This window comes from Thamnophis sirtalis, unplaced genomic scaffold (assembly GCF_051295495.1).
Source record: "Thamnophis sirtalis isolate CommonGarterSnake01/CBP01778 unplaced genomic scaffold, rThaSir2_p1.2 scaffold_3, whole genome shotgun sequence".
NCBI classification, from domain to species: domain Eukaryota; kingdom Metazoa; phylum Chordata; class Lepidosauria; order Squamata; family Natricidae; genus Thamnophis; species Thamnophis sirtalis.
In genome coordinates, this window is record NW_028261383.1 from 20,374,024 (window position 1) to 20,427,687 (window position 53,664).

A 53,664-nucleotide genomic window follows, 5' to 3' on the forward strand; every position below is an offset into this window, starting at 1 on the left:
AAGTGCAATACAATACAATAGCAGAGTTGGAAGGGATCTTGGAGGTCTTCTAGTCCAACCCCCTGCCTAGGCAGGAAACCCTATACCGTTTCAGACAAATGGCTATGCAACATCTTCTTAAAGACTTCCAGTATTGGGGCAATCACAATTTCTGGAGGCAAGCTGTTCCACTGATTAATTGTTCTAACTGTCAGGAAATTCCTCCTCAGTTCTAAGTTGCTTCTCTCCTTGATTAGTTTCCACCCATTGCTTCTTGTTCTACCCTCAGGTGCCTTGGAGAATAGTATGACTCCCTCTTCTTTGTGGCAACCCCTGAGATATTGGAACATTGCTATCATGTCTCCCCTAGTCCTTCTTTCTATTAAACTAGCCATACCCAGTTCCTGCAACTGTTCTTCATATGTTTTAGTCTCCAGTCCCCTAATCATCTTTGTTGCTCTTCTCTGCACTCTTTCTAGAGTCTCCACATCTTTTCTACATCGTGGTGATCAAAACTGAATGCAGTATTCCAAGTGTGGCCTTACCAAGGCATTACAAAGTGGTATTAACAGTTCACATGATCTTGATTCTATCCCTCTGTTTATGTAGTCTAGAACTGTGTTGGCTTTTTTGGCAGCTGCTGCACACTGCTGGCTCATATTTAAATGGTTGTCCACTAGGACTCCAAGATCCTTCTCACAGTTACTACTATTGAGCAAGGTACCACCTATACCGTACCTGTGCATTTCTTTATTCCAAAAACATACTAATGAAGAATCTGTCAGTGGTTGCATCTTCTACAAATATTTGTGACTAGTTAAAGAGTCCATATTAACTAAGAGAAGTTGCTACTTAGCAACCTGGAACTAAGGAGAAACTTTCTAACAGTGAGGACAATTAACAAGTGGCCTTCAGAAGTTGTGGATGCTTCATCTCTGGATGTATTTAAGAAGAGACTGGACTGTCACTTGTCTGAAATGGTATAGGGTCGCCTACTTGAGCAGGGAGTTGGACTAGAAGACCTCCAAGGTCCCTTCCAGCTCTATTCTGATTAATGTTCATGTTTACCTCCATTTTCCAGGGATAGTGAATTCTAACATTTTTCTTTGGCATTAACTGTTTGTCTGCTTAGTCCCTGCCGCCGTCCAAATGTGTGGAAAATTGTCATCCTGGATTTGTCAAGCGATCTCGAAAAGGAGAGCCAGTTTGCTGCTATGACTGCATTCCTTGTCCAGAAGGAACCATCTCCACTCAGGAAGGTGGATGATCTCAAAGATAAGAGCAGGTTTTGTGGAAGTAAATTCATTCAGAGTATTTTGTTGAAAGTCAAAGGTTAAAAGATGTGTTTTCCCATTGAGGATTTCCATCCATGGAAACCTCAGCAAGCACTCTCCAAGTTTGTTGAAATCAGCTCTCTTAAAGTCCAAGTCAGGATTTTATTTTATGTTTGTTTCCTTATGATTAACTGTTTAATTATTAACCACTAATTTCTCTCTCTGTGTGTGTTTGTGTGTGTGTAAAATCTATAGAATTATAGTCTTAGGACTGGAATAATTTCATGTGCAGAACCTCTATATGAGCCAACAGTACTAGAGGAAAGATACACTTTTCTGAGTCCTGAGACATTACCTAGTATTGTGGATCCAACTGGCAAAAGAAAGCTTGTATGTATATACATACATACAAGTCACCTTGTAAGGGTAGTAGATGGCATAATAATATTGTTATGCCATCTACTTCCCTTACAAGGTGACTCTGGGTATCATACATACATACATACATACATACATACATACATACATACATACGTGTATGCATATATGCATATGTGTGTGCATCAGTGGTGGGTTTCAAAAATTTTAGAACCTCTTCTGTAGGTGTGGCCTGCTTTGTGGGAGTGGCTTGCCATCCATGTGACTGAGTGGGAGTGGCTTGGCAATCATGTGACTGGGTGGGCATGGCCAACTTGTAAAATATGGTGAAACTCACTTAACTATGCTCTTGCTTAACAACCAAAATGTTGGCTCAGAAACTCTGGCATTTGAAGCACGCAAGTCTTAAAGCTGTCAAGTTACAAGACCCTGGCACCCCTAACCCTTTAGAAAAATAATCCCAGAGATGTTCAAACTTGACAGCTTTAAGACTTGTGAACTTCAACTCCCAGAATTCCTCCTCTTGCTCTTCATCTTGATGATGTGTGGATGGGGAGGGGGAGGGAGGTGGAATCGGTTCTAAATGGCACTGTAGATTTGTGGAACCTCTTCTATAGAAGAGGTTAGAACTGGCAGGAACCCACCCCTGCTGTGCGTGTGTGTGAGAGAGAGAGAAGGGGGGAGAGAGGGAGAGAGAGAGATTTATTGTAATTATCTTTATTTTAGGAAAGTGTTAAAAATGCATTTGGAAATGTCAATTGTTCTTAAAATGTGAATTGAGAGATTGATAAAGAAAATAATCTGTTTGGTATTCAGATACGGAAAAATGCACCAAGTGTCTGGATGATCAATATCCAAATGAAGTCCGAGTCCAATGTATCTCCAAAATTATAGCCTTCCTTTCTTTTGAAGAACATCTGGGCATCATCCTGGTCTCTTTTGCCTTAATTTTGTTCCTAAGCACAGGCCTTATTTTAATCATATTCATTAAATACCGAGAAACTCCCATTGTCAGAGCGAACAACCGGGACCTATCTTATATTCTCCTGGTTTCCCTCCTGCTTTGCTTCTTGTCTTCTTTTTTCTTTATTGGTCAACCAAGGAAAGCCACCTGCCTTCTACGACAAACGATGTTCAGCATCATCTTCTCAGTTGCAATTTCTTCTCTCCTGGCTAAAACAATCACAGTGGTGCTGGCTTTCCTGGCCACAAAACCAGGAAGCCAAATGAAGAGATGGTTGGGGAAGAGCTTGGCCAACTCCATCATCCTTTCTTGTTCTTCTGTTCAAATTATCATCTGCTCCATCTGGCTGGGAGTTTCTCCCCCATTCCCTGACTCTGACATGCACTCCCAGCCTGGAGCGATCATCCTGCAATGCAACGAAGGGTCTGTTGTCATGTTCTACATCACCCTCAGCTACATGGGCTTCCTGGCTGCCATCTGCTTCACTGTAGCTTTCCTGGCCAGGAATCTCCCTGGGACCTTCAATGAAGCCAAGCTGATCACCTTTAGCATGCTGGTTTTCTGCAGTGTCTGGGTGAGTTTTGTGCCCACTTACCTGAGCACCAAAGGGAAATATATGGTGGCTGTTCAGGTTTTCTCCATCTTGGCCTCTAGTGCTGGGCTGCTGGGCTGCATCTTCATCCCCAAGTGCTACATTATCATCCTGCGACCAGACCTGAATACAAAGGAGCACCTTACGACCAAAGGAAATGTAGAAATGTGAGACAGAGGAATTTTAAGTCTGAACATTTTCCAACAATCCACACCTAGAAAATGGCCCAAGCATGTTCTCTATGCATAATGGGCCAATGTTTTTGTTTGAAATAATTAAAGGGTGTTTGGAAGATAGTGATTTTTTTAATCCTCAAGGCACTATATCTGTTCAGTTTCCTTAGCCTATTTTAAGTTTGAGATGCCACTCCCAGGTTTTTGAAACATGACACTTCTGCAATGGGAATCTTGTTGATATGCCAAAAAGGGCAGTTTGTCCATCTCAGCAGGTTTTGTCAATTTCAACAACCATTCCTTCCTAGTGGGTGGTGCTGAACCTTCACAACTTTCTCCCTATAGTAATCTTGCCACAGTAATCATAAATTGAAACAATCTTACATGTCATTTTCTAATTGTTTATTCATCAATCCGCAAATAAAACATTTTGACTTAAATGGAATAGTTATCTTTAAAACCCTCTGCACCATAAATAGATACATAGAGTTTGATATACATACATAGATAGATAGAGTTTGAAAGCATTTTTACAGCTTTTTACATATCTACCAAGGATGATATAATGCCTCTTTATGTTGTTCATCTTTACAACTCTACAAGGCTTTCCAGTAAAATGCCCATGACATAGTCTCTGGAAGTGTCAATTAAACTGACTTGAATTCTATAACCTTAATTGTCTTTTTTTGTATACACCATGGCACACATTAGAATGAAATTCTGATGCACTGCTCTCAAAAATAAGAACATTATGAGGGTAATAATAATGATAACAACAATACTAATATAATAATAGCAACAGCATCCAAAAATGCTAAATTATACAAAATGACATCAAAACATATTCATATACATACACATAGATAGATAGACATACATATACACATACATATTGCCAGACCTGAAAGCCATCTTTTGCATTGGGCCTTCAGGCCTGCCACATTTTCTACTGTGGGAAAATGGGAGGGGGGGTTATATAGAGCATGGGTGATATATAGTCAACATTCCTTCCTCAGAGAGTCAAGGACACCTTGCCCTGCAGCTATGATGGTGTGACTGGGAGGCACCTCCAGTTTTGGATGGTGTCTGATTGGGTCATAGGATGGACATGTGGGTGCTGGGCAGGGACTTTGTTTGGGTGGAGAAAACCTGGAAGCTTTCAGATTCAGATTTTCCCAGATGTGCCAACATGACATCTTTAATAAAACGGAACTTTGAGGAACCTCAAGCCCTGGAATCTTCTTTCATTGGGGGTGTTACTTGGAACCCTGACACATATACATACACATCTCTGTACATCTTGAATTCATAGCAGAAAAAACAGTCTTGAAAATGTAAAAGGTTGATACGAGGATGAGAAGATAGTTGGGGAAGAGCTTGGCCAACTCCATCTTCCTTTCTTGTTCTGATGTCCAAATTTTCATCTGTACCATGTGGCTGGGAGTTTCTCCCACATTCTCTGACTCTGGCATGTATTCCCAGCCTGGACTCTGGCATGCACTCCCAGCATGTATATCCTGCAGTGCAATGAAGACTCTGTTACCATGTTTTATGTTGTTCTAAGCTATATGGGTTTCTTAACTGTCATTTACTTCATAGTGGCTTTTCTAGCCAGGAACCTGCCTGGGGTCTTCAATGATAACTTTCAGCATGCTGGTCTTCTGTGGTGTCTGGATCTCCTTCTTGCCTACCTATCTGAACACCAAAGGAAAATCCATGTTGGCTGTGCAGGTCTTCTCCATTTTCATCTCCAATGCTGGACTGCATCTTCTTCCCCAAATGCTGCATTATCCTGACATCAAATCTAAACACTAAGGAACATCTAATGATAAAAATAGGGACCTGAAAATGAAATTGTTTCTTAGCCTTATGACATTTAATTATTGATTGCAATTATTGTTGGTTTGTAGGCTTTGTTCGCAAGTTTGACAATTGAGGTTATTTAAACCCGAAGGAAATAAAAATAGTTAGATCGATGAAGTTAAAATCCACAACAATCACTAAACAATAAAATAAATGAATAATTAATATTAGTGTTTTTAAACTATTGGTAGCCTTCCTTTTCCTCAACATACAGGTTAGCCAATATTTGCCTTAAGCAATCCTTTAAGAGAAGACATTTTATGATCCATCTCCTGGGCTTTGGACTGCTTTAAGCTTGGTAGGTATCTTCAAAGTTAGTTAAGCATGTCTCTTCTTTCTTCCATCACTTCATGGGAACCAAGAACAATGACTTTGTTGGACTTTTCTTCTGGGGTTTCTGGAGATGGAGGGCACCTTAGGTGACTTAGATGAACTCTCAAAGTCAGTCTTTCAAGCTTGGCACTGCTTTGAGTAACTAATAGCACCAGATATGAGTCTTTCCACCTTAGAGACAGCCTGTTCTTTCTCTGATGCACTTTGTGATGCATTCAAACCCCTGCTTGTAGCTGCTCATAACCTGCAGTGTCAGGTATCCCCTTCTGGTCCTGATGGAATCTGACTTGTGCTTGGGTCAGATGCTGCTCCCGTTGAAAAGTTTGTATAGCAGGAAGTAGCTTGATCATAGGTCAGAATGAGGAACACCTTCTGCAATGGGAATTAATTCAAAGCCTAAAGGCATTGGAGACCCATAGACAATCTCATAGGGATATGTCTTTAGATTCTTTAAAGGTGAGCTTTAAAGAGCCGAGGTGGCGTAGTGGTTAGGGTGCAGTACTGCAAGCCACTTCAGCTGACTGTTATCTGCAGTTCAGCGGTTCAAATCTCACCGGCTCAAGGTTGACTCAGCCTTCCATCCTTCCGAGGTGGGTGAAATGAGGACCCAGACTGTGGGGGCAATATGCTGACTTTATAAACCACTTAGAGACAGCTGAAAGCCCTATGAAGCGGTATATAGTTTAGTTTAGTTTAGTTTGAGTTTATTTATATGCCGCCCTTTTCCCTGGGGGGACTCAGGGCGGCTCACAACTTAAAAAGGGAAGGGGGGAGAAAGACAAACTTTTAGACATATAAGACAATACATAATTAAAAAACACAACATTCATACCATTCGGGCGGGTTACAATCTTAGTCCCAGGCCTGACGGGATAGCCAGATTCTGAGGGCTGTGCGGAAGGTCTGGAGGGTGGTGAGGGTCCGAATCTCCATGGGGAGATCGTTCCATAGGGTCGGAGCTGCTACCGAGAAGGCTCTCCTCCGCGTGGTTGCCAGTCGGCACTGACCGGCAGATGGAACTCGGAGGAGGCCTAATCGGTGAGATCTAATAGGTCGCGTGGAGGTAATTGGCAGTAGGCGGTCTAACTGCTATTGCTATTGCTACTGCTAGCTTCTGATAGGCGAGTGACATGGGAAACACATCTACCCACCTCTAGCCAATTATTTCTACTAATTTGGCCAGGCAATTTTTAAAATGTTCCTGCCATCCTCTTGGCCAAAGAGGATTTGAATTTTATCCTATCTTTATTATTGTTTATAAATAACTCAAGGTGTTGAGCTACGCTTAACACTCCTTCCTATTTTCTCCACAACAACGATCATGTGAGGTGGATTGGGCTGAGACAGTGTGACTGGCCCAAAGCCATCCAGCCGATTTTTCATGCCTAAGGAGAGAGACTAGAATTCAGTCTCCTGGTTCCTAGTGCTGCAGGCCAGCACCTGCAGCACTAAACCGAATTGGTTCTCTGTGACATTTGAACTCTATGCCCAGGACAGTCTATTGATTGGATTACCTAGTTCACAAAGTGACTCCCTCCGTCTGAATGCATCACTGCTGAAACACCCCATTTAACCATTGCACCAGCATCTGCCTTTCTGTTGTGGCCCACCAGTGGCCAGCGGATCTGGCAGCAGAGTTAGACAGTGAGGAGTTTGGGAAAGAACATGGGCCAGTCGTGGGGTCTGAGGAAAGCTCAACAAGGGATCTGCATCAGAGGCAGAGAGGGAGCTAGACAGCAGTGAGGCAGAGGAACAGCTGGAGCCTGTTCCCAGTGTGCACATGCACAGAGCTGCCAGAAGACAAGAACAACTAAGAAAGCAAGGGTTGACTTAGAAGTTAATCCACACCTTGGAGGTGATTGACCCCTCCCATAGGAAATAAAAGAGAAGTGATTAGGGAGTGGGCTTTTGCAGGAAACAATTCATTCGTTTGGTTGTTTCAAGAGTGGAAAATTCTGTTTGTGACTATAAGAGACTCTGTGCCACATTTTGCCTTGCCCAGCATTTAGAAAATAGTTATTTAGCAGCTCTCCAAACAAAATAAGATTCATGTGGATAAACATTCCTCTGAAAGACTGTTTGCTAAGCCTTGCTGATGTGAATGAAAGGAATTCACAGATGTGTAAATAAAAGGGGGTTTTCTGGGATCAAGACTCTGCTTCTTGCTTTTTAAGGAAGCCTGGGTCTAAACATTTTCTACTAGTAAAAGCCTCCACTTAATTAAATGATCTGCTTATGACAACCAACAGATGTTTCTTCTCTTTATATGAGAGCATCTAAGAAAAGTCTATTTACATACTCTGGGAAGGCAGTTGGGAGGAATGTTGCTCTTCCTTTACTTTTCCTAGCATTGCCCAGGCTCAAAGCTTCCCTTCTTCAGACTCTACGAGATTTGCTATCACCAGATCTGAAGGCGAAGGCTTCACTTTGTCCACTTCTCTGTGTACAGAGTTTCCATTGTTCCATCTAAGGTGCTTTTCCAGGAGGCAACTGGACTTTGTTTTTCTTTGAAGACGTTTTGCTTCTCATCAGAGAAGCTTCTTCAGGTCTGATTTGATGGTGGAGAATAGAAGGATTTATATTCCTTGCAGACAGCTGGTCATTGGCATCCTTTCAGAGGGTCATTAACATCATTAACAGAGTTGGAAGGGATCTTGCAGGTCATCTCGTCCAACCCCCTGTCCAAGCAGGAGACCCTACATCTGCCTCTATCTAGGATTGAACTCACAACCTCCTGATCGTGAAGCGAGAGCTCACAACCTCCTGATCGTGAAGTGAGAGCTCCACCTCTAGGCCACAGCAGCACTTGGAGGAGGGCATGGCTTGGTGGTGATGGCAGGGGAAGGATACTGTAAAATCTCCATTCCCTCCCCATTCCAGGGGAAAGATACTGCAAAATCCCCATTCCCTCCTGGACTCAGCTGGGACTCGGGAGGCAGAGAATAGATGGGGGCAGGACTAGTCAGAGGTGGTATTTACTGGTTCTCCAAACTAATCAAAATGTCCACTACCGGTTCTTCAGAACTGGTCAGAACCTGCTGAATACCACCTCTAATCACAGGTGTAGGGTTTCCTGCCTGAGCAGGGGGTTGGACTTGAAGACCTCTAAGGTCACTTCCAACTCTGTTATTCTGTTATTCTTACGCACTACTAAATGCTGCCCCTTTTTGTAGTGGAAAAGGAAATGGGCTCAAACTCATTGCAACACTTATGGTGCCCTGCTGTCATCTCTGGTTACAGATCTCAAATTGTGAATACCGTGTCTGACATCAGTCTCTGTGGAATCAAAATACAGGAGGCAAAGCCAAACAATCAAGGCTCATTTATATTGTATTTATTAAGGCTGTATTTATTAAACAGTACATATTGGGAGTAGAGTCTTCTCCCAAAAATAGAGAGAAACTCCTTCAATGATATACTCACATCATACACTCACAGCCTCCTCATGTTGGGATGGGATTTTAATGAGTTTTTAATGGTGTGAATTTTAAAGTTGTAAGCTGGCCAATGGCATGTATAGGTGAGTGTGGCAGCCTTACAAATTTGTTTAATAAAAATCTACAAATATGTAAGGTTCCAGCAGTTTCCCCAAGTCACTGAAATGCCAAAGGGAGTGAGACTCGAGAGAGGCTTGCAAAAATTATCAGCTTTTATTTATGGCCATAGCAAAAGCTGGGTGACAAAACTATATCCAAAACATGCAAACAAATACATGTAAGTGAAGGAGGATATGAGTCAATATGAATCAATCTTGGCTATTTGCTTTTATGATGAATTGCTTATGTTAATATATAATTGTTACAGATTTGTGCAGTACATCTATTTGCAACCCAACTGACCTGTCCATACATTACATATATGAAAGAAAAAAATAGTTAGCAGCTTAAACAATGAAGTTAAAATTCAAAGCACACTGTTAGCAGTCTGTTATTGTAGTTCATTTGTAAAAAGTTTACAGTTTCTTATATCTTATTTATCTCATGTCATAAATAGGCTAAGGGAAAAGGACAGATATGTTCCTTTGAGGGTTCAACAGAGCTCTGTGGATATTTTGAATTCCTCTAGACAAATATTGGGGAACTTCCAGATGTCCTTTAATTATTTCGAGCAAAATTGTTGGCCCACTTATGTATGGAGAACAACTCGGGCCATTTTCTAGGCATTGCTTGTTAGAAAATGTTGACTTTAAATTCCTGTGTCAATTTTTTACATTTCTTCTGGTTGTAAGCTGCTCCTTTGTATTCAGATGTGGCCTCAGAATGATAATGTAGCACTTGGGGATGAAGATGCAGCCCAGCAGCCCAGCATTGGAGGCCAAGATGGAGAAGACCTGCACAGCCACCATATATTTCCCTTTGGTGCTCAAGTAGGTGGGCACAAAAGTCACCCAGACACTGCAGAAGACCAGCATGCTGAAGGTGATCAGCTTGGCTTCATTGAAGGTCCCAGGGAGATTCCTGGCCAGGAAAGCTACAGTGAAGCAGATGGCAGCCAGGAAGCCCATGTAGCTGAGGGTGATGTAGAACATGACAACAGACCCTTCATTGCATTGCAAGATGATCTCTCCAGGCTGGGAGTAGAAATCAGAGTCAGGGAATGGGGGAGAAAATCCCAGCCAGATAGAACAGATGATAATTTGGACAGCAGAAGAAGAAAGGATGATGGAGTTGGCCAAAGTCTTCCCCAACCACCTCTTCACTCGGTTTCCTGGTTTTGTGGCAATGAAAGCCAACACCACTGTGATGCTTTTGGCCAAGAGAGAACCAATAGATGCTGAGAAGATAATACTGAAGACTGCTTGTCGGAGAAGACAAGTCATGTTCCTTGGTTGACCAACAAACAGAAAAGAAGACAAGATGCAAAACAGGTGAGAGACCAGGAGAACGTAAGAGAGGTCCCGATTGTTGGCTTTGACAATGGGAGTTTCTCGGTATTTAATGAATATAATTAAAACAAGGCCTGTGGTTAGGAACAAGATTAGGGCAAAAGAGAACAGGATGATGCCCAGATGTTCTTTATAAGACAGGAAGGATCTAACTTTGGGAATACATTGAATTTGGTTCTCATTTGGATATTCATCATCTGGACATTTGCTGCATTTTTCCGTATCTGAGAAAATCAAAAAGCAAGAAATATGTTCTTGAGACAAAAAGTTATAACAGGAGTATTTTCTAAGGTGCATTTCTTTAAAATCTCCACAGAAGAAAGATAAGAAGAACACTATTTTTAAAATATCCATATAGCTAAGATCTATAAACTTGGGGAAACTCCTAGCAGCTGAAGGATTTCCTGTGTAATGTGATGGACTTTCAAATGAAGCTACATTATTAGAGGTAAATAAAGAATCAGTTAATCTTTCTAGGCATACTTCATGAGTACTGCTAGATGACACTTCTTAATATGCCTATCTTGTGCAATTTGGCTGACAGAGACAGCTAGTCCTGAATGGCTTGAAAGGATACTGAGAGCAGTGGTAATATGAGTGTAATGAGATGCACCCACAACTGTGCACACCTTCTCATTATGGACCAGCAAAACACTCCTGTGATTGTCAAAGGGAGGACTATGTCGGAAGTATTGCAATAACCTTTCCAGGAGTTGAACCTAAGACAATTCCTCAAGTTTGAAAAAACTCAGATGTTAGCAATAGCACTTAGACTTATACACTGCTTCATAGTGCTTTTACAGCCCTCTCTAAGCGGTTTACAGAGTCAGCAAATTGCCCCCAACAATCTGGGTCCTCATTTTACCCACCTCGGAAGGATGGAAGGCTGAGTCAACCTTGAGGTGAGGTTTGAACTGCGAAAGTGCAGCTAACCATCAGCTGAAGTAGCCTGCAGTACTGCAGTCTAACCACTATGCCTTTCTCTGTTCCTGAAAAAGTGAACATGAAATGATACATCTATACTATAAAGCAGAAAAGGTGTTTGCTCTGTACTAAAGGTTGCCCAATCCACCATACTCTCTTACTTCTATCCAGCTCCTCCTTCAAGATCTCTTTGCCATTCCTCTCTTTAGATAAGAAATTTGGAAGAAAAAAACAAGGAAACATTTAAGCTTAAATCTGTCATTTAACCTGCACTTTCATGAAAATGCTCTGAATGAAAGCTTGCCTTTTTCTTTGTTGTGACCAACCTTCTTGGGTGGAGATGGTTCCCTCTGGACAAGACACACAGTCATAACAGCAATCTGGCTCTCCTTCTCGAGCCCGCTTGAAAAATCCAGGACGACAATTTTCCACACATTTGGATTGAGGCAAAGACTAGGCAGAAAAGCAAAGAATGCCCAAGAAAATGTGTCAGGAATAACCATCCATGGAAAAAACATAAGGCATTTAGTCTCTGGGCTTCACTTAGGTAAATATTAAATTTCTAACTAGTTCCAAATGGTTGCAAGAGATGTAACTATTGGCAGATTGTTCTCATTTAGTTACTCCCTTTTCTTTTTGTCATTTAACATTCCATTAAAGGACTTTTTAAAAATATCTGTAGGAATGGACCTAATAAAGGATTTATTAGAGCCAAGGTGGCGCAGTGGTTAAATGCAGCACTGCAGGCTACTGCTAGATCAGCAGTTCAGCGGTTCAAATCCCACCGGCTCAGGGTTGACTCAGCCTTCCATCCTTCCGAGGTGGGTAAAATGAGGACCCAGATTGTTGGGGGCAATATGCTGACTCTCTGTAAACCGCTTAGAGAGGGCTGAAAGCCCTATGAAGCGGTATATAAGTCTACTGCTATTTACACATTAATTGGCAATTAGTGGGTTCATCCTCATGGCTGCATTAACATGCATTTCTCCAAGCTTCGTATATCCATGATTTTAAAGTTTGATGATCTTATATTAAGTTAAAACTATTGTAATGGACTTTTACTTTTTTTATTCTACTCAATTTATTAAAAGATACAATACTGTGATGAAGAAAGAAACTTCTAAGCAGTAAAATCTGCAAAGGTTTCTTCTGGAGTATATTAAAGATTGCAAACCCAATTTTCCCCCTTGAAAGCAATCCAAAACCAACTTCCAATTAAACTATATTGGAAAAATTCCTTACAAATTACAGCTGTCAACATTAAAAGAGATTTGTTTGTTTGTTTGGGTGACATGCTGATGAATTAAGACTAAAATTGACTGGTTTTTAGAACTGGAGTGAGAGGACATGGAAGTGAGGTTATGAGAACCTGTCCCTTAAAAGGGGGTAAATTAAGCACCTTTTACCACAACAAGTTGAACATGAGAATGAAATGGAGTATTTCTAAGGCCCAGTTAGGTATCCAAGAACAGCTTTTTTCTGTTGAAGAACTATAATTAGATAACATCAACTGGCATGAAAAGACAGATCTATAATTATTAATTTGTAGCCTCCTTTTTCCCCAGAGAGTCTTAAGGTGGCTTAAAGTAAGATAAACAATTGCATTCAAGTGGTTTTCAGATGAAGTGCCTTCTAACAAGCCAAAGGACAAATCTAAGTAGCATTTCTTTTCAAATTTTCCCTTGTTACTTCTGATATGAGGAAGGGCATTTCTTTGGATCAAACTCATATTTTATTGCTTCAGATTTCTGAGTCAGGGAATATCAGAGCACAGATTAGCCATAGTAGCAGTCACTGTTCACTGCCAGGAGTTCAATCCTGAGCAGCTCAAAGTTGACTCAGTCTTCTCGCCTTCTGAGGTCAGTAAATTGGGGACCCAGATTGTTGGGGGCAATATGACGACTCTGTAAACTGTTTAGAGAGGGCTGTAAAGCACTGTGAAGCGGTATCTGAGTCTAAGTGCTATTGCTATTATTATGATTTCAAGTTAACTTCTTCCTAGGAGCAGAAAGTCTATTATTCTATTTCAATGGGGTGATAGAAAAGTATGCATAACTCTGGTCTGTTTAAGAACATCACAAGCTATGAACCTACACTTTCATGTATCAGTTTCCCCCGGCAGGACACTTTGAAGCATATTTCCTACTTGGACCAAGGGGACCTCTAACCAGTCATGATTACATTCATCCAATTCAGTCCAAACTTTAATTCAGGCACTGGTTAAAAGAACCTGAGGCTATTAGCAATGCAAACACCAGCACTTGAGGATTTCTCACTAGTTGGACAGAGATTCTAAATTCTAGATTATAGAAGACATATAGAAGGACCGTGGTCTGTACCCTAAAGAAAAAGCATGCCGTATCATGCAGTGATAAAGGGACGTGGTGGTTCAGTGGCTAAGACACTGAGCTTGTCGATCAGAAAGGTCAGCAGTTCGGCGCTTCAAATCCCTAGCGCCGCATCACGGAGTGAGCTCCCGTTACTTGTCCCAGCTTCTGCCAACCTAGCAGTTTGAAAGCATGTAAAAATGCAAGTAGAAAAATAGGAACCAACTTTGGTGGAAATGTAACAATGTTCTGTGTGCCTTCGGCGTTTAGTCATGCCGGCCACACGATCATGGAGACATCTTCGGACAGCGCTGGTTCTTCAGCTTTGAAACGGAGATGAGCACCGCCCCCTAGAGTAGGGAATGACTAGCACATATGTGCGAGGGGAACCTTTACCTTTACCATGCAGTTAGACATGGGTGAATCAGTCTAAAACAGTGTTCCATATTATAGCATCTCAAGGAAACCTTTGTGACTAGTATTAACTCCCCCTCACCCATCAGCATCCTATGAAAACCACAGTTTTCTCCTCCATGCATCCAACTTTCAATGAAAGTCATCTACCATTGTAACTAGAGTTAACTCACTTGAAAGGGGGCCTAATCTTTAGAAAAAACAAAAAACACAACCATATTTTACACCACCTTGTTAAGCCACTTTAGCTCTGAAAGAACATCTTGGCTGATAATAAGTCTCTGTCTTTCAAAACTCCCCAGTGGTGCTTGGATAGGATTCCTGTTAGAGAAAACCAATGAGACCATGATTGCCAGATCAGCTGTTATGTCTCCTTTTTGGTCCAAGTACAGTTTCTGCCATGAAAGATTGGAAAACTCATTCTTCTCCAAGAATGGGTGGAACTAGAATAGAAAGGAGAGACCTCGGTTTCTTATCCCGTGTGGTCTTTTCACATTTGAATATTTCTTCTATGATTTTTTAAATATGAGGATATCTTAGGAGAACAATTTGTTTACCACTGTTTTCGTAAGTGAGTAAAAACGTTTTTGGAAAATTGTCAATATATTGACAAAATATATAATTGGCAAAAATTAATTGACACATTTGGTGAACTATAGGGAACATTCTAGAGTAGGTGTCAAATAAATTGAACAAAATAACAACAGCAAAGATTATTCATAAAGTTCTTGAAAACAACAGGATGATTACCACAAAAGATAGATTTTTCTAGATGAAAGTTACCAAGCTAATGTTCTCTCAGACATGAAAAATGACCACATGAGATAATTCTACTTTTTGAGCACTGCAAAGATAGTTTTGCAACTCTCTCTCTAACTCTTTTTAAGCCTGAAAAGTTAGGGAAGATAGCAATAGCAATAGCAATAGCAGTAGACTTATATACCGCTTCATAGGCCTTTCAGGCCTCTCTAAGCGGTTTACAGAGAGTCAGCATATTGCCCCCAACAATCTGGGTCCTCATTTTACCCACCTCGGAAGGATGGAAGGCTGAGTCAACCCTGAGCCGGTGAGATTTGAACCGCTGACCTGCTGATCTAGCAGTAGCCTGCAGTGCTGCATTTAACCACTGCGCCACCTTGGCTCGATCATAGGAAGCTGCCTGTTATTCAGCTACAAGTTCCCTGCCCCTTATCTGATCATTCCCTAGAAAGCATCTCTTCTCTCCATCCCAAAAATTAGTCTCACATGTCATTGCATTTCCTTAATAGATTACTTGAATGATGGTGATATACCTTGATTTCAGCAAAATATTAACTGTTTTGTGATGTGATGATTAAGGACCCAAGTGATATGAGGACTGGATGCTATGATAATTAAGTGGATAAAAAGTGTCTTAAAATTACTGAAATAATTTTAATCCTTCTAATCTTCCTCATAATATACTAAGTAGTTACAAATAACAATTAGGCCTCAGTCATTTTCATCATCTATATTATCATTAATACAGTAGATTCAATAAGTGACCATTTTGTGGTGCAAGATTTATACCAATTCTTAGATAAAGTTAATTTGAACTTGTTTTAAAAATATCAAGTTTCCAAAAGGTATTTATGACTTCCTGATAGAGAAAGGTGCATGAATAAAATTCAATAGAAAAATGTGACAGTTTTAGCAACTAGTACTTAAAATACTATGGTATCTTGTATTAAGAGCCAAGGTGGCGCAGTGGTTAAATGCAGCACTGCAGGCTACTGCTAGATCAGCAGGTCAGCGGTTCAAATCTCACCGGCTCAGGGTTGACTCAGCCTTCCATCCTTCCGAGGTGGGTAAAATGAGGACCCAGATTGTTGGGGGCAATATGCTGACTCTCTGTAAACCGCTTAGAGAGGCCTGAAAGGCCTATGAAGCGGTATATAAGTCTACTGCTATTGCTATTGCTATTGCTATTAGAACATTAATGAGGGACTGGAAAAAGGATGACTAAACGTGACATGAATATTTGTGAAAATGATGTCAAAATAATAGTTGGTTGCAAACTGAATGTGAATTGGCACTGTGATGCTCATGGAAAGAAGGAAAATGCATCCATTACAATTTGGGGAAGTCAGTGTTCTGGTTTGGTGAGATGTCAACTCAAGTACGAGCTTCCCTTGCAGGCACTATGCTTGGAGAAGACATTACACGAAACCTGAATCAAATTAATGAGGTGCCATAAAATCCAAGGAAAAGTTCAAAGGAGCTGCTCTTAATCCTGAGGAAAGACAACAGGAACCTTATTTTAGCTTAGTTTACCTTACCTTATCTTAGTTTAGCTTAGTTTAGCTTAATTTAGTTTATCTTATTTTATCTTAGCTTAGCTTAGCTTACTTTAGTTTATTGTCATTGCACCTTGTACAACGAAATTAAATGCCATCTTCAGTGTACATCATACATAAGAAAACTATAAAAATAAAACAAAAACGGACACCCTTCACATTCTATACAATTGAATTGAATTGAAAACCCCTGATACTGCATTAATATTACCCAATAGTTACTATAGTATATAGTTAGAATTCAATATAGTTACTGCTCTGGGATAGAAGCTGTGTTTCAGCCTATTTGTCCTTGTTTTTATTGTCATGTACCATCTGCCAGATGGTAATAGTTAAAAAAAGTGTGCCCAGGATGAGATGGATCTTGGTCTGGGAGCTAAAAATCAGAAAGCTAACACAATCTCTTAGTAGAAGGGAGGATACAGCACTCTTCCAATAACTGAGAGATGTTGCACAGAAGCAGTGGTGGGATTCAAATAATTTAACAACCGGTTCTCTGCCCTGATGACCAGCTGGGTAGGTGGGGGATCAGTAGTCATGTGACTGAGTGGGCGTGGCCAACTCAACATCACTCAGGTCAATGGGCGCTTCGCCTTAGCTGTTACAATGTAACAAGGGTTAACTGGAGAGGCAGTTTCTGTAAGCAGGGTAATAAAGATTAGGCTAGAAACAACACCAGAATGTTTTCTTCCTGCCTTCTTTACAGGATTAGCTCTGTAAAGGGGGGGGGGACAAAATGAGATTTCTTCCAACAACTGGTTCTGTGAACTGCTTAGAAAGTTAAGAACCGGTTCTCCCGGATAGGTGTGAACCTGCTTAAACCCACCAGTGCACAGAAGATTTAGATCTGTTCACTGCTATTCCATAGGGTCACATAGAGAAAAATTAATTCAGGCACAGGAGAGGATTACTGTATAAATGAACCATACATAAAGAATATTTTTTAAGTTGCAAAAATCCTTTAAAAATTAACAGTGTTTAATAGGAAACTATATCTGGTGCTAATTTGTTAGTAAAGTATCTTCTGAGCAATTAAATCTGTTGGTTTTTTGTAGCACAATGAGGTTGACATGGTTCTCCTCCTCTTCCTCCTTTGCTTTCCTTCTAAAAAGAATTTACTTTGATGGGTCCTTGTCTGGACTCCATACCTGCCATGGCTGAAGCCTTGGAGCCCCCGGTGTCTCCTTCCTAGTCCATCTGGATCTGGAGTCATATGCAGCCTTCAAGACATGTGCCAGAGTCATAACCATAATGTAAATGTGGTCAATATTTGGGATCTTCAAACTGTTTTTTCTCTGTTGTGTTTTCAATGGTGCTTTCTGGGAACATCTTCTCCGGCCTTTGACAGAAAAGACATGCTTTGAAAAAGAACAGTGAAAAGACTGATCTTCAAACTGGGGATCTAGAAAGAAATAGGGTTTGAAGGCACCATAATTTGGCTTTCTTTTGGGCAGAAAAGCAAAGCTCCAAATACTATGGATGTATTTGAGAAGTCTGTTGTCTTTAATTGAATACATTCCCAAAGTTGTGGTGATCCAGACTTTCCCTTCAATGGGTCCCGGCAAACTTTCAAGTGTTAAATGGAAAGGACGAATTCTGTCCCAAAGATGAACATTTCCCATGAAGTGAACAAAGACATTAACTTGTCTCCACTTAGACAGGGCATCCCTGAGGGGTGCTCTATGTTCAATCACTGACAATTGTTGTGATAGAACCACACAAATTCCATTCCTGACAAGCACAGGCATAAAAGTTCTCATGAAATTATCTCCATCTTCCGAGTCTGGAGAAAAAAGACCAATCAAGGTCCATCTGAAATAGAGGAGCAGTTGGACAATTACTGGGAACTGGATCCCATTTTGGGGGAGCATCGGGTGAAAAAAAGGGAATTCGCTTTTGTCAGACTGTGCCTCTGAAACAATTTCATAACTGATCTGTAAAAGCAGTGAAAAAAAATCTGTGTTATATCTGGAGTCAGATCAAGGGCAAAAGCTATTAATAAATCCAACTTTCTTCTGATGTCTTTATTAAAATAGTTTCTTGATTAGTCATTATTTAAAATATTAATGACATTAAGCAAATATTAAGTGAGGCCACCTGTCCAACAGCTAATGCTTGACCAACTGGATCATGCAACAGGACAATGTTTCCAAGCACACCAACAAATCTATAACAGAATGGCTGAAAAAGAAGAATCAGAGTATTGTGATGGCCCAGTCAAATTCCAGACGTCAATTGAAATGCTGTAGTGTGACCTCAAGAGAGTTGTGCCTAAACAAATTCCCCAAAACCTGAATGAACTGAAGCAATGTTGCAAAGAAGACTGGGCCAAAATTTCTCCACAAAGATATGAGAAGACTGATAGTCATACAGAAAATGATTACTTCAAGTTATTGGTGCTAAAGGTGGGTCTACAAGCTATTAAATCATAAGGTGTACTTAGTTTTTCACATATGGCTTCTCCATGTTTGCTTCCTTTTTGTAAAATAAATGATGGCATGGTATAATATGCCATGTTCATCTGAGGTTGTATTTACCTACTTTTAAGAACAGCTAAGGACTAGATGATTTTTACAATGTCCTCATACATAAAACCATAGAATTCAAAGACGGTGTGCTTTTAAAGGAGAATATTTGTAGCTCAGAGTTGAAATGAGATGAACTTCAGTTCTCTGAGCTTGATTGTTTTCTTGCAAATGTTTCATTCAACACTCAAGTTACCTAAATAAAATCAATAGTCTCATAGAATCATAGGATCGGAAGGGAGCTTGAAGGCCTTCCAGCCCAACTCTCTTCTTGAAGAGGAGAATTTATAGCATTCAGGACAAGTGGTTGTCCAAACTCTTCTTGAAAATATCCTATGATGGAACATCCACAGCTTCACGGGGCAAGTTATTCCACTCATAGGTCTGCGACTAAAAAGCTGTTTGATTATTTTCATCTAATTTCCATGTATTTTGGTGTGCTGAAAACAAATAAAATATTGAAAAAACTCATAGACGTCATGATTTGCCACAACATGCAAAATTGCCTTCAAATTTATCAATTTTTTTTTAATTTTTGGCATTTTTTTATATTATGGGTTTTTAACCAAATTTAAAGTCCAAATTACTATTAATTAATTCACATAAGTGCATTTAAGATATAAAATGCCAAAAAAAACCTTAAAGGGTTTGTCCGAGTTATGTAAAAAAAATATAGCACTGTAAATCTGATGGTCAGCAATTTATACATAAGCTAAGCAAGTTTTAAATCTGTGCTTCTAATGGTAGAAGGAGACATTCCAGATGCTACTCACAAGCTAAATGCACCAAGAGGAGCCTCACAAGGAAGAAGACTCGAGTTTAGTGTGTGTCGGTGAGCTCATTTCAGTTCAAAAAAGGATTTTCATGAAAATATTGTAATAAAACTTTAATTTTATAAGTCTATTTCCATTTATTTTGAGGTATTGCCTTATTTAACAGTTATCTAAATTGTCAGGAAACGTGATGTCCTATGACAAAATGGAGGTCATTTTCGGATTCAGCACACCAAAAAACATAAAGTTTACGTGGAATAACCAAAACAGCTCTCGAAAAAAAATTCTCAGTGTAGTTCCATGAGTTTCCACTCATTATTTTTCCTCGCCCTCAGGTTTGGAGAGTAGGTCTACCCCTCTTGTCTGTGACAACCCCTCAAATATTTAAAGATACTTATCTTATCACGCCTAGTCCTTCTCTTCCTTACACTAGACATACTCAGTTCCCTTAACTGTTCATTGCATGGTTTAGAAACCAGACCCTTATCGTATTTGTTGCTCTACTCTGTACTCTTTCTAAAATCTCTGCATCTTTTTTTGTTTTGGTGACCACAATGTAATATTTCACATCTGTCCTCACTAGTGGAGGATACAGCAGTGCCATCACATCACTTGACCTTGTACTATCCTTCTGTTGATGCAGCCTACAACTGCATTGGCTTTTTTGACAGCTGCAGCTCACTGCTGGCATGTATTATAATGGTGATTCACTAGGACACCAAGATCCCTCTCACAGTTACTACTGTTGGCCAGGTACCATTGGTTCTATAACTGTGCATTTTGATTTTCTTGTGTAGGTCTAGGACGTTACTTTTCTAACACCAGAATTCCAATTTGTTGAATAGGCTCCAGTGCTAAAGACTATCAAGATCCTTCTGAATCTTTAGTCCAACTTGCAAATTACAGGCAATTCTCACCAGCTAGGTGTTCTCCAAATTTGATGAGATCCTTTCTTTCCCTTCATCTGGTCATGAAGATGTTGAAGAGAACTGCCACTAAGATGGAACTTTGGTGTACCCCACTGTTGTATGCTTCCCTCCATGTATTTCCATTGACGACTACACCCTGACTGTGGTTGGTCAGTCAAATGTCTGTCTAAAACCTGTTTCTGGTTTAGCAAGAAATTATTTGTTCATCTACCCATTCCGAACTCTATTTTTTACAATATCTACTAGACCAGGGGCCAAAATTTTATTCAGATCAGATTAACAGAGTTGGAAGGGACCTTATATGTCATCTAGTCCACTAACACACACACCCGCTCAAGCAGGAGACACTACACCATTTCTGACAAATGGCAATCCAATCTCTTCTTGAAAGTGTCAAGTGATGAAGCTCTCACAACTTCTGAAGGCAAAAGCTTTTCCAATTGTTGATTGTTCTGTCAGAAAATTCCTCCTTATTTTTATATTGAATCTCTCCTTGGTCAGTTTTCACCCATTGTTCGTTGTCTGGCCTTCAGGTGCTTTGGAAAATAGCTTGACCCCCTCCTCTCTGTGGCAGCCCCTCAAATATTGGAACACTGTTGTCATGTCTCCCTTGATCCTTCTCTTCACTAGACTAGCCATGCCCAGTTCCTGAAACTGCTCATCGTATGTTTTAGCCTCCAGTCCCCGCATCATCTTGGTTGCTCTCGTCTGCACTTTTTCTAAAGTCTCAACATCTTTTTTATAATGTGGTGACCAAAACTGGATGCAGTACTCTAGGTGTGGTCTTACTAGGGCTTTATAGAGTGGTATTAGTACCTCACTTGATCTTGATTGTATACCTCTGTTAATGCAATTTAGGATTGCATAGGTTTTTTTGGCTGCCACTGCACACTACACATCCTTTTTTATATATAGAAATATTATTGCCAATTTGCACCCAACCAGATATAGGAGGTCGTATTTATATACGTAAATCACCCTGCTAATAAAGAGACCCACAAGTTAGGATATTGTTTGAATAATTCAGAAAGTAGAATATCCTCTTTTGGGGGTCTATTGCACTTCAAGTCTTTTATGTCTTCCGTAAAGCTACCAAGTCCTGGCTGTTCCGACAGGCTGGGGGCTGTTGAAATATCCAGCCCCGCCTCAATTGTGAATGTTGTGCATTTTTAAATTCTTTGTATCGTCTTATTTATTTCCCTTTCCCTGTTTATTGTGAGCCGCCCGGAGTCCTTCGGGAGTGGGCGGCATACAAAATTAATAAACAACAAACAACAACAACATGTCAAATGTCATCATGCATACATTAGGATTAAAAAAAGATATTTGACACGTTGGCTAATATGCTTGTACTTTTTAAAATAAAATGGTTAATTCAAGCTAGTGGCTACTAAGGATCTGTAAGGCATATAAGTTTGATCAAAAAAGATAAAGTAATCCATTGGGACTCTACCTGGATCTGGGATTGGTTCTACATTGAAATGATTATTATTTTGATGAAGATGATGTATAAAATGTAAGCTTTTCATCACTGCTTCACCTTCCTATTGTACAGAAGAACCTTTGATTGAAAAGAGAGCCACTCCTCACTTCTCTCCTTCACAAGTGTGCTCCCTCCCCACTGTGGATCCCAATCCCCTGTCATGAGACATACAACGTCCATAATGAAAAGCAGCTTTTAAATTTCATAGAAAAGATATGGTTTTATCACTCGCTCACTCACTACCACTCCACTCATTTTATCAGATATGGAAACACACACACAAACCTGTGGGACTTTGTAGGGGCCTACTAATGTTGACATCTGAGTGGAAATGTCTTCAAGAGCTCCATCAAGAAGAGCCAAAATGTTGTCCATCCTTCCACAGTTGTAGTTGGGAACATTGGCTTCTCCAGGCGAGAGCATGTCCAGCAAGGCATCTGAAGTGCCAAGTGGGTTAAAACAGTTGTCGTGGATGTTGTAGCCAAGTGTGAGATTCTGCAGGAGCTGGTGATTATTGTTTACCAGTTGAATAGTGTAAATAAAGCGTTGTGTTTCTAGTTTACCCAAAGGTAAACTAGTGTAAAATAATGCTCATGTTAATATCAGCATCATGAACAGCAATAATAAAAATACTGTTTTTATTTAATCCATGTTTTCTCTACTAGCCTACTTAAGACAATATTGTGCCAAAACAAGAGACAAATGATAGTCACCCTTAGCTGTTTAATATGTGTAAGTGTTCAGTTGAAGGGGTGGAGATAGTCCTCCACCAAAGTTAAAAAGCACAAACACACCATAATATGTAGCAGTTCTAATTTTCATCAGCCCAGTAACCAGGTTGCAAAATAACTCAATCATTAAAGTAGAACCATCACAAAAGAAAGAGGATGTTTCATAAGTGGCCCAGAAAAGACTTTTTTTAAAAAAAAATCATCCTCTATTCCTATAAGGATCACTATCAATGAGAGCTCAATCCATATAAAAATATGAATATAAGTTGGGCAAGAGAAACTACAATCACTACTTTAAATAAAAGTCAATATTCAAGTCACAAATTCAGGATCAGATGGCAATAAGAAAGAAGTGTGGACTTCTTTCAAGTTTTTTTTCCCCTGTGATTCTATGAATGTGAGTTTCTTCCATAAAAGAAGACAGGAAATGTAAGCCATGAAAATCAAATCAATTCAGGAAATTAGGCAGATTCTACAATATAGAAATAAATGGATCAAGAAGAGGAGAATGAGAGAGTTAGAATTGCAGATGGAGAGAATGCAATCCCATTGCACTGAATGACTTACGAGTGAGGCTGACTAAAAGGAGCATTGTTGAAACTCAGCATTATATGCAACATTTTTGTTATAGAGGTGACTATACTAATGAGATGGTCTCCTGGCCTGTAATAGCTCCAAGGTTTTTTCCCATACTGGTGCTCGAAATTCAGCAGGCACTTCTTCCCAAGCTTCCCAAAAACTGGCTGGGACCCTAGCAGCATCAGAAACAAAAACAGGTGCCCCATAATTCACGGGACTGAATCAATTCCCTTCCTGTTTCTAAAGAAGAGTTAGAAGAATTCAAAGCACTCTCACAAGTGGGGAATGCCAGTGGCTTTTTCCTGATTCAAATAAAGCTAAAACGAGCTTTATTTGGAAAGCACAGAAAGTTACATGCAAGAGCTCAGCCCCGTTCATGCCCCAAAATTTGTGGCACACGGAGCATAACCTGAAGTGTTTATCCTTTTCTGATATAAAATCCCTTCCATGTTGCTTCAGTCTGATGTTTACATCAAAGGCAGATGGAGAAGTGGGAGAAGAGGCCTCAAAGACCAGGATGATGATGATTACAGTGAGAGGCAATTTGTCCTCTGGGGCTTCCGAAATTCTTCCTAGGCTCCCTGTGAGGAAAGGCAGCTGGAGATAGGCCTGTTATTGAAAAATCACATTTACACCCCTGGGGGCACCATCACGTAGTGGTTGGGTACCTTCCTGTCAGGACATGTCTAGAAAGTGATGCTGGAGGAAGTCACCCAGGTAATGACTTCTGCTGTCCTTCAATATGGTATCTTGTCTCCAGGGACTACTGTGGAAGGTCACCCAGAACTATGGAGTGTGATTGTTGGGGGGGGATTCAATTTTTTTACTACTGGTTCTGTGGGCGTGGCCTTGTGGGTATGGCATGGCTTTGTGTGCGTGGCAGGAGGAGGATACTGCAAAATCCCCATTCCCTCCCCATCTCACTAACCTGCTTTCCAGCTCCATTCTCCTATTCAGGGCAGCAAAAGATGATCAGTTGGGAGGCTGGGAGGCAGCAGGGGCGAGGCCAGCCTGTTTGCCAGTTCTCCGAACTACTCAAAATTTCTGCTACCGGTTCTCCAGAACCTGTTAGAACTGGCTGAATACCACCTCTGAGTGTGAGGCCTCTCTAGGATGTTGACACTTAATTCGAGGGCTGCCTGTCTTCTAATGCCAAGATGACAATCAGTACCCCTGAATCCTCCCTAATGTAAAGAGTAATCTAGTTTTTCTTTTCTATGAAATCTCCAAATATTGATCCTAAATTGGAGCTGATTTTGGTATTCCCTAAGTTTGAAGTGAAATTTCATTTCCCATCTCTTCTACAAGTTTTAGTTTTGGGGTGAGAGCTGACTAAGAGATAGGAAAGCTGAGGTGGTGACAATGCCTACACTGCGGTGGTTAGTGTGACCTGATTTCTTACCACACACACACACCCAAAAAATTTGGGGGGACCCTGGTGGCCCTTCTTCTCATTGTATGGATGCATCTAGTGAGATGAGATCCCTTTGACATTTCACTCAATAAACCTCCAAGTGCTTTGAAGGAACAATAGCAATAGCAGTTATATGCCGCTTCATAGGGCTTTCAGCCCTCTCTAAGCGGTTTACAGAGTCAGCATATTGCCCCCAACAATCCGGGTCCTCATTTTACCCACCTCGGAAGGATGGAAGGCTGAGTCAACCTTGAGCTGGTGAGATTTGAAAAGCCGAACTGCAGAACTGCAGTCAGCTGAAGTCGCCTGCAGTGCTGCATTTAACCACTGAGCCACCTCGGCTCCTCAACAGTTCAGATGCCCTGATTTCCCTGGGATGATTGTTGATGTTTTTCATCTGGAGGCAGGCACCTTAATATATACATCTTGGCCTAGAAGAGAGAACAAGAAATCTGAGTGGGAGGGGGAGCTGAGGGGGATCCGCAGGTCCAACCCGAGGGTGAGCAAAAGGTGGCCCCATATCCCAATCCATTACAGGGAGTCCTCAACTTACAATCATAATTGCGCTCAAAATTTCCATTGTTAAGTGTGACATTTGTTAAGTATGACATTTGTTAAGTGAGTTTTGCTTCATTTTATGATCTTTCTGGCCTCCGTTGTTAAGTGAATCACTGCAGTTGATAAGTTGTTAAGTGAATCTGGCTCCCCCATTGACTTTGCTTGTCAGAAGGTAGCAAATGGTGATCCCGTTGCCAAGTATCTGAATTTTGATGTTGCAAAGGTCATAGCTGTGAAATAGGGAAATAAGTCACTTTTTTCAGTGCTGATATCACTTTGAACTATCACTAAACAAAACTGTTGTAAGTCAAGGATTACCTGTACTTGAAAGTGGTCCCATTATATGGTCCTTGGGTTCTAATCTCACTGCCTAGTTACCAGATCCTTAGTGGCTCGGAGTTCCATCTGTTGTTTTTGAATGTCAGGCTGATGCACAACAAGGCTGCTCTCGTCCCTTATGTTATCTGCCATGTCTCACTCAAGCCTGATTGTGCCCAGACACGAGGTATCATCTTCTTGGTCAGAAATGTGCCCACCCCAGTTTATGGGTTGACCAGGGGAGGATTAAAGGATTGGCGGTTGTCACTCATAGTTTGTTAAAGGCTCCATGGAGTCTGCACAACGTAGAGCTGTTTTCTGTCTCAAGGTGGCTGCAAAAACATTTTCCTGGTCTGGTGAAGTATGTTATGTGGATATTATCCTTGTAGGAAGAAAAGTATTTTCTGAACATGAGAATTGGGAAAAGGTATGTGCCAATATTCAAATTTTAATGCCTGTTAGTCAGAGGTCTCCAATTAATGAACATTGACACAAGCACATTAAACAGAAATCTGAGAGTAGTTCAGGGTCTAGAGCAGTGGTTCTCAATCTGTAGGTCGGGACCCCTTTGGGGGTCGAGTAAGGTTCTGGTGAAACAGGAACGTTGTCAGGCCTGTAGTTATGTTCCTTTTAGGATCTTTAGCCTGCCACACTTTCTATTATTTCACAATGCTGTTTCATTAGTGTAGTAGTTGGGAGGGGGAAATAGAAAAGAGTAGAATTGTGGAATGTGTTGTTGTCATTCCTTTCTAGAAGCCCAAAGTCATCTTTTGTCTCCGCACCTCTGCACCTGACCGGAACCAGCTGGGTGGAGATGCCAGCGTGGCCGAAGAAGATTGGACCATGTGATGGATTTGTGGGTGTGGGGATAAGATCATGAACTTTCAACTGGGTGGAGTCCCAGGAAGTTTTCAGATTTGGGATTCCACAGTTCGTTGCCAACATGTCTGTCTTATTAAATTGGAACTTTAAGGATAGCTCTGCCTTGGACTCTGATTTAATTCTGCATGATATTTGGAACGCTGACAAATGCTTTATTCCAAGGAGTTCTGAAAGAACAAAAGTGTTTATCCAGATTCATAGCAGATGAGGTAAAAGTATGTAATATTTTTATGAGCCCCCAAACTACATAGAAGTATTAAATTCACTATATTTTTCTTAGTATAAGATGCAGCTTTTTCCCTCAAAAAAGAGGGTGAAAATCTGGGTGCATCTTATACACTGAATACAGCATTTTTGGCCTCCCCAAACCCTGACCCTTCACCAAAATGGCCGTGAATAGACCTTAGAAGGGCTGGGGGAGGCAGAAAGGAGCAAAAAACTGGCCCTTTTTTGCTCAATTTTGCGGGGGGGGCGAGCACTCTGCAAGCCTGCAAAGGTATTCAAGCCCTTTTTTAAAAACAAAAAAAATGGGCCCACTTTTGTGAAAAACGGGTCATTTTTGGGACGTCTCAGAGTGCAAAAACTTTTTTAATTCGCCTCTTCAAAATCCTGGTGCGTCTTATACTCCGGTGCATCTTATACTCCGAAAAATACAGTACCTCCACCACAACAAAAGATATGGAAAGAGGAAATGGATGAAGAAATGTTATCTATGCAGACACATAAGGTTTTTGCTCCAATGAGGTTGCAGAGGGACGACAAAGTTGTTGGGTGGAGATGGGTGTACAAAAAAAAACTTTTGATGAATCCGGTTGATGAATCAAGTACAATATAAAGCAAGGTTAGTTGCCCAAAGCATAAACAAGGGGAATTATAGATTTTGCATTGCATTTGCAACCATTAAATGAATTTTCATTGAAATGTTTTGTAGACAATGATTGAGCTAATGATGTACAAGATAAAAAGTACATTTCAGGATTTATTGTAATGTTTGCAGGCACACTAGTTGGTTGGAAATCTAGAGAACAGACTTCAATTGCCATTTCCACAGCTGAGGTGGAATTCATGGTATTGTCAGAAATGTGTTCAGAGATAACACAGCATATACAATTTTTAAAGGATTTGGATATTGAAGTGAAAGTATTTGAAGATAACATAAATGGCATGTATACAACTGGCAACAGGTCAGAGTGTAAAAACCAAAAGTTTAGTTTAGTTTAGTTTAGTTTATTTGTCTTGTATGCCGCCCACTCCCGAAGGACTCCAGACGGCTCACAATAAACAAGGGAAGGGGGATAAATAGACAAAAACAACACTTTAAAATACGCAACATTCACAGTTTCTGTGGGGCTGGATGTTTCACAAGCCCCTCGGCCTGCTGGAGCAGCCAGGACTTGGTGGCTTTGCGGAAGGCCGGGAGGGTAGTAAGGGTCCGGATCTCCACGGGGAGGTCATTCCAGAGGGCTGGAGCTGCAACAGAGAAGGCTCACCCCCGGGGAGTCGCCAGCCGACATTGGCTGGCAGATGGAATCTGGAGACCTAACCTGTGAGATCTAATCGGTCTATGGGAGGTAATCGGCAGGAGGTGGTCTCTCAGGTACCCAGGTCCGATGCCATGTAGGGCTTTATAGGTAACGACCAGCACCTTGAAGCGGGTCCAGAGACTAATGGGTAGCCAGTGCAGCTCGTGGAGGATAGGTGTGACGTGGGTGTACCTGGGTGCACCCACAATCGCTCACGCGGCTGCGTTCTGGACTAACTGAAGTCTTCGAACACTCTTCAAGGGCAGCCCCATGTAGAACTCAAGTATGTTGACATAAAATATTGTAATGTCAGAGAAGCAGTGAAAGAAAATGCAATAGACCTAATTTATTCTCCATCAGAAATTAATTTAGCTGATGTCATGACAAAGCCATCGAAAGACACAAAGATCTTGTGAAAGAACTGGTTTCAATACTGCCCAGCTATAAATTGGAGGGGTTCAAGATAATTTAATATCTGGACCAATAAACTATATAATGAGCCAAAACACATAGTTGTAGTTGAAGAGTGTTGGCTCCTGCATGAGGCAATCTACATTATGATTGGTTGCTAGGTGTAAAAGGGGGAGTTTCCCTTTTTCCCCGCCTTTTATTCATCTCTGGTCTCTGTATGCTGTTCTGAGATTTACCTCAGGATGCAGTGATGTGCCTATCTTATTTGATGTAAATCTAGCGTAGAAGTTAAATTTATATAAAACTACACATTCATTTCAGAGGCTCTGACTTCATTTGGATGCCGGCTGCACAATTTCCTGACAAAACAGCCAGAAAAGAAGGTAGGCCCAGAATACCTCATGTACTAATGTGCCTATCTTGTCAGAAATATTGAGGCATCAGAGGTATAAGATAACCTCTAATAAAATTGTGTTTTTGCCTAAACGATAGTTGACTAATGTGATAATTATGTTTGATATTTGAAACAATATGAAAAACAAGCAGGAATGATATTTCCAGACATAAGGGGCCTTTGACAATTTGGATAGGCATTGTCCTTTCATGGTTATTTTTATTATCCATGGAACGCTGTTCCATATGTCTCATACATGTCACGTGATCCTATAACATCTGTTTATGACTTATTTAGGTTCTTAAAATACAATACAATACAATAGCAGAGTTGGAAGGGACTGCCTAGGCAGGAAACCCTATACCATTTCAGACAAATAGTTATCCAACATCTTCTTAAAGACTTCCAGTGTTGGGGCATTCACAACTTCTGGAGGCAAGTTGTTCCACTGATTAATTGTTCTAACAATTTCTCCTTAGTTCTAGGTTGCTTCTCTCTTTGATTAGTTCCACCCATTGCTTCTTGTTCTATCCTCAGGTGCCTTGGAGAATAGTTTGACTCCCTCTTCTTTGTGGCAACCCCTGAGATATTGGAACACTGCTATCATGTCTCCCCTAGTTCTTCTTTCTATTAAACTAGATATACCCAGTTCCTGACATTCTTCTTGAATGTTTGGCTAGATAAATCACTTTTCCCTTGATAGTTACTGACTGCTGGGCACAAGAAGGAATAAGTTTAAATATAAAGCTATTTCCACACTACAATAACTTGATTTGTGGGGAAACTCTTGAGGGGAAAGGGAAATGCATGCTGCCTAAAGAACTATATGCTAAAAGGAGGAGCAGCCTGTAGCTGCATAATAGGCCAAAAAGAAACTTAAAAACAATGTGTCCCAATGTATCAGGCTGTTATTTATTACTTATTAAATTTATACCGCATACTGCCCATCTCACAGTTGGAGGCAAATTCATTAACTATATAACTGGAAAGAAATCGTATCAACTGTACCTCTTTAATTTAAATTAAGATGTTCCCAAAAAAAGGCACCCCTTTTAGTTATTGTCTGGGCCCTTGTCATTCCATAGAATTTGGCATCTTCACTAAAGAAATTTTTTTGCATGTGGGTTTATAGAACTCTTCATCTGAAGCTTCTTCCATAGAATATGTATGCATACAGGTTTATGGTGAGGAACCAGTGACATAAACAATATTTTAGAATGAAAAATACTTTCTCAATCCTTTTGCTTATCTCTAGTCACCATCTCACACAGTAGATCTAAATTCAGTTATGTCATCACCATGAAGTAGTAACTGTAATTCCTTTGTGAATTGCAGCACTAACGTGGCAGATACCTCACAATCATTCCTGCAGTGATTGTACTAACTAACTGTACTAATCTAATAAGAGATTTCTGCTCTACTGAAGGAATGCTGACCACTGTTTCTCTTGCTGAGACAAAGCAGTTGATCAGATGGAGTTGCTTCAAATGATTGGGAAATCTGCATGTGTTAACTAATAGGCTGGACAAATTACTGAAAGAGCAATTAATGCCCTTAATCTCCACCGAAACTTACTTTTTTGTTTTTAACCTCCTACTTAACCAAAACAACAGGATTTGGGATCCACCTTTTCTGGTTTGCACTAGAAAGCAATTTATGCATGAATATCTAATAAGGTCTAGCATTTATTGCATTATTGCTCAAATGGTTCTTGCATGAGATTTTAGACTACTGGTAGTCTTTGACTTACAACAGTTCATTTAGCAACTGTTCAAGGTTACAACATAACTGAAAAAAAGTGATCATTTTTCACTTAGGTCCATTGCAGTATCCCCATGGTCACATGTCCAAAATTCAGGTGCTAGGCAACTGACACATACTTATGAAGGTTGCAGTGTCTTAGGTCATGTCGGCACCTTTTGTAACCTTACAATAACCAAAGCCAATAAGGAAGACAGAATCAATTAACAACTGTGTTACTAAGTCAACAACTGCAATGATTTATTCAACAAATGTGGCAAGAAAAGTCATAAAATGGCCAAAACACATTTAATGTTTCACTAGAGCTCAATTATGATCATAAATCGAGAACTATCTATAGTGGACTGGGATATGGGCCATCTTCTTTTACTCACCCTCATTCTGGGCCTGCTTATCCCCTCAATTGCAGTCATAAGCTGAGGATTACCTGTATTTCTACTGTGTTGAAATACAGTAGAATACACTGTATTTCATATACACATACAATTTCATTTCAAATACACATTTCTTGTGTTGATATCGCTTCTCCTGTATGTGGATCTTTCTATGGCAAGTAAGAGTGTAACTCCTTACACAGCTCTTCAGTCCATATGGATCCCTTTATGGAAAAAGATCACAATTCTTCTTGTGGTAAGTAAGACTACTACTACTACAACTTAAGCTCTTTCCACCCTCCATGCATTGATATGGCTTATCTCCTGTGTGGATGCTCTTATGGGAATTAAGATTACTGCTACAATGAAAGATCCTTCCAGACTACATACATTGATATGGCTTCTCTGCTGTGTGGATCCTCTTCTGGGAATTAAGACCATTACTACGAGTAAAGCTCTTTCCACACTCCATGCATTGAAATGGTTTCTCTCCGGTGTGGATCATCTTGTGGGAATTAAGAGTACTGCTACAAGTAAAGGTCTTTCCACACTCCATACATAGATATGGCTTCTCTCCTGTGTGGATTCTCTTGTGGTAAGACAGACTACTATTACAACTAAAGCTCTTTCTGCACTCCATGCATTGATAAGGCTTCTCTCCTGTGTGTATCCTCTTGTGGCTATTAAGATAACTGTTACGAGTAAAGGTCTTTCCACACTCCATGCATTTACCGTATTTTCACACATATAACCCGCGGGCAATGTGCGTTTTTACCTGCCCAGCATTTCCCCCCCCCCCCCGCGGGGTATAAAAGTGGGCGGGGTATACGGAAAATATTTTACACGGCAGTGACTAACAGATTAACTAAAGGGAGACGTACCAGTATAGCAGTAAACAAACTTGAATAAACTAACCTGTTGCGTTATTTGAATTTTTTATTTATTAAAACAAAGTTACCATATTTTCACATCAATATAAAACAGCCCTATACAACCCAAATTAAACTTTAAAACATATTTGTCCTATTATTATAAATTAATTAAAACACTTTAATTGTCCTCTTCTTCACTAGATGAAGAAAAACCCTCAAAGGCATCGTTGCCCGAATCATCATTAAATGCCGCTAAAACGGCCTCTAGGCGTTCGGAGGTGACAGCGTCTTGTCGCAGATCGTCATCTTCGTCTGCCGAGTTGTCGCTTAGGTCTGAAGCGCCTTCTTTTTCGTCAGCAATGATGCCCGCCTTTTTAAATCCATTCAGGATAGTATCAGGAGAGATTTTGTTCCACGCATTAAGCACCCAATTGCAGGCTTCTCCATGGGTTGCACGACGCAAACGGCCAGACGGTGTAAAAGTATGAGTCCCAGACTGCATCCATTTGTCCCATTCAGCGCGAACATAAGTTTTAAACAGATGATTTACTGCAATATCAAGTGGCTGAAGTTTGGAAGTTAAACCACCAGGGATAACAGAAACATGGGCCCCAAGGCCGTTCAGTTTCTTTTTAACGTTTTCGCACTTATGTGCAGCCATGCTGTCAAATATTACCAACGATTTCTTCGAGAAAAATCCGCCTGGTCGGGTTCGGAAACATTTATCTATCCATAACAGCATGACTTCATTGTCCATCCAACCTTTTTTGTTGCAGTGTACGAAGACACCGGGTGGAAATTTTTCGCGGGGCATCGTGCTTCGTTTAAATATAACCATTGGTTTAAGTTTTATTCCGTTTGCTGTACATGCCAGAACCACAGTAAAGCAGGTCCGCTTATGACCAGTAGTCGATATGGCCACTGTTTTAATTCCTTTTTCAGCGACTGACCTCGTAGCAGGAATGTCAAAGGCTATCGGAACTTCATCCATATTAATTATTTCAGAATGCAAAATTCCGCGTTCTCTAATGTTCTTAATGGTGAAATCTCTAAAATTAGCGACTAGTTGCTCCCAATCATTCGGTAAACGTTGTCCAACTGTTGTGCGCATTCGCACGGATAAATTGTTCCGTTTCATAAATTTGCCCACCCAGGTTAAGCCACATTTGAAATCAGGTATTTTTCGTTCAACAGCAATAAGCCTAGCTTTCATTTGGATGGCCAATGTAGAAACTCCTTGGTTATTCGCCCGCCTGTCTAAGACCCAGTTCTTAAGGTCTACCTCTAAATGCGGCCATTTCGCTCTAGGACCTCGTCTGGCGCGTTTCCTAGGATTCATTTTCGCTAATGCAGCCTTATCTTTTCTCCATTCTCTTATTGACTTTTCATGAACTTCAAATTCTCGGGCAGCAGATCTGTTGCTGGTTGCTTCAGCACGTGTTACTACATTAAGTTTGAAATCGGCCGTGTATGACTTTCGCTTAGGCACGGTTCTATAAAGACAAAATTATTTGTCATTAGAATTTTTATTTATTCAAGTGCAACGGATCTAAAAAATGTGAACTTAGAACATACAGTAATCTGAATGCTAAACATACCTGTTAGAAGTCAGTGGCTCTGCGAAGAACTTCTTGAACGCAATCTGCAATAAGAGACAAATTCGCGAATGGTTTTGAAAAACAACAAACTAAACTCGATCGACAATGTTCCGGTCTCGGTCTCGATCTTTTGTTTATTTGGATGGCTTAGTGTCACATTACAGCGTGATTGTTCCCAGTACGGCCTATATTTTAAAAAGATTTCACGTTTATTGAAGATAAATATCGGTAAAGGTAACACGTAATACCATTGTAATTAGCAATAAAGTTTACATATAACGTCGATTGGTTATAATGGGGAGGTCCAATGGCTTAATCATCGCGGGTTATATAAGAAGGCGGGGTGTATAAAAACTTTTTTGCATAAATCTTGAAAACCTGCGGGTTATTTGTGTGTGCGGGTTATTTGTGTGGGCGGGTTATATGCGTGAAAATACGGTATATGGTTTCTCTCCCGTATGGATCCTCTTGTGGTTAGTAAGAGCGCCACTACAAATAAAGGTCTTGTCACAGTCCAAGCATTGATATGGCTTCTCTCCTGTGTGGATCCTCTTATGGATATTAAGAGTACTGCTACAAGTAAAGGTCTTGCCACAGGCCATGCATTGATATGGCTTCTCTTCTGTGTGGATCCTGTTGTGGGAATTAAGAGTACTGCTACAAGTAAAGGTCTTTCCACACTCCATGCATTGATATGGCTTCCCACCTATATGAATCTTTTTATGGGAGGTAAGATTAGAATTCCACCTAAAGCTCTTTCCACACTCCATACATTGATAAGGCTTCTCTCCTGTGTGGATCCTCTTGTGGGTAGTAAGATTACCATATTTTCACCCATATAACCCGCCCACGCAAATAACCTGCAGGTTTTCAAGATCGTGTAAAATATTTTCCGTATACTCCGCCCACTTATATAACCCGCGACGAGTAAGGGAGAAGGGAAACTGCTGAGATCGGGGGAAGGAACGGAGGAGGAAGCCTGGGCAAGCTGGGGAACGAACGGAGGAGAAGGAAACTGCTGAGATCGGGGGAAGGAACAGAGGAGGAAGCCTGGGCGAGCTGGGGAAGGGGGAAGGAACAGAGGAGAAGGAAACTGCTGAGATCGGGGGAAGGAACGGAGGAGGAAGCCTGGGCAAGCTGGGGAAGGAACGGAGGAGAAGGAAACTGCTGAGATCGGGGGCAGGAAGGGAAATCGTCTTTCGAAGAGAAACGCCGTTCCTTCCAAGCTCCGTGCATTTATATAGTTCTCCTCCTCTATTGTTGATTGTATGATTAGGAAGCAAACTGACCTGAGGAAAGCCTTTTTTAATTCCACTGTGTGCTTTCTTTGTTTCATCACTCTTTAGTTGCATCTGATCTGCAAACTTCCCTTTTTCCTTTTTTGGCTGGATTGCTTGGCATTGTTCTTTGTAATTCTTATTCTCTTCCCCCTGTCCATTAAAGCCTTGAAAAAGAAAAATGAAAACTGTTGCAAGACTAGGGGAATGATCAAACCTTTTCTTTTGAAATTTAGCAAAATATATTTTGGCAGTTTTGCAGGAAAAACATGAAGATTCCAACCTACGATGTTACAAAGATAAGATTTCCAAGTGGGCTCCCACCAATTCTCACACACGTTGGAGGACATCCCAACAAAACTAAGACAAACGCCTGATCTAATCTTTGAGGGTCACTATGTGTGAGCCCCTTGGTGATCTAGGGGAATTCCATGGGGCCACAAACTCCCAAAGGGGTTTGGACACTGTATAATGTTGGGACAGAAACATACCCACCAGCTGCCTAACTTCAGTGAAAAATCTCCATCTGTCTGCAGAGCAGAATCTTTGAAAGCCAGTTAAAACTTCTGGCTGATAATAGCTTTCCCATCCTCAACTTAGAATAATGCCAAACTCAAAACACAAGTGGGCACATTTCAGTTAGTTTGGTCCAATGGCTAAGGCACCAGGCTAGAAACTGGGAGACTGTGGATACAGGTAGTCTTCAACTTACAGCAGTTAGTCAGTGACCATTCAAAGTTATAATGGGGCTAAAAACAACTGACTTAGGACAATTTTTTGCACTTATGACCATTGCAGCAACTGTGTTGTCATGTGATTTAAATACAGTTGCTTGACAACTGGTTCATATTTGTGACAGTCTCAGGGTCCCGGGGTTGTGTGATCACCTTTTGCAACATTCTGACAAGCAAAGTCAATGGAAAGGCCAGATCCACTTAACAACCATGCTACTAACTTAACTACAGTGATTCACTTAACAATGGTGGCAAGAAAAGACATAAAATGGGGGAAAACACACTTAACAAATTTCTCACTTAGCAACATTAATTTTGGGCTCAATTGTGGTCATAACTCGAGGACTGCCTGCACTAGATCTGCCTTAAGCATGAATGCTGGCTGGGTGACTTTGGGCCAGTCTCTCTCAGCCCAACCCATATTAGAGCATTGTTGTTGTTGTTGGGGGACAATAGGAAAAGGAAGGAGTACTGGTTGTGTCCACTGCCTTAACTTATTTGCAATAAAGGCAGGATATAAAAAAGTGATCTTTTTATCAGAAATTTCTAAACGCTCCACCCACCAATCCCTTCTCTATGTTACTGAGCACAGATGGGATCTTACCCAGATAAGCCAGATTCCTGGAATTCTCCAGCATGACTTCCCTATGGAGAGCTTTTTGGGAAGGATCCAGCTGAGACCACTCCTCCTTGGAGAAATACACGGCCACATCCTCAAAAGACACAAAATCCTGAAACAGGAAAGAAGTTTCCCTATTAACAGATAATCCCAAGAATACAGTTTTCTTCCACCAATTGAAGCAGAGAAACCCTATGAACAAAATGGGCATCCTCTGCAGAATTCAGAATGGGGTCACATGGCTTTTGGCTGATGGCACAACTGAAGGACATTTCATCACACTGGGAGGATTGTGATGCCTTTCAGTGAAACCAATTAAAATAGTTTCCTTGGATGATTGACAGTTGGGTATAAAACCCACTACTTATCACTGGCTCCAATTCTTCCTAGAGTGGGTAGAAGGAAACACAGGGGAAATCCATCTGATATTTTTGCCAAAAGACTGCTTTATCCACTGAGGGATCAACTCTGTCCCCTACTCCACACCTTCATGGAAGTGTTTGAAGAGCTTGTAATGTTAGTGAGAATGACCCTGGGAGACAGGAGGAAGATCTCCAGTCATGACAACATCTGGCCAATGAAATCTGAGCCTGAAGCAGGATGGTCAAAAAACCTTATCCGAATAGACAGGTAGGTTAAGACAGATGTGAATTTTCAACGATCTGATATAAAATTTGTCTTGCTCTCAAAGCCGCAATATTATAAATTGAATATTATACAGAATAAAATGAATCTTACCTGAGGCAGAAATTCAGCCACTCTTTCAGCTCTACCACAAAGAGAAGGTGGTTCTAAAAATACTAAGGACCGCTTTCTATTATCTGTGAGACAGAAAATGATAGAAGCAGACTGTTAAAAGAGAGAGAGAGTGTGAGAGAAAGAGAGAAATTCCACTCAACGTGAACAAAACTATCGGATGGATGGATGTCCAAACTTCACGTCCCATGGGAAGACCTTCTGTTACCTGGTGAGATGTCCTGATTTTGATCTTCCTGGAAGCTCTCCCTAAATAGCAGCTCCTGAGAGGATTTAGATGAATCTTTCCACCCCTGGGGAAACTCGGTGACAGCTTGAAAGGACTTTTGGACAAGATGTGGCATCAGAAAGAAAGGAAAAGGAGAGAGATAGAAATGAATTATCAATATTGAACACTCAGCCTAGCAGACACCAAAGTCTATCGGTTAAGCTGGAAAGCCAGAATAGAAAAATTGATCCAAATTCAACTTCTGAAGAAGAACAGAACAAGAGATCTTAGCAGCTCATAATCCCAGAAAAGTCTTTCAGAAAAACATTGACAAATTCAGAAAGATTCTCTTTAGAACTGCCAAGATTACTTTCTCATACCTCCAACTCTCCTTGCATCTTCTCAGACTCCTGGGTCAGCAAAAAGCCTTCAGCCAGGGCCACTGCCTGGGAACTGGTCTCCGCTCCACACTCCCGCACCCATTGCTCCATCTCTGGGGGAAGGACAGCCAGGAACTGCTCCAGGAGCACCAGGTCCAGCATCTGAGCCTTGGTGTGTCTTTCTGGCTGCAGCCACTGACGGCAAAGGCGGTGAAGCTGACTGCAAACATCTCGGGGACTCTTCCCCTCCTGGAACTCCACTTTGTTGAAGTCACAACATTGGAACTCTGAACTATTGGATGCCTCTTCTTGGCTCTTCTGCCAAGGACTTGCCCCATTCTTCCCACAGCTCCAAGGCTGACCAGCTGGACGGCTTTTTCCAGTTCCTGCATCTTCTGGGCATTGTCCCTCAATCTTCTCTCTGGCCTCTAATCCAGCACCAAAATGGACCCAGGTCTTCCTAATCATGAGAGGTCTGGCCAAAGCTCCAAACGCCATTCAGTCCAATTCCTTCACAAGATACTTTGGTCTCCAGAGGAAGCAGGAAAGATTTCCACCTTAAAGAACTGAAATGGAAAACAAAAGGATGATCAACAGGGGAGCAAATCTGAATACTGAGCCTCCACAAATAAACAAACAAACAAACTAAAGAAATTCTTATGAACCCACCAAGTTCTGCAATGGTTTGTTTGGGGGGAAGGGGGAGGAGAAATATTATTAGATGTTTACGTTTGGGGATAGTTTGCTAACATCTTCTGCCTCAACCTGTATCAAGGAATCAAAATATTGGATAAATACATTTAAAATATGTTTTGGCTTGCTATTTCCTAATTATTTATATCAAATCATTTCTGTTGCTGCCTACAATCCTTTGCACAATCCAACTTATATCTCCCGGCACACACAAAAAAATTCACGTGAGTGCCTATCTAAATCGATTCAGCAAGGAGCTCAACCAACATTTGAATTTCTAGTAAGACTCTGGGCAACAGAACCCCATGAACCTCCTGACCCAAACCCCTGGGTGAACTCCAGAAGCCAGAATTAACAAGCCACCATCCAATGCATGGCCCTTCTTGTAACAGATTCTTTGTTTACCTCCTGGCAGAGGCAGCAAAGAGAAGGTGGGGAAAGGTGGAAAAGGAGGAAACCGAGTTCCAGTCCTTACACACCTTACACTCAACTCTTCACGCGGAACTGCAGCCTTGCATATAAAGGCAACCGGAGGGACTTTGGCCGGTGGCTTCTCTGGGCCCAGGAAAGGGGAGGCGAGGGAAAAACCCTTCTGGAAAAGGGCCGAGAAATCTGCAGGAAATTCTCCAGGAATCAAGACATTCTGCGCCTTTTGGGAAGGCAACCTCGCCCTCTCCCCGCATGCAGAGGGTTGCCGGAGGAAACGGAGGGTCGATGGGTCCCCTCTTTCTGGCGATCTTGATTTCCTTCCTGGAGAAAACCCGGCAAGTGCGGACCTGCCCTGCGGGTCCCTTTGTTTCACAGGGTGGCAGGGGAACATGGGACCTCGAACTCTCCCCCCTCCTTTCCGCCACGTGGAACTTGACGAAGCTTTGCATGCTCCAGGCTCCCCTCCAGCGTCAAAGGAAAGAGCCCCACTCACTCCGAGTCACGCCCGAATCTCCACCCGTGAGAGAATTCCTCCCAGCCTCTCGGCCTCCGGGCTCAGGCGAAGGTTCACAGCGAAGGGAAGAATTGGACGCCGCAGAAAAAGCAGACACGATCTCAGCCTTTCCCGGGAAGTTTTGAATTCGTGAAAGAGGCAGACGCATGCTCAGTTCCTCCGGAAGGGGATTGCCCATCCTTTCCAAGCGCTGACGAGGGAGACCCCTGGTGGACTCTGTGCGCTATGCCAGGGGATCCTGCAAAGGCGCAGAAGACCAGAGCAGGTAGCATGGGGTCCAGGGATGATGGGCCTGGGAGTGGAAGGAAACAATCTCTCCATAAGTCTTGCTTTCCAAATAGGTGGCCATCATCTATGCAGTTTTAGAACTTCCTCTTCTTAATGTCTGGGAACTATGTGTGATTTGTGAACATTGAGAAAATATTTTCTTAAGTCAGAAATAAGCAAAAGCATTAATTGTTCGAATGCACCACAAGAGATCTCCTCCTCCCATCTCCTCCTCCTGTGCTTAAGGTGATTTAGGCAGGCTTCCCTCATGCTCGGAAGTATGGGAGTTGAAACTCAGAAAGCTTTAATTTTTCACTGTCTGCTCACTTGGAATGACCAGTCTTCCTTGAAATCAGCCTCTCCTCATTCATTCCCTGACTAATAAAATAGAAAATAGTATGGGTTCTTGCTTGACTTAGCAATACAGCCCCTCCCTGCCTTTTCTTTGAGCAAGGAATGGCTCAATTTTGGGGAACACAATTTCACTTACTCTCAGACTGTTGGTTCAATCTGGCTTTTGAGAGGTTTTCTTTGACTAAATGTCCCCACTGCAAGATTTTGGAGGGCAAAATACAATGTGCTGTGTAACCCAATAAGATTAACTCTGCTAGGATATATAAATGATCTAAAATAGTGGCCACCACAGTGGAATGGGGCCAACCTGAGATATCACAAAGTAGAGTTGGATAAGCACGATAGCCCAGATGAGGATCAGTCCCAGATGTTTTCCTTTGAAAAAGCCACATCCTCACATTTAAATCTCTGCATCCTCCTGAACAGCTGAACTATTGGGAAGGTTCTGGGTTCAGAGGGTTGGGTTGGCCACGTTTCAAAATGTTGCTTCTGAGACATTTTCTCCCAATACTGCAGTGTTGTGAAAAGGTCCATATTTAGAATGTCCTACAAGCCACGGATTGCCATGTCCTTCTCTCTCCTTTGTAAATGTGGGAACAAACACCCTACAGGAACACACTTTTAGAGATTTTCTTGAAACCTTCCAACAGTTAAAATTTTACTTACAGCTGCATTTTAATCGCTACAACTTCCATCTGTTAGAAAGGTGTCACAATATAATGGATCCCAGATCTTTTTTGACAACTGATTACATTTATGGTCTTGAGGCAAAATCAAACCTGTCCCACACAAGCTGGCAAGAGACGCTTGATGCAGAACCCATCGGCCCCATTATTCTGGCTGGTGGATTCCAGAAGACGGTTCCACCACAAAACCACGCTCGACTAAACCGCGTCTGACTAAACCGCGTCGCTGACGTCATCAACAGGGCGACAACAGCGCGAAGACAGAAGCACACTGTAAACCCTAAACCTAAAATTAACCCCTAAACCTAAACCTAACCCCCCTAAACCTAATCCTAAACCTAACCCTTAACCTAACCCTAAACCTAATCCTAACCCTTAACCTAACCCTAACCCTAACCCTTAACCTAACCCTAAACCTAACCCTAACCCCTAACGCTTAACCTAACCCTAAACCTAACCCTAAACCTAACCCTTACCTTAAGTTGAATCGGCTTGCTTTCAAAGCACTATTTAAAGCACCCTTCTTTCTCCGCGCTGGCTGTTGTCGCCCTGTTGATGACGTCAGCGACGCGGTTTAATCGGGCGCGGTTTAATCGGGCGCGGTTTAGTCGAGCGCGGTTTTGACGGGTCACACCAGAAGACCCTTCTCTGATGTTGTTCCTGTCTTCTGGAATGTCTCCCCCACCCATGTGACATCAGACCCATTGATGAGAAGCTGATGGAAAATTAATTTACCCAGATAACTCCCAGTAGGAGGTACACGTCCATGTATCAGATCCCATCTTGGGACCCACAAAAGGCAGCAATGTGCTTGCTTCAAGGAAGACCAACAGGTGATACTCAGAGAAAGAGCTGAAAAAGGAAAAGACTCTGTGGCGCAAGGGGTTAGCAGATTTGGCCATCATGCAAAATGGAAGCTTTGCCTCCTGGCAGCATCCTGATTTCCCCCCCAAAAAAAATCCCAATTAATATTTAAAAACAATTAAACCACCCTTTACAGGACAATTAGAAGACACTATGGGAGAGTACTAGTGTCATTAGTAGTACTGAGTTCTAGCATGGAGCCTCAAGAAAAATAGCAATGGCGTAGTAATAGCATTGCAATCAAAAATTGCATGTGGCAGAAGACAGGAATCAGTACCCTGGATAGCTCCCCGTGTGGGCTACTCCTGATTAGATTAATGGTCCCTAAGAAAGACACCATTCCAGTGCTGGTCTGTGGCCAGTAGAATCCTCAAGAGAGGTGATGAGTATTACTCTCCCATCTTACATTCCAGAGGGTAAAACTAATATTTAAATCCTAGCAAGAAAAAGAATTGAGTGTGGGAATTGAAGGCCTCAGTTGAAAACCTCCATACAATATTAATCCATTACCTTCACTTCTGGATTATGTCATGAAACAGGCCATCCCTGGCTGGGTTCAAACCCCCAACCTTCCATTTAACAGCACTAACCTCTTGCACCAGAGAGATTGGGCACGGGGCTTGGCGTCAGTCTCCCTCAGTCGGAAGATTCATATCTGTGCTACAGGTGTTCCTTGGTTTTCGTAATGTAGTTACTTTTCTCCCACCAAAAACAAAACCTGGGATGAAAACTTGGTCTGGTCATGTTGCCTGCCCATCTGATAATGGGAGAGAGGAACACCCTGGGTCTTCTGACTAGTGTATCTTATTGCTGTTCAGCCAGTCCCACCTATGGATGTTCAAGTTGAGGGGATTTAGGGGGAGGCTGGTGTTGGGTCTCTGTGGCACAAGGGGTTAGCTGTTAATCAGAAGGATAATGGTGTGAGCTCACCCAGGGATGGCCTGCTTGTTGATTACAAGATAAAAGGGGTGGGATGCATCGGTCTCTTCCTCTGAGGGCTCTGATTTTTGTCAGTGCTTTTCTAACTAAATATTGGGTTACCTGCAGCATGAGCTTTCCCTTTCAGAATGCAAAGAGGATGAAGACACCCAATCAATTTAGGGTGGTGTCCCTTTCAGACAAGGTTAAGGCAACTCATAGGAACTTCTGCTAAGAGCTCTCCAGGGTCCTGAAACAGCCACCATTTCTCCCAAAACAACTATTCTTTAGTTTCTCTCATTGTAGGAGTTGGAAGGGACCTTGGAGGTCTTCTAGTCCAACCGCCTACTCAGGCAGGAAGCCCTATACCATTTCAGACAAATGGTTGTCCAATCTCTTCTTTAAAACTTCCAGTGTTCAAGAATTCACAACTTCTGGAAGCAAGTGAAAACCTTCTGTGATCTTCTGACAAACAAAATCAATGGAGAAACCAAATTCATTGAACAAATGTCTTACTAATTTAACAACTGTAATGATTTGCTTAACAACCGTGGCAGGAAAAGTCATGAAATGGGCAAAAATCACTGAACAACTTTCCCATAAAGCATGGAAAATTTTGTGCTCAATTCTGGTCATAAGTAGAGTATATGTATTTTTTTCTTTTTTTCTGGTCCCTACAAAAAGAGGAAGACGACCACAGAAGGCGGACAGGAAGTTGGCCTTGCTGAGAATATCACTGACATAGGAAAAAAGAACAGAAAAAGTTCTTCTGGCAGAGACAAAGTGTCAGATGTTAAGTCGTGTGTGTTTGGGAATTGTTCTTTTAAGTATTCGTGACATCTCCTGGAACCACTTAAGGGTCCACTGCTGTCTGTTGTGGTTTCTGAAAGGCCCCCAAAAAAGAAACAGAAATCATCTATAACAGAGGTCACCAACCCGTAGTTCGTGGACAACTGGTGGTCTGCGAGAAAATTTTGGTGGTACTCAGTGCACCCGGGTGGAGGAGCTGCTCCGGGATGACCAATGGGCCAGTCCTGTGACTAGAGCTCTGGAATATAGGTCTGGCCAGGCAACTCGCAGTGGTGCTGGAAATCTCTGCCATACAGGGGGGTAGTTGCAACATGCAACTTTGCAGGTGATGCAATGTGCAAGGAGTAGCACAGCCCCCACTAGCCAGAACAAGGTAATGGTCCTGTTGCGGCAAGAGGGGGGATGGCAACCCGGACAGGCTGAAGCAACAGGTTTCGGCATCCCGCGGCTCTTTTGTCCCCCTACTGTGACTCCCTGTCGGATGATCCTACCACTGGCTGGTCCCGCTCCTCGCCCTCCCCTCCCCATCACTCCTCACCTGGCCGGAGAAGGCAAGGGTGGGGGATGGAGATTCGCTCCATATTACATAGCGGGAGCAAAGCTTTGTCACTTGCTGGGTCTCACAGGTATTTCTTCCGGCCTCTTTGGTGCTGCGCAACTGGGAGACGCATGACTTCCTCTCCACACCTTGAGACACTGGCTGGCCCGGCTGCAGCTGATGCCACTGCTCTCACCGCCTCCATGGCCTGCCTACTGCTTAAATTTAGTGCGCTTCACAATGGGGGAGACGTCGCCCCCTCCTCCGCCTGGAGCCTATTACCACACAGAGCATTGGCTACAGCCGGGTCGGGCAAATATCTCGGGCGGGAGAGCAGGTCATGCAAGGTGTGTCCAGCACCAACAAAGGCCAAAGAAGCACCAGCAAGACCCAGAGAGCACTGGAAAATCAGAATGAGAGAGAGATGAGATACAGAAAGAGATGAGAGAGAGAGAGAGAGAGAGAGACAGAGACAGAGACAGACAGAGACACAGACAGACAGACTGACCGACCAGTGTTCTGTTTTCTGTAGGTAATGGGTCCAAATGGCTCTTTGAGTGTTTAAGATTGCAGAAACACTGGACCAAGCTAAGTACCTGAGGGACCCCATCCCGTCACTGGGAGTCCAGGCACTTCAGTGAGCAGCACACTGGATTCATATTAGTGCTCCGGGGGATTGAAAATTATGAATCTAGTGGTCCCCGAGGTCCAAAAGGCTCAGGGACCACTAGTTCAGACCCCTGAACTATAACATACAATGTAATGACTGCAACAGCCACCATGTAGAACAACTACAACAGGCAGAAAACTGGTAGAACGCATCCATAAATAGCAACTACCAGTCAAAAAAACATGAAAACTCTTTGATCCTACAACATGTGGATAAACTTAACCATAGTTTGAACTGGGAAATTGTGGCCATCGTGGACCAAGCCAAGTCCAAAAATGCTAGAGAATCTCTAAAAGACTGGTACTCTTAACTAATTAGCCATCAGCACACACATACGGTAGATATAAACAATATCTACATTCTATGAAAAAGAGTCAATCAATAAGTCTAAAGGGAAACAAAAGGACCAAAACACCTCCTCACCAGCAATCAGCACCTAGATGACCACAGATTAATTCCAAGATCAACTATCAAGAAGTAAATTCCCCCAACAAGGAATTGACAAGCAAGCTAACATTAAGCAGCCCTACAAAAGAACCTCTTCTGATCAACCCTACCAAAAGCGAAAGGACGAGCCACTAAAATATAAACCGAGAGCAAACCCCATTCCTTACTAGCACTGATGATGTCACCTAGTTTTTGGTAACGAAATGTCTGCAAAATAACTACTCAGAGAGCACCTGGGACCTCTCATCTCACTCAGCAAGAAATATTCTCCCATCTGTATTCTGTATGTCATGTAGTCCTATAAAATCTGTTTATGACTCACCTACCTTCTTCTTGAATGCTTGGTTAGTCAGTCATTTTCCTCTAAAAGAATCTTCCTTGAAAATTACTCCCTTTGGACAAAGCTAGTAGATTTAAAGTTATGGCTATTTGGGAATCCCCTTGAGGGACAAGGGAAATAGATGCTACACAGAGAAATATCAATTAAAAGGTGGAGTAATATGCAGTTGCATAACTGGCAAGGAAGGAATCTTAAAAACAATGTGCATTGATATATCAGACTGTTATTTATTATTTATTTATTCAATGCATATGCCCTCCATCTTGCAGTTAGAAGCAACTTTAAGGAACAGCAGATTTGTATCTTCAGACTTGCACAAATTTATTAATACAGCCTTACAACAGAGTACAATCGATTTACAAAAGAGTTACCCTATCTGGTCATGATTCCGCTCTGGCTACCTCAGAGATCTGACAGCATATTGCTAAGCCCTCTTTTCAGTAAATGATTTCAAACTGGAGTGAGATTCCCAAAATCATAGTAGTATTAATTATTTAATGAAATGCATCACATCCCAATGTAGCAGATCTCTACCGCCAATTCCTGCAGCGATTGCCCTAACTTTATTTCAGGCTCTGCAGTTTTCACTCGATCCTCCGAAAAGACCACCTCTGGCTGGCTCCGCCCCATCTATTCGTTGCCTCTGGAGTCCCAGCTAATTGGCTGGGTCTTCTATTGCCTTGCACAGGAGTACGGAGCTAGAAAGCAGGTTAGTGGGATGGGGAAGAATAGGGATTTCACAGTATCCTTGCCCTGGAGTGGGATGGAAATGGAGATTTTGTAGTATCCTTCCTCTGCCATGCCCATGAAGCCACGCCCACCAAGCCATACCACGCCCACAGAACCCGTAGTAAACAAAATTGAATCCCACCACCGATCACATCCCAATGTAGCAGATCTCTACCACCAACTCCCGCAGCGATTGCCCTAACTTTATTTCAGGCTCTGCAGTTTTCAAAAGTCCCTTTCCTCAGTTGATGCTCGACAGCTTCTGATGCCAGAACACTTTGAATTCCCCTTTTCCTTTGGGATACATTGACCACCTGTTAAATAATGACACCAACTGTACTTCTTTAATTTAATCTAAGGCTACAGGTATATGTACCCCCCCCAAAAAAAAACAATTTTAAATTTTGTCTGGGACTTTGTCATTCCACAGGAAAACAGAATTTGGCACATTCACTGGAGAAAAACCATGTGTGCTTATAGAACTTCTCACAGTTGTGGCTCCTTTTCAGAACTCTTCATCTGAACCTTCTTTCATAGAATGTGTATACGTTTCTATATGGAGAGGAGCGAATGACACAAAGGTTGTTTTAGACTGAAAAATACTTTCTCGGTCCTTTTGGTTATCTCTAGTCACTGTCTCACAGTATATCTGAATTCAGTTATTTTCATCAGCTGTATTGATATGGCTTCTCCTGTTTGTGGATCTTTTTATGGCAAGTAAGAGTGTATCTTCTTCGAAAGCTCTTTCCACACTCCATGCATTCATATGGCTTCTCTCCTGTGTGGATCCTTTTATGGGAAGTAAGATCACCATTCTTCCTAAAGCCCTTTCCACATTCCATACATTGATATGGCTTCTCTCCTGTGTGGATCCTTTTATGGGAGGTGAGAGCACAATTCCAACTAAAACTCTTTCCACATTCAAGACATACATATGGTTTCTCTCCTGTGTGGATCCTCATGTGGGAATTAAGACTACTGCTACAACTAAGGTTCTTTCCACACACTATGCATTGATATCTTGTCTCTCCTGTGTGGATCCTCTTGTGGGAATTAAGACTATTGTTACAATTAAAGGCCTTTCCACACTCCATGCATTTATAAGGCTTCTCTCCTGTGTGGATCCTCTTATGGGAATTAAGATTACTGCTACAATTAAAGGCCTTTCCACACTCCGTGCATTTATAAGGCTTCTCTCCTGTGTGGATCCTTTTGTGGGAATAAAGATTACTGCTACAATTAAAGGCCTTTCCACACTCTATGCATTTATAAGGCTTCTCACCTGTGTGGATCCTCTTGTGGGAATGAAGATATATGCTACAATTAAAGGTCTTTCCACAATCCATGCATTGATATGGTTTCTCTCCTGTGTGATTTCTTTGATGGATTGTAAGAGAGTCATAACAATAGATGGTCTTTCCGGATTCCATGCAGGTATATTGTTTGTCTTCTGAATGTGTTTCTTTATGGGAAATGAGATGCTCAGATTTATTAAAGCTCTTTTCACAATCCATATATTTATATGATATTTCTCCCGTATCAATGATTGTATGGTTAAGAAGATGATTGGCCGAAGGAAAGCTTTTTTTAATTTCACTTTGTGATCGGTTTGTTTCATCAATTTTTGTTTGCATCTGATCGGCAAAATTCCTGTTTTTCTCTTTTGGATGGACCAGTTGACATTGTTCCTTATGATTCTTATTCACTTGCTCATTATAGCCTTGAAATAGAAAAATGTAGCAAATTAGGAAAAGGATCAAATCAGAATTTTAGCAAAAGACTCATCGATATATTTTGGCTGTTTTGTTACAAACATTTCAAACTATGATGTTTCCAAAGACAGATTTCCAAGTGGGCTCCCACCAATTCTCATGTATCAGAATTGGGTGATATCCCAAAGAAACTAAGAAAAATTATTGATCTAATCTTTGAGAGCCATTGTATGTGAGCCCCTTGGCGACCCAGGACAATTCCATGGGGTCACAAACTCTCAAAGGGCTTTGGACACGGTATAATGATTGGGCGGCAATATACCCACCAGCCCCCCAACCTCAGTGAAAAATCTCTATCTCACTGCAGAGTCAATAAAATTTCTGGATGGCGATAGCTTCCCACTCTCAACTTAGATTGATACCAAACTCAGACCACAAGTGGGCACATTTCAATCAGTTTGGGCCAATGGATAAAGCACCAAGCTAGGAAATGGAAGATTCTGAGTTCTAGTTCCATCTTAAGCATGAATGCTGGCTCGGTGACTTTGGGCCAGTCTCTCTCAGCCCAACCCATATCAGAGTGTTATAATTGGGGGGAAATAGGAAAAGGAAGGAGTACTGGTTGTGTCCACTGCCTTAATTTACTTGCAAAAAAAGGCAGGATATAAATAAAAAATGATCTTTTTATCAGAAATTTCTAAGCCTTCCACACACCCATCCATTCTCTAGGTCCCTGAGCAAAGACAGAGGTTCTTACCCAGGTAAACCAGATTCCTTGAATTCTCCAGCATGACTTCCCAATAGAGAGCTTTTTGGGAAGCATCCAGCTGAGACCACTCCTCCTCTGAGAAATACACGGCCACTTCCTCAAAAGACACAACATCCTGAAAAAGGAAACAAATTTCCCAAGAAACACATAATCCCAAGAATAATATGACAGTATTCTTTCACCAAGCAGAGAAATCCTATGAACAAAATGGGAATCCTCTGCAGAATTCAGAATGGGATCAGAATGGGCTTTTGGCTGATGGCACAATTGAAGCACATTTCATCACACTGGGAGGATTGTGATGTCTTTCAGTGAAACCAATTAAAATAGTTTCCTTGGTTGATTGAAAGTTGGGTATTAAACCCACTACTTATCACTGGCTCCAATTCTTCCTAGAGTGGGCAGTAGGAAACACAGGGGAAATCCATCTGATATTTTTGCCAAAAGGCTGCTTTATCCACTGAGGGATCAACCCTTTCCCCTACTCTACACCTTCATGGAAGTGTTTGAAGAGCTTGTAATGTTAGTGAGAATGACCTTGGGAGACAGGAGGAAGATCTCCAGTCATGACAACATCTGGTCAATGAATTCTGAGGGTGTAACAGTAGGATGGAGAAAGCTTATCCAAATGGACAGGTAGGTTAAGCCATGAATTGTCAACAAACTGATCTAAAATTTGTCTTGCTTGGAAAGAACAATATTATAAATTGAATATTATACAGAATAAAATGAATCTTACCTGAGGCAGAAATTCAGCCACAGTTTCAGCTCTATCACAAAGAGAAAATGGTTCTAAAAATACTAAGGACAGCTTTCTATTACCTGTGAGACAGAAAATGATAGAAGCAGATTGTTAAAAGAGAGATTAATTCCACTCAAGACGAACAAAACAATCATATGGATGGATGTCCACACTTCATATCCCATGGACAGACCTTCTGTTACCTGGTTTGATGTCCTGACTTTGACCTTCCTGGAAGCTCTCCCTAAAAAACAGCTCCTGGGAGGATTTCGATGAATCTTTCCACCCCTGTGGATACTCGGTGATAGCTTGCAAGGACTTGCAGACAAGATGTGGCACAAGAAAGAAAGGAAGAGTAGAGGAATAGAAATGAATAATCAATATTGAACACTCAGCCTAGCAGGCACCAATGTCCAAGCTGAAAAGCCACAATAGAATAATTGGCCAAAATTCATTGTCTGGAGGAAGACTAGAACAAGAGATCTTAGCAGCTCAAAATCCCAGAAAATTCTGCCAGAGAAACATTGACAAATTCAGAAAGATTCTCTTTAGAACTGCCAAGATTACATTCTCATACCTCCAACTCTTCTTGCATCATCTCAGACTCCTGGGTCAGCAAGAAGCCTTCGGCCAGGGCCACCGCCTGGGAACTGGTTTCCGCTCCACACTCCCGCACCCATTGCTCCATCTCTGGGGGAAGGACAGCCAGGAACTGATCCAGGAGCACCAAGTCCAGCATCTGAGCCTTGGTGTGTCTTTCTGGCTGCAGCCACTGACGGCAAAGGTGGTGAAGCTGACTGCAAACATCTCGGGGACTCTTCCCCTCCTGGAACTGCACTTTCCTGAAGTCACAGAATTGGACCTCTGAACTGCTGGCTTCCTCCTCTTGGCTCGTCTGCCCAGGAGTTTCCCCATTCTTCCTATAGCTCCATGGCTGAGTAGCTGGACAGCCTTTTCCAGCTCCTGCATCCTCTCGGCGTTGACCCTCCATCTTCTCTCTGGTCTTTAATCCACCACCAAAATCTCCCCAAGTGTTCCTAATCGCGAGAGGTCTGGCCAAAGCTCCAAAGCAGTCCAATTCCTTCACAAGATACTTTGGTCTCTAGAGGAAACAGGAAAGATCTCCGGCCTACAGAAATGAAATGGAAAACACAAGGATGATCAATAGGGGAGCAAATCTGAATACTGAGCATCCTCCTCCACGAATAAATAAAGCAACAAACAAAAGAAATTCTTATTAACCTACCAATTTCTGCAAAGGTTTTCTTTGCTGGGGGGATATTATTAGATATACTCAATTATGTTTGAGGAAAGTTTGCTAGCATGCTTATGTCTCAACTTCTATCAAGGAATCAAAATATTGGATAATTACAATTAAATTTTCTAATTATTTATATCAAATCATTTCTGTTGCTGCCTACAATCCTTTGCACAATCCAAAGTTATGTCTCCAGTGACACAAAAAAAAAATCATGCCAGAAGCCAGAATTAAGAAGCCACCATCCAATGCATGGCCCTTCTTGTAACAGGTTCTTTGCCAGCCGGCAGAGACAGCAAAGAGAAGGTGGGGAAAGGTGGAAAAGGAGGAAATCGAGTTCCAGTCCTTACACGCCTTGCACTCAACTCTTTACACACGGAATTGCAGCCTTGCATATAAAGGCAACCGGAGGGACTTTGGCCGGTTGCTTCTCTGGGCCCAGGAAAAGGGGAGACAAGGGAAAAACCTTTCTGGAAAAGGGCCGAGAAATCTGCAGGAAATTCTCCAGGAATCAAGACATTCTGCGCCTTTTGGGAAGGCAACCTCTCCCTCTCCCCGAATGCAGAGGGTTGCCGGAGGGGGCTCGATGGGTCCCCTCTTTCTGGCGACTCTGATTTTCTTCCTGGAGAAAACCCGGCAGGTGTGGACCTGCCCTGCGGGTCTCTTTCTTCCACGGGGTGGCAGGGGAACATGGGACCTCGAACTCTCCACTCCACCCCCCCCTTTCCGCCACTTGGAACTTAACGAAGCTTTGCATGCTCCAGGCTCCCCTCCAGCGTCAGAGGAAAGAGCCCCACTCACTCCGAGTCACGCCTGGATCTCCACCCGTGAGAGAATTCCTTCCAGCCTCTCGGCCTCCGGGCTCAGCCGAAGGTTCACAGCGGAGGGAAGAAGAATCGGACGCCGCAGAAAAAGCAGACACGATCCCAGCCATTTCCGGGAACTTTTGAGAGCCACGCGCATGCTCAGTTCCCTCTGAAAGGGGACTGCCCATCCCTTCCAAGCGCTAACGAGGGAGACCCCTGGTGGACTCTGTGCGCTATGCCAGGGGATCCTGCAAAGGTGCAGAAGACCAGAGCAGGTTCCACGGGGGCCAAGGATGATGATCATGAGAGTGGAAGGAAAGCGTCTCTCCACAAGTCTTGCCTTTCCAAATAGGTGGCTGATTCTATACACTTTTACAACTTCCTCTTCTTAATGTCTTGGAATTATGTGTGATTTGTGGGCATTGTGGAAATCTTTGTTGAAGCTCATTTTTCTCAAGATCAACCTCAGAAATTGGCAAAATCCTTAGTTGATGCACCTCAGGAGATCTCCCCCTCTCACCTTCTCCTCCTGTGCTTAAGGTGATTCAGGCAGGCTGTGAGTGGGAAATCCTCCCTTTCCTCATGCTCACAATTCTGGGAGTTGAAACTCAGACAGGGTTTAATTTTTCACTGTCTGCTCACTTGGGATGACTAGACTTCCTTGACTGGTGGCTTGAAATCAGCCTCCCCTCATTCATTCCCTCACCAATAAAATAGAAAATAAAACCAGGTTCTTGCTTGTCTTAGTAATGCAGTTTGTTCCTGCCTTTTCTTTCCGCAAGGAGTGATTTCGAACCTTTTGTGTGTGAGGCAAATGTGGTAACCACTACACCATAGAAATGACAAGTATGGCCATACCACTTCCCAGCCATCTCAGTCTGGTGATTGCAGCATCACAAGAGTTAATGAGATGTTGTTATTCCTTATGCTTTGTCTCCTTCCATAGCTGAGCAGGTAGAGTGAAGAACCAGGAGCACAACTTCACTTACCCTCAGACGTTTGGTTCAATCCTGGCTTTTGAGAGATTTTCTTTGATTCAATGTTCCCACTGCAAGATTTTGGAGAGGGGGGGTGGGCAAAGTATAGTGTGTTATGTAACTCAGTAGTGTTAAACTCTGCTAGGATATATAAATGATCTATAATAGTAGCCACCAACAGCGGAACATAAGATATCAGAAAGGAGAGTTGGATAAGCACGATAGCCCAGAACAGGATCAGTCCCTGGTCACATCCTCACATTTACATGACATATCTACATCCTCCTGAACAGCTAATCAATTGGGAAGGTTCTGGGTTCAGAGGATTGGGTTGGCCATCTTTCAGATTTTTCTTAAAACCTTCCAACAGTTATAATCTTATTGACAGCTGCATTAAAATCCCTACAACATCTATCTGTTGTAAATTTGTCACAGTGTGGTAGATCCCAGTTCTTTTTTCATGACTGATTGGGTTACATTTGTGGTCTTGAGGGGGGAAGTCAAAGCCTGTCCCACACAAGCTGGCAAGAGGCATGAGGCAGAACCCATCAACCCCATTATTCTGGCTAGTGGGGTCCTTCTCTGATGTTGTTCCTGCCCTCTGGAACATCTCCCTCCCCACATGTGACATCAGCCCCAACCCTCCTGACCTTTCACAAGGGCCTAAAGATTTGGCTCAGCCAATTGAATTGGAGCCCCAATGGGGGAGCATCACAGTGGAAGTGGTTAATTGATCCCAACTCTGCCATATCCTGACCCCACCCTCTCCATAAGTATATATATATATATTATTTTATTTACTTTTACGATTGCAAGCTCCCCAGAGTTATCATGTGATAAGTTGGGAGTCCAATAATTTTTATAAATAAGTCAGACAGTGGGACCTCCAGAAGATGACTGACACTATGGCATCAGCCATGACAAATACGTTCACTCCCTAGGAGTAGGAAATTGATTCACCCAGAGAATTCCCAGTGGGAGGTACAGCTCCATGTGAATAGATCCCATCTTGGGACCCACAAAAGGCAGCAAACTGCTTATTCCAAAGAAGACTAGTAGGTAATGCTCAGAGAAAGAGCTTCAGAAGGAAAAGACTCCATGGCGCAAGGGGTTAACACTTCTGGCCATCATGCAAACTGGAAGCTTTGCCCCCTGGCAGCATCCTGATTATTTTCCCCCCAAATCCCAATTAATCTTTAAAAACAATTAAACCACCCTTTACAGGACAATTAGAAGACACTATGGAAGAGTAGTAGTGTCATTAATGGTACTGAGGTCTAGCATGGAACCTCAAGAAAATTAGCATTGGATTGCATAGTAATAGCACTGTAAACAATACTTGCATGTGGTAGAAGACATGATTCAGCACCCTGGATAGCTCCCCGTGTGGGCTACTCCTGATTAGATTAACAGTCCCTAAGAAAAACACCATTCCAGTGCTGGTCTGTGGCCAATAAAATCCTCAAGAAGGGTGATGGGTATTCATCTCCCCATCTTACACTCCAGAGGGCAAAATTAATATTTAAATTCTAGCAAGAAAAAGGATTGACCATGCGGGAAATGAAGCCCTCAGTTGAAAAGCTCCATACAATAACAATAACAATCCATCACTTTATATCAG

General features: G+C 42.0%; 1 protein-coding gene and 1 pseudogene across 2 annotated transcripts; both read right to left on the reverse strand.

Moving 5' to 3' along the window:
- Window positions 1-31,137: 31,137 nt before the first annotated feature.
- On the reverse strand, window positions 31,138-50,061 carry LOC106543588 (uncharacterized; annotated as a pseudogene). The gene is made up of 7 exons (XR_015696122.1): window positions 49,580-50,061; window positions 49,206-49,320; window positions 49,000-49,082; window positions 48,249-48,375; window positions 46,509-47,499; window positions 33,988-34,371; window positions 31,138-31,807 (listed from the first exon to the last, which is right to left on the reverse strand). The product of XR_015696122.1 is annotated as an uncharacterized LOC106543588 (transcript).
- LOC148047430 (zinc finger protein with KRAB and SCAN domains 5-like) lies at window positions 37,328-38,018 on the reverse strand. The gene has a single exon (XM_087711578.1). It carries the CDS (start codon window positions 38,016-38,018, stop codon window positions 37,515-37,517), a length of 504 nt encoding a protein of 167 aa, XP_087567704.1. The 3' UTR covers window positions 37,328-37,514.
- Window positions 50,062-53,664: the final 3,603 nt, after the last annotated feature.

What these genes read in the sequence shown, in the direction of transcription:
- LOC148047430 (XM_087711578.1), bottom strand. Translation starts at nt 38,018, where the DNA reads ATGGCGTTTGGAGCTTTGGCCAGACCTCTCATGATTAGGAAGACCTGG.